This window comes from Juglans microcarpa x Juglans regia, chromosome 3S (genome assembly GCF_004785595.1).
Source record: "Juglans microcarpa x Juglans regia isolate MS1-56 chromosome 3S, Jm3101_v1.0, whole genome shotgun sequence".
Classification (NCBI taxonomy): domain Eukaryota; kingdom Viridiplantae; phylum Streptophyta; class Magnoliopsida; order Fagales; family Juglandaceae; genus Juglans; species Juglans microcarpa x Juglans regia.
This window is the reverse complement of record NC_054599.1, coordinates 23,462,303-23,523,250: the sequence shown is the minus strand read 5'-3', so window position 1 is coordinate 23,523,250 and position 60,948 is coordinate 23,462,303. Positions and strand designations below refer to the sequence as shown.

General features: G+C 35.3%; 7 protein-coding genes and 2 pseudogenes across 9 annotated transcripts; 7 read left to right on the top strand and 2 right to left on the bottom strand.

Moving 5' to 3' along the window:
- The first annotated feature begins 4,099 nt into the window (after positions 1-4,099).
- LOC121257225 (probable amidase At4g34880) lies at positions 4,100-8,231 on the top strand. Of its 2 annotated transcripts, none has more exons than XM_041158162.1 (5): positions 4,100-4,705; positions 4,791-5,005; positions 6,760-7,002; positions 7,301-7,499; positions 7,670-8,231. In XM_041158162.1, exons 1-5 carry the CDS (start codon positions 4,160-4,162, stop codon positions 8,018-8,020), a joined length of 1,554 nt encoding a protein of 517 aa, XP_041014096.1. In that variant the 5' UTR covers positions 4,100-4,159; the 3' UTR covers positions 8,021-8,231. The 2 variants fall into 2 exon arrangements, with proteins under 2 accessions (XP_041014096.1, XP_041014097.1); XM_041158163.1 differs by having other exon boundaries at positions 4,102-4,705; positions 6,772-7,002.
- Positions 8,232-8,667: 436 nt separating this feature from the next.
- On the top strand, positions 8,668-9,327 carry LOC121257226 (annotated as a pseudogene).
- Positions 9,328-24,793: 15,466 nt separating this feature from the next.
- LOC121258812 (mitogen-activated protein kinase kinase kinase 20-like) lies at positions 24,794-25,858 on the top strand. The gene has a single exon (XM_041160344.1). The coding sequence runs from the start codon at positions 24,794-24,796 to the stop codon at positions 25,856-25,858; it is 1,065 nt and encodes a 354-aa protein (XP_041016278.1).
- A 1,018-nt stretch (positions 25,859-26,876) lies between these two features.
- Positions 26,877-27,720, top strand: LOC121256950 (dirigent protein 23-like). Its single transcript, XM_041157760.1, has one exon. It carries the CDS (start codon positions 27,021-27,023, stop codon positions 27,597-27,599), a length of 579 nt encoding a protein of 192 aa, XP_041013694.1. The 5' UTR covers positions 26,877-27,020; the 3' UTR covers positions 27,600-27,720.
- Positions 27,721-29,315: 1,595 nt separating this feature from the next.
- Positions 29,316-33,694, bottom strand: LOC121256949 (translocase of chloroplast 120, chloroplastic-like). 2 transcript variants are annotated; one of them, XM_041157759.1, is made up of 2 exons: positions 33,461-33,694; positions 29,316-33,113 (listed from the first exon to the last, which is right to left on the bottom strand). In XM_041157759.1, the coding sequence occupies exon 2, from the start codon at positions 33,093-33,095 to the stop codon at positions 29,571-29,573; it is 3,525 nt and encodes a 1,174-aa protein (XP_041013693.1). In that variant the 5' UTR covers positions 33,096-33,113; positions 33,461-33,694; the 3' UTR covers positions 29,316-29,570. The 2 variants fall into 2 exon arrangements, with proteins under 2 accessions (XP_041013693.1, XP_041013692.1); XM_041157758.1 differs by having other exon boundaries at positions 29,316-33,142; positions 33,461-33,693.
- Positions 33,695-35,056: 1,362 nt separating this feature from the next.
- On the bottom strand, positions 35,057-38,998 carry LOC121258194 (U6 small nuclear RNA (adenine-(43)-N(6))-methyltransferase). Its single transcript, XM_041159587.1, is given in 9 exon segments — positions 35,057-35,259; positions 35,879-35,948; positions 36,032-36,181; positions 36,272-36,379; positions 36,996-37,203; positions 37,296-37,752; positions 37,858-38,037; positions 38,040-38,062; positions 38,639-38,998. Coding segments are annotated over 9 exon segments (1,488 nt in total). The 5' UTR covers positions 38,869-38,998; the 3' UTR covers positions 35,057-35,197.
- Positions 38,999-41,539: 2,541 nt separating this feature from the next.
- On the top strand, positions 41,540-42,258 carry LOC121258119 (chaperone protein dnaJ 11, chloroplastic-like). The gene has a single exon (XM_041159493.1). It carries the CDS (start codon positions 41,760-41,762, stop codon positions 42,099-42,101), a length of 342 nt encoding a protein of 113 aa, XP_041015427.1. The 5' UTR covers positions 41,540-41,759; the 3' UTR covers positions 42,102-42,258.
- Positions 42,259-44,462: 2,204 nt separating this feature from the next.
- Positions 44,463-46,413, top strand: LOC121257154 (annotated as a pseudogene).
- Positions 46,414-59,127: 12,714 nt separating this feature from the next.
- On the top strand, positions 59,128-60,143 carry LOC121258083 (glycine-rich protein 2-like). Its single transcript, XM_041159434.1, is given in 2 exon segments — positions 59,128-59,626; positions 59,629-60,143. Coding segments are annotated over 2 exon segments (615 nt in total). The 5' UTR covers positions 59,128-59,212; the 3' UTR covers positions 59,830-60,143.
- The last annotated feature ends 805 nt before the right edge of the window (positions 60,144-60,948 follow it).

Here is a 60,948-nt window from a genome sequence, read left to right as displayed (position 1 = left end):
TGTTGCCGCGGCTTTTGCTTGTATCCATGAGGTAAACCATGGAGTTTGTAACATTTCTTAACAACATGACCAGTTATTCCTAGGGGTGTAAATTTAAACCAGAAAACCAATCCAGACCGAACCGGTTCTTGAATTATACAAATTGGCCGGAACCGGACCGGACAGGATTAGTTGGAGAAAAAAAATATAAAAAGTAATATTTTATATATAAGCTATATATATAATATATAATTATATGTGAAATTTTTATATATAATATATATAATTATATATCATATATAAAATAATTTCATATTATAATTTATAAATTATAACATAAAATGTTAATCTTAAATATGAACATTTATAATTTGTTTGATTATATGTTATTAATATAATTATATATAAGATAATGTTATTATAATTTATAAAATAAAAATTTAATCTTGAAGATGAAAATTTAATTGATCATATGCTTTAAACATAAAAAATATATATTAAATTATATTATATATAGTCTAATATATTATATAGCTATACTAATAGTATAATATTAATACTATTATATAGTCTAATATATTATATAGCTATACTAATATATAAGTTTATAACTAATACTAATTTTTTTACTAAAATAGATTTTTTTGCTAAAACATATTTTTTTAGTAGTGCATATTTTGTAATAGGAACAGATTTTTAGAACAGATTTTTTGAAGCAGTTTTTTTTTTTTTTATTAACAGATTTTTACTTTTTAATGATAAACTTACATTTTAAAAAACCGGTCTGGACCGGACCGGAAACTGGTAAAATGAAAGATATCGGTTTAGGAGAATAATCGGTGCATAATCGGTTTTGAAAAATACAAAATCAGTACATACCGGTTCGGTCTCTAAATTTTATCTAAAACAGGACCGGTTACACTCCTAGTTATTCCACAATACTTACAAACTGGTCGATCTTTCTTAGAGAAAGATTTTACATATCTTGAAGCATCAAAGTTAGCAACAAAAGCTTGAACATCAGCAATAGGAGGAGTAACAGAAATTTCTCTCTCTTGCTCTTCCTGAATAACAAGAAGAAAAAACCTTGTTAATCGGCGGCAAGGGCTCCATTAACAAAATTTGAGCTCTAGCTGAAGCAAAAGATTCATTAAGTCCCATAAGAAATTGTAAAATATGTTCTTGTTGAACATTAGAATTCAATAAATTCACAGCATCACAAGAACACACAGGACTTGATTTGTAATTAACCAAAAGCAGTGATAACATACAGTACACTAGTAGCGATTTCAGGAGAAACCAAGTTAAGTAACTAAGAAATGACCATATTATTACATCGTAACCATGAAGAGAAAAACGAATCGGTAGATATTGGTTTAAGAATTGTACCATCCACGAACTCTAACTTATTTTTCTCAGAAAGGGCCGCAGTCATCGAACGAGACTATATGTGATAGTTTCTCCAATTAAGAGTTGCGTGACCAGAACAACGTCGAGGTTATCGCTGGAATGAAAGAAGAAGAGACTCGCCGCCGCCATGAGGGAGAAAAAGAAATAAGAAACCCTAAAAAACATTTGATACCATATCAAGATAGAAAGACTAGAAGTTTCTTCTATTTCAATAATCTTAAAACTGCCCAAATGTTTCAATAAGTGAAAATAAAAATAATGCAAGTATTTAAACTAAGAGGTAAATGAACCAGCCTAAGGTAAATACTAGTGAAATGTAATGTAAATACAAATGAAATGTAAAATGTAAAAATGAAATACAAATACACATTGGAAAAAACCATTTTACACTTTCCTATCTTAACAAAAGACTTGAAAATTTGTCGTTTTAGCCAATGGAGGCAACCTAGCTAGTATTTCACGCAATTGAAGGTTTTGTCAAGCAATATTAATTAAAAGGATATTGATGCTAGGATGCCCGGTAAATATGTCTCTTAAGTTCATTTTAATTTTTATAATGTTAAATAAAAGCCCACACAAATTCATTAATGATAATTCTTTTAAACATTTAAAATAAATAAAAAAGTTAAAATACATTAAAAAATCTTAAAACATATTTGGAGGACAGAAACATTTTGGAGGGCACCGAAGCATAGTTGGAATAATAGTCCTTTTTGGATACAAAAGCCACCCCCCCCCCCCCCCCCCCCAATTCATCTAATTCATCTCGTCTAATCGTTATAATTTTTTTAAGTTATTACAGAAAATATAATAAACAATTAAATTTTTTCAAATTTCAAGACAATAATAATATTAAAAATAATATTTGAATAACATTTTATTTAACTTTTAATTTTTATTAACTCATTTTATCTCAACTTATTGTCTAAACATCCCCTACTTGTCTGGAATTAGTGAGTGGCTCCCCAGTACTGCAATGCTTAGTCGTACGTGTAAGTGTGGGCATTCTTGCAATATCTTCGATTATTGAGGTTTGGTTGTTTACAACGTGCGTATAAAAACTCATGATCCTCATGCACAGTTGAGAGCAGAGCCACACACATGCAGAAGGAAGCAAGGAAAGCATGAAACTCAGGTGAGGAAACTTCGTTTCTTTAATTTGTACTTTTTTCATTTTGTGCATGGTCACCATAGCCAACTTGCTTCGACGATACTACTCTCTAATGCCGCTGCTTCCTTATCACATGAGGGAGAAGGAGACCGTCCTTCACTTTTTCTTGCACAACACGCCTGGCCGGAGGCAATAGCCCTAGCGCAATCCGGGTGGTCCAAGCCAATGGCACATCACAAAACACGTTGCTCACGCCATTTGGCACCATTTGGCTTGTTGATGATCCATTGATGGAGGGTCCGGACCCTAAATCAACGGTCATTGGGAACTCCCGATGTGTTTATGTGTCGGTGGGGCAAGCCGAGTTGATTCTTGTGGCTTACCTCGACTTTGGTTTCACCGAAGGGTGAGTTCAACGGCAGCTCCATTAGCGTGCTTTCTAGGAATCCGATGACAGAGATTGAGAGAGAATTTGCAGTGGTCGGAGGGTGAGGGAAGTTCAGGATGACTAGAGGGTATGCCAATCTAAAGTGCATTTTCTTCAATGAGAATACCGTTGACTCCATTGTAGAGTACACAGTGGTGGTCAGGCATTTCTGAATTGGCAAAGCGAAAAGAAACAAAAGTTCTTTGCCAAAGGAATGTACCCAAACCATTCTATCGAGAGGAACTATATAAGAAAAGGGATAAATTCGGAAATAATGCAAACAAAAATAGTACTTTTGTTGTCGTGGAGATCTTGCTGATCATTGTTATATTAATCAAGTTGCTTGAGCTGTTGTCAAGCTATAATCTTTAGTTCTCATGTGTTTGTATGCAAATTCCCTTTGAGGGGGACAAAATTCTTCGCTAAGTATATTTGATCTTTACCAACATACTAAGTAGCCAGACAAAATCAAGTAGGGCTGGCTGAGATAAAATGATAATATATATATATATATATATAATAATAGAAATTAAAATGAGAAGGAAAAAAGATGATCAGGAAGATCATACATTTTTGTGGCTACATCTTTCTTAGTACTATTAATTGTAATATAATATAAAGCAATAGTCTTTATTTATAGAGAAATTAAATAAAAGAAATTATCGAGATAAGATAATATCTTCAAATCAAATCTCTTAATTTAATAATTATAAAAAATTATTAGTATTTTGAATGTTCGTTAGAACTAATATGATCGGTAAAATCATTACAAATCTTAAAAATTTGCATAAATAAGAAGAAGTGTATATCATTTTATTTATAATATAAATGTCTACCAAAACTTTTAGACATTTTTTAAAAAAAATCTCGCCGTCTTTTTTTTTTTGGACAGTCCAATCATTATTTCACATTCTCACTATTTTTACAAAAAATTTCTAAGAAACAAATTAAAAGGACTCAACATCTAAAATATTTTTTCTGAGATTTCAAAACTTTTCCGAAAAATTAAGAGACTGTTGACGTGATAACATATGATCTGGTTTTTCAAATAAAAAAATTTGAATTTAAAACTCACCATACCTATAAAAAAAGAAAAAAAAAGATTGATGTAAGAATTTCAGAATGAGACAATATTCTATCCAAAACAAAGACAAAGCAGTGAAGAATAAATTATATTTCCTAATTCATTAAGATAAATGTATAGAGCATACAGAGAAAAATAGTTAGAAGAAATGGGTGTCCACCGTCGTCCACTACTTTCTCTCCTCTCCTCACCGTTGATCCTTATGTTAGTTTTCTCCGGCCTCGTCAACGCAATCCACGGCTCACAATTTACCATCATCGAAGCCACCATCGACGATATCCAACGCGCCTTCTCCCGGAAAGAACTCACGTCCAGACGACTGGTTGACCTTTACCTCGACCAGATCGCGAGGCTGAATCCCTTGCTTCGCAGCGTGCTGGAAGTGAATCCAGACGCTCGGGATCAAGCGGACGAGGCCGATCGCCAGAGGGAGGAGGCAGCCACCGGGAGCTTGGGAGAGCTGCACGGCATTCCGGTGCTGCTCAAGGACAGCATAGCCACCAAGGACAAGCTCAACAACACGGCTGGGTCTTACGCGCTGCTGGGATCCAAGGTACCTGGGGACGCCGGCGTGGTCGACCGCCTGAGAAGGGCCGGGGCCTTGATTTTAGGGAAAGCTACTCTTATGGAGTGGTATGGTATTCGGTCTTTGAAGATGCCCAATGGCTGGTGTGCTAGAGGGGGACAAGGCGTGGTCAGTATGTTATTATGTTTTTTCTTTCTCGTTCATTTTTCAAAACAAACAGAGCTTAGTAAGAGTTATGGAAAAATACATGCAGAATCCATACGTGGAATGGGGAGACCCATGCGGGTCAAGCAGTGGATCCGCAATTTCGGTGGCAGCAAACATGGTATCAATATCAGTGGGGACTGAAACAGACGGCTCCATCATCTGCCCAGCGGATCACAACTCGGCTGTAGGGATCAAACCCACCGTCGGTCTCACAAGCAGGGCCGGCGTCATCCCAATCTCGCCCCGTCAGGACTCAATCGGGTAACTGTTGCTTTCCTAACCCATTTAAATAGAGACTACTTTCTCCTGCAGTCCGCTTCGTCCGCCTTGACTAATAATGCAACAATGATAAAGATATAGGCACTACTTTCACATAATTATTTAATAAAATATAAATTTTTGAAATTTATTTAAATTTTATTTGATTTTGATTTGTTTGAATTAAAGAAATAACATTTTATTAGAAAATTCTACAAAATATGTGCAATACTGCTTTCCCTTAATTACATATTTGATGTCATATTAACAAATAATAAATGATAAATAGCATTGCTCAAGTTTATATGTTCAATTAAAAATAGAAGTAGCATTATTTATGATAGATAATTGACCTTAACGTTATTCAAGAGCATAAAATTCATTAATGATCGCATTAGTATTAACTTTTTTAGTAATTTCTTGCTCATGAATTGCGAGATAATTTATAAGAAATTTATTATTTATTTTATTTTAAAATCTTATGTTAATACATAAGTAAATGTTTAATTTTGACTTTGCAATTCTCGTCAATACTTATCATAAGTGATAAGTAATTATGTATAAATTATATAGATCTGGATGATAACTTACCAATAAAATAAGTTTGAATACTTGGCATAAAAGAAAACTTCAAAAAAAAAAAAAAAAAAAAAAATTGAAGACAAAACAATTGTCAATTACCGTATAAAAGGACGTGATGTTTTGTGCAAAACGTTTTTACACGTGATGTCTTTACTTTTAGAAAGAATCTATTCATTATCATATTTCTCATCATTCTTTATTCATCTCATAGTATGATATTAGATGATAGATTTATAAGTAAAATATAATAAATAATTTCTAACTATCTAAGACCACATCATGAAATAATAGAGGATAATAAGAATTGAGATAATGATTAGTATTATTCTTACTTTTAACACTACGATCGATAACCTCTTGTACATTGTCAAATTTGTCTATCTTCCTTTTTTTTTTAAGGAAAACACGATTCTTTTCTTTGAGAAAAGGTACATAAATTTGAGAAATGATAAATGCAGTTGTGTGTGTAAGTGACGTACAATCACTTTAAAGAAAATGAATAAATATGAGCCACAAATGAAATAAATTAATTTTTTAATAGTAGATCTTATTCTTTTTCAAAGCGACTGTATGGCGTTTGTGCATTCCACGACTGTACATACATTACTCTTTTTTTAAGGACTGATTTGGTTAAAAAAAATCAAATTCTCTCATCTCATATAATCATTACAATTTTTTTAGATTCCTACATAAAATATAATAAACAATTCAATTTTTTGAAATTTCAAAACAAAAATTATATTATAACAATATTTTATTTAACTTTTAACAAAACATCTTATCTCATTTGATCTGAACTGTGTAACCAAACGAGGCTAAGTCATTTAATAGTGAATTATTTTAATTTTAATTTTTATATTAATTTATTTCTTAAAAAGATAATAATATTTTCAACGTGGGTTTTTCATTAAGTATGTTGGATAATGGATGGATTTTATTCAAAATCGTTCAAAACACAATGGGCTACTGTGAAAAAAAAAAACCAATAGAGGTGAATCGTAATAAGAGCGAAATACAGAACTTTATTGAACCAATTTCTTTTTCACAAAAAAAAAGAAAAGAAAAGAAAAAAGTCAAAATTTGGACCCCCGAAAACCCTGTCCCTGCTGACAGCCATGGACACTTTATCAGGGCCGATGTTTAACTCATGAATTTTGATTATGACGAAATGACAGGCCCATCTGCAGGACGGTAACGGATGCAGTTTATTTGCTGGAGGCAATTGTGGGATTCGATCCAAAAGACCATGAAGCAACAAAGGCAGCTGCTAAGTTCATACCTGCAGGTGGCTACAGTCAATTCCTTAAGGAAGATGGACTCCACGGAAAGAGATTGGGAGTTGTCAGGTATCCCTTTTTGGACTCTTATAATGGATCCACTGCCATTACCGCTTTCGAGCATCATCTCAACGTGCTAAGGTAAGCAAGCCACCCTCACAATTTAGCTCATTTGGCATGTTGCATCAATATTCCTGGAACGCATTGGATAGAATGAGTAGAGATTCTCCCTGATTATTTGCTCGAATTATGTATTCAGTTTTAAAGAGAGATAGATACATCATGTGTGTCATACTAGAAAAAATATATTCATCATTTATTTTCTCATCATCCTCTCATTATCTCATAATGTGACATTAAATGATGGAATGAAGTTAACCTATTATCTTATCCTTATACTTCCTTGACTCTTTTTCTTTTCATGTGTTATCAAATTAAGGCAAAGAGGTGCAACTATAGTGGACAATCTAGAAATTGCAAATATTGATATCATTATGAATCCCTATATAAGTGGCGAATTAGTTCTCCTTTTAACTGAGTTCAAGCTCTCCATAAACACCTACCTGGAAGAACTCCTCAACTCCACCGTGAGGTCATTGTCAGATATCATTGCCTTCAACTCGAATCACCCTATCCTGGTAAGTGTATATAGTTTTTAGACGACGTGAAACTATCAAACTTGTAAACAAAACTTTAGATCAAAGTAAGGAAATTATTGCCCATCTTTTCTAGACTATTAATAATAATAACGTTGACCCTGCAAAAGCCAGTGCATTTTATTATACCGAACTAACTTTGGCTGATGCAGGAAAGGATGAAAGAATTTGGACAGGACGAGTTCATTAAATCAGAGATGACTAATGGGATTGGAGAGGAAGAGATAAAGGCATACGAGAAATTGGAAAAACTGTCGAAATATGGGTTTGAGAAAATGATGAAGGAAAATGACTTGGATGCAATGGTGACGCTTGGCTCAGATGCCGCCGTAGTGCTAGCAATTGGAGGATACCCAGGTATTACTGTTCCTGGAGGGTATGAGAGCGATGGAATGCCATTTGGGATCTGTTTCGGTGGGCTAAAGGGTACAGAACCGAAGCTAATTGAGATTGCTTATGGATTTGAACAAACCACCAGGGTACGGAGGCCACCCGATCTCTGATTCTCTCCTCGTCAATGGAGTTTAGTGCTGATCAAGAACCTCTAAGTACGCTTTCTCAGCACTACGAGTAAGATACGGTATTAACATTCATCCATCGTAGTGAATAAAATTACATGATATGAGTTTCATATCTATGAAACATGATCGATATTTAAGGTTGTAATCCTTTAAAATGTTAACATATGAATTAATAAAACTTAATTTTACTGGATTATTAATTCCTCGTAATTAGAATTTAGAACCGTTGGGGATGGAGACATTGCAGAGAGAGAGAGATAGAAATTAGGAGGGTCATTCTCATAACATTTTAGCTAGTTGAAAAGTACAGATATTATTAAAATTATTGATATACTTACTAATTTTTAATAATGCGACATCTTGCTATGAACAAAAAGGCATTATATCAATACTTTGATGGATATTTAAATTACTCTGATCTCAGTTCCATTATCTTATGGTAACAGTCTCAGTACTTTTCAAAATTATATTATGGGTAAGTTTGCCAGCCCACACACCAAAAATCAGAGGAAAGGATAAAGACATCTTGGTTATTGATTTAGTAGTAAAAGAAGTTGGCGCACACAAAAAAAAGGAGGACGCCCTGCAAATGTGGCGAAAGTACCCTCCTCCCTCTTTGTTTCACAGAGATGGCGCCAAAACTAGGCACAGTTCTATTGCTCTTCTTCTTAGTTGCAGCCATCCCATGGGCTCAAAGCTCGGAAGCGGAGAACTAGGCCACGAGCAAGAAGTTCCCTAAGAAGACAGTGACCAAACTCGAGTTTTACTTCCATGACACAGTCAGTGGGAAGAACCCCAGTGCTATTAGGGTGGCTCAAGCCGCTGGCACTCAGAAATCTCGACTTTCTTCGGCCTTGTCATGATGGCAGACGATCCCTTAACGAACACAGCCGATTCGAATTCAGAGCTCGTGGGCAGGGCTCAAGGTCTGTACGGGTCAGCAGGACAACATGAACTTGGTCTCATCATTTCCATGAACTATGGATTCACGCATGACATCTACAATGGTAGCAGTGTTAGCCTACTTGGCAAGAACCCGGCAATGCATCCGGTGCGTGAGATGGCGATCGTAGGCGGAACAGGACTTTTCCGGTTTGTACGTGGGTATGCCATTGCCCACACACATTGGTTTGACGCCATCACCGGTGATGCAATTGTTGGATACAACGTCACAGTGGTTCATTAAAGTGTATTATTATTTTTTAATCTATTCATTTGAATTAAAAGGGAATTCCAATTTGTATCCCCGTTTTGGACCATGATTCTAATTCCCTTAATCTATAAAAATATATCATTGCGTACATATATAGCTTATATATATATATATATATATATATGATGCATCAATACTGTACTCCTGCCCTATTAATTAAATATTACTGCTTCGTAATTCGATTTTAGAGTGGATTCATCTATTGATGTGTGGGAATTGTGTCCAATTTCAGTGTCTTTAGAGTATTAATGCTCATGATTGACCAGATTTTTGTTAATTCTATGGTAGATCAAAATGCTACCATGGGATTCACGAGTCACTTATCATGTCTGAACTAAATGTAATGATTCTAGTAAATAAGATCATATATTAATGCATGTGGGCCATATGCGCCACTCCTTTTGAGAGCTTTTCTCACCACACGCGTCGGACCAATAGATTCACCACTATCAGATCCTTCATATTTGACTGTTGTGACTGCAAGGAGACAGGCGTGTGGGCCCTATGCACCATCATAGATTTCAAAGTTTACTGAAGTTGGTCTAAACTGTAATCCATCTATTTTGCATCTATCTTACTGTTGTCTTTATTATCCTTATTATTTTGTCCAAATTTTGCTAGGATACTCTTATATGTAAATAGTTTAGTAAAATATTTAAACCGTTGGCGCTTGACAATCACCACCTCCTCTTTGGTCCCTTGGCGGTCCCTCTTTGCCACAACCTATGAGTCTCACTTTTTTTACTTTAGCCCTCGGCGTGAGAATCACATGTACTTCTTTAGGAGAGAGTGGTGTTTTGTGATGACGTATAACGCGATAGAGTTCGGATCTTTTATCTGATTTTTTATTATAAGAGTTATCCTATTTGGCCACTTGATCGTGAAGACGAGACAGTGGACTTTTCCAATAGTCACTTCAAGACAAAATGCAATCACTACAATCCTCATGGCCTATGATCATGGAACTACAATCTCACTCTCGAATTGTATAAAAACTGTCACTTTGTGCGACTCTCTCTTAGCAGGGAATGATAGGAAACATTTATTTATTTTCACTATCCATTTATTTTTCTTTTCTATATTGTTACACTAGTTAAGAGAGGTTCTTTGTCGAGATCCCCCTACCTCCTACTCATGTATTTCTATATTCTTTAATTATAATATATCCAACTTGCATAGAAAAAAAAATGTAATGATGATACAGGTCAAAATGCATAATGATCAGTGGTTTAAAAAATAAAACTAATCAATCAATTTGCGACATGCCAAATCTGAAGAAACTAAAAGTATATATATAATTAAGAAGATTAAACTAAAATTTGGAAAAGAAATACTTAACGAAATATATATATATATATATATATATAGAGAGAGAGAGAGAGAGAGAGAGAGTCATAAACAAAAATTAGAAAATACCAAAAATTAAAATCATATTGTCAAAAAATAAAACTAAACAAATAAAATAAAATAAAAACAAGAGAACTAAAATGAATAGAATTATAAAATAAATTAAAGAGCACTTGAGTTGTAAAAATAAATTTGAGACCGAGAGGTAGAGGCCCATCCTCAAAGTGCCCGGGCCCAAAGAGGCAGGATCCGAGAGCTCTAGGCTTGAGGAGGCCAAGCCCAAAGGCTCCGGACCAAGACAAGATCCCTCCGAGAGCTAAGAGTCTGAGCCGGACGACTCCGTGCTGAGTGCGGAACGACGAACCCAATTGGGAAAATCTTTTGGGGTCGGGTTCGGAGGAACCGATGAGAATGTCTAGGGGGACGGTAGCCCACCAAGACCTACTAAGGGATGTTGGACAAGGCACCTAGCGGCGCGAGGACTACTGAATACACCCGGGAGTAGACCTTCTGGATTCAAAGGATGACACACTCAAAGGTGTGAGTCGGGAGGCCCAGCACGCGACGACGCATCCTGTATGCTAAGGACAGCCTTATCCACGACCTGACACGCCACAATCCCTGTCAGTCGCCAGAGACGCGAGCTGACACACGCTATGGCAATAGGAAGTAAGTGGAAGCAAGTCTGACACCTGAAGTGCCACTATCCCCCCCCCCCTCCCCCCAGCAGAGGACAAGCCTGACACAACTGACACACCACGGATCCCCTTCAACCGTCAGAGTTGCGAGCAGACGCATCATGGCAAAGAGAAATAAGTGATGGCAGGTCAGACACCTGACATACCACGACCCCCTCGGCAGCAGGACTTGTATCAGGTATAAATAACGGGCTCTTTACCCATGGGAGCGCGGGCTTAATTTTCTGGTTGTTCTTACTATTCCTCTAAATTTCTGAATAGAGAATCATTCGCTGACTTAGACATCGTAGTGACTTCGGACATCACCGGAGCCCTTCTACCAATTTTGCAAGTTACGTGAGCTTGGATACCACATAAGTATTCGGATTGCGAAACACGACATCAACAGAAACTTTATAAAATTGAATTTAAAAACAAAAAAAAAATTATAAAAAAAAAATTAAACATAGAAAACCTTAGATAAAGGGAAACTTTAAAAAAATAAAATGAAAGAAGCAAATTGGGCATGACCCCCGTGGTCCTACCTTTCGTACCAATGGTGGCCCTCGATCGACAAGGCTACTTTTGGAGTCGCTACATCGAGCCATCATTAATCGGTGATCTGAGTATATTAATGGAGGTTCCCTCGCGCAAACTGACCATGTTGTGGTGGCCGATTTCGCCATGGCCGGGGTACTTGGTCATGCGGTGTTTTTTTTTTTTTTTTAATATATATAACTCAAGTTAAATCAATTAGTTAATTAACTCCTTTTTTCTAATCTAAGGTTTTTTTTTTTAATTTTGTTTTTTTTTCTCGTTTTAAGTGATTTTTCCAATTTAGTTGAGTTTCTTATTATTTTTTTATTTTTCTATATTTTTCCAATTTAGGTATTTATTCGTGTAATTGAATTTTCTAATTAACGTCGAGATCACATGTATCGACGATTATGTATCTATGACAAGTGTCCTTATATCATTGGTTTACGTTGACCTGGCAGGTTAATGCATGGTGCCATGCATGCATATTAGTATTTTCAATCATATATACACGTGACTAAGAAAAATTAGATGGAATATCGGAGGAACGATTTTGGATTTCTTTATATATGAAAAGACTGATTTTTCGGGAAAAAAAAAATAGAGAGAGACTCCAGGCCGGTCGGGTGTTTGTCTTCGTTTTACACCATCAAATCACAAGCTACCACGTAAGAGATACAACAAATTACAATATACACTTGCATACAGGTGAATATTTGTTTTACTTCTGTTTGATCTTTTCCCCTCACACCGAACCCATTCTTTAATCTTCCCCCCCTCTCTCTCTCCCCTCCTCCCCCATCACTCGTTGATCTCTCTTTCTCTCCCTGCTCTCTCTTTCACTAAAATACTCTCTCTCACTAAAAAATAGAATACGATTAAGGACCGTCTTGATGAATAAGATATTGCCAAGAAAGTTGAGAGGAAAAAGTGAGAAAGATGCCACCAACAACTAGAGGCAGAGATTTCTGCTCTTTAAGACCACTTTTTCTATTTCTTTTTGAATTCTCTCTCTCTCTCTCTCTCGCCCTCTGAAAGGAGTAGCTATACTTTTTATGTGACTATGAAGGAATAATGATCTTTAGATTATTGTGGTTTGCTTCTTCTTCTTCTTCTTTTTTTACCCAATTTCTTTCTTCTTTCTGGTTCTAGTTTTGTGTTTACAATTCCGAGTTTAATATTTTTTGTAATATGTGTTCTCTTTCTTAATTTTACTTTTTAATGGAGAATGCCATCTAAGTTTTCTAGATCATACCCAGATCTAAATTCTAATCAAATTTATGTTTGAATGCTGAGAAAATATATTTTTGTTTGGATGCTAAGAAAATGTATAGTTGTTTGGATGGTAAGAAAATGTGGGATATATTTATGTTTGGCTGCTAAGAAAAGATCATGAGTTTGATTTTTGTTTTCTTATTTCCACCGGCCCTTAGATTCGACAATTGCCACTCTAATTTATCAATTGTCGAGAGATGTTGATGAGAAACTGGATTCGAGGGAAGGCTTTGGGGGAAGAGAAAAGAGTGAATGGAGAAGGAAAAATGAAAAGGGGAGAGGGGAGAATGGATGTACACCTACCGTAACTTCAATAAATCTACCGCGTGTTGCAATTTTATTGCTTGGTGTAAAAGAGAAATGAACACCCGACCTGTTATAAAATTTTTCTCAGATAATAGAGATCTATTAGAATTTAGAAATATGCTAAACCCTGCAGATCAAATAATGGATGAATTGATGATCAGAACTACCCCTCGTTTAATTTATCATGAGCCGGACACTTTGTTAATTAGTTGAACTGAATTAATTATTGTTTTTATCCATTATTAATTATAAAGATAATGATGCATTAACATTAATTAATCCTCAGACAGACTCCTAATTTAACGCTCGTGGGTTATAAATATTAAATTCTCGGTTGTATGTATTATATATCTTCAAACCTTAGCCTTACAAGAAAATAAAAAGAAAATTTCCAACTATAATATATATATATATAGTACGCATATATCGTGTGTTTTTAGTTCAATTTTCTTTGTATATCTGTTTTTTTTTTTTTTTTTCGAAAGTGGAAATTATCTATTCTCTGTTTCTGAAAGTGGTGCGTGTGTTCACGCGCGATTCCTTCTTCTGGGCACTGGTGGCGTGTGTTAAGAGTGGACTTCACTCTCCGACCTTCAAGTACCGCATGGTGGCGTGTGCAGCGTACATTCGGCCTCTGGTTTTCACTGCTTTTCTTGTCTTACTAGGACGAAGACAGTGATATGTTCAGATTTGCAAACTGAGCAACGCACTAAAAACGAGATTTTTGTAAAAACTCATTCCAACAATCACTCTAATCACTACAACAGAATGTGTTTTTTGTGACAGAGAAAACTGTCACAAAAAAATGAGAAACCGTCACTAAAGATATTTGGTGACCGTCACCACGACCGTCACCTAAAGTGCATCACAGAAAACAATTGGTGACGGTTTACTGTTCAATCGTCACAAAAAAAAAATTAGTGACGGTTGGAGGTGTTCCGTTTGGTAGAACGTTCGAACGTTACATTTTTGTGACGGTTGAAAACTGTCATAGAAAGTCACGTTCGGACGTCAAATTAAACTTTCAAACGGTAACCCAACAGATTGGTGTTCGAATGAGAGAAGTTGACATTCGTTGAATATAGTTCGAACGTATCATATTTACGTTCGAACATTTATGCGTCTGAACGTTAATTAGAATAAACGTTCAAAATTCCGTTCGGACGTAAACGGACTAATGTTCAAACGTAAGCGTTAACGTTCGGACGTTATTTCGAATGTAAACGAAGGAGTGTTCGAATGCAAGTGGTACATTCGGAGGTTTGTTGGAACGTTAATCGTTGACTCATTCAAACGTTTTGTTCGTTTGAGGGTCAGAACGTTCGACGTAGAGGCCTACATTCGAATGTTACGATACACAATATGTGAACAAACGTTCGAACGTTTTTACTTTACATTCGAACATACAGATTAGATATACTAATTTGATAAAATTTAAAAATATATTACTTGTTTCATCATATTACATACCATCAATTAAAAACTAACAATATCTTATAAAATTTTAAAATTAGATATTAAAATTAGCCACTACTACAAAAGACAAATTTATTTCTTCTTTTATCCTCGCCCACCGCGATTCTGTTACAAAGACATAACACGCTCCATTTGCACCATCATCTCCCGTTGCACTTGCTCTTGCACTTCACTGCATATTCTTTCCTCCTGGTCTCTCTGTTGGTCCTGCAAACGCTTCTCTAAATGAGACTGTCATTCTAAGAGAGACTCTAACTCTTGCTGTCTTGACCTCATATATTCATTCTCACGTCGTGCATCTTCTAAATCTGCCGTAAGATTATTAATTTGTGAAGTCGATGAGGTTGAGAAGGATGAACATCTATGCTTGATAGATCGTCTCAAACCTCTTGCCATACTAGACTGCGGCCCGAGCACTTGCTTGAATATGTCTATGTCACTAGGAGATGATTCTCCAAAAGTCGACTACATCTCCATCATTTTTTCCTGTAATTTGAAAAGTAATGATCGTAAATAATTAGTAACGTATTAAAAGAAATAGAAATAAAAACTAAATTATTCAAATGTTACATAAATAATTTATTTAACAAAATTAACACTGCTTACATAATTATCTGCAGCGACAGGATCCATCCACTCACTATGCTCATTAGTGTGAGCAGCAGCATAGACATGAATGAGGAAAAAGATTTTAGGATCATCACGTTTCTAACAAAGCAACATTAGCAATTTTCAAAATATAATGTTAATACTTAAATAAAAGAATATCAGGAAAATAAATGAAATCTAAAATTTTTTAATTACCATTTTTTCAACAAGATGATGGAATGATTATGAATCGGCATGATGGTGGACAGTCAGAACGAATCTATTCTGTGCATTTGTAGAACTCAAGTGCTACAAAATATATTAAGAATGTTAATTGTAATATGTATACATATAATATATAGAACGAATATGAATGTAAATAATTAAATATATAAATGTAAAATACTTGATAATCTGGAGATGCAAAAAGATCATAAATTTTTACACTCTCGACATGGACACTTAATGTAACAACGACTATCAGCAGAGGCCCATGCAAAATCAATGAAGGTTCTTACTCTACGCGCATAGGGTATGCAATCCTTTCCAAGTCTATCGCCCAGACGCATCCAAGTTTTGTCCATTTCTAAAAGCATCTATCTATTAATAACACGTACATAGAAAATTCACATGCATGTTATACTCCAATACGAAGTTACTTTTTTGATAAGGTAGTTGGTCATATCCCATTCGAGATTATATTATCCATATTGCACAAATCTCGTCACTCTACTGCTTTCCACGTTAGTAGAAATTTCGGCAGTATCTCCTCATAGTTTTCCAAGTATACATGTTCAAATAGAGAGATTGTGACCCTACGAACAGTATACCCGAAGAACAGTAGAGGAAGACACCGAAACTTCATATTAAACGTGGAAAGTAGGAGTAACAAAAATGTGCAATACAGATAAAATAATTTCAAACTGTCCACACTGGACAATTCAGGAATTAGTGGACACATAAATATACACTAATTCCCAAACGGGTCTAAGGTTATTTATGCAATGTCACATGCATCTATAAAAAAACACTACAAACAATATCTTCATGCTCTGTATCTAGATTGTCAAACAAATGGTTTGCATATTATATTGTTAAACTAGAGAGAGATGGAAGAATATATTCACAAGTTTCGTATCATGAGTAGATGCGAGGGAGAATGATCTTGAAGAAATGTCTATATTTTAGTCTAATTGCTTAACTGTCATAGACTCTCCAGTCCTGACAACTCTCAATTAATAATTGTCAAGACCGGAAGAAAGTAGTCAAGGCCGGAGAGACTATAACAGTCAAACAAAATGATAGACATTTCTTTAAGATCATTCTACTTCGTTGTTATTATATAATTGTTATATATAATTTTAAAGCTTATTATATAATTATAATTATTATCATTCCACAATTATAATCTTAATTGTTATACTTAATTGAGTGAGTTATTTATTTATATAGATAATAAGTATATAATATTTATATAAGCATTTATTTGATCCTTATTTACTTACTCTTTAGTTTATAATAAATAAGTATATTTATTCCAACTCTACTTATTTGGTAGGTACAAGACTTTTTTATTGAAGAGTATTTTAAAGGTTATAATATAATTTGAATTATTATCATTCTTAAAGTATAATTTTAATTGTTATACTTAATTTCAAATGTTATAATATAATATTAATTATTATAATTCTTAAAGAGTTATTTTAATTGTTATACTTAATTCCAAATGCTATTATAACATTTTAATTATTATCATTCTTAAAGTATCATTTTAATTGTTATACTTAATTTCAAATGTTATAATATAATATTAATTATTATAATTCTTAAAGAGTTATTTTAATTGGTATAATTAATTTCAAAGGTTATAATATAATATTAATTATTATAATTCTTAAAGAGTTATTTTAATTGTTATACTTAATTCCAAATGTTATTATAACATTTTAATTATTATCATTCTTAAAGTATCATTTTAATTGTTATACTTAATTTCAAATGTTATTATATAATTTTAATTGAGTGAGTTATTTATATTTAATAAGTAATTATTAATTGTAGTTATTGTATGTATATATATATTTTATATATAGTTAAGGCATATATATTTTTTTTCTTTTTATTAAAAGCAAGTTTTATACTATAGTTATAACTAGAATAATAATCATATTCTAACTAAATTAGTATGAATATACTATATATACTTATTAAATGTTAGATATTAAATCTCATATTAAATGTATATTAAATGTTTTTAATCTTTGCTTAAATTAAAATTCTAAATTTATAATTTTCTTGTCAAAGAACAAATTTAAAAAACACAAAAAAAATTATTATATAAAAAATTCACATAAATACGAAAAACTAAACACAATATATTTCTAACCATATAAACATATATTCACACAAAATTCACAAATAACAATCATAATTATTTCAAGAGTAAGCATAAAATGATAACAATATGTATAAACATATTCCTAAACTTGAGTAAGCAATAACCACGTATTAACAAAACCTAAAGACAACATATTTCTAAATATATTAACATATTTAAATAAAATTCACAAATAATAATCACAATATTTCAAATTCATATCACAACATATTCACAATAACTCACAAACTATCCACAAACTATACAAACAATAATCACAATATTTCAAGAGTAATCATAAAATATATAAACATATTGCTAAAGTTTAGAAATATACCTAGCACTCACAATATCCTCTTACAAATCCAAAGCTTCCAATTTGCCAAAATAACAAATCCTTCAAAAAAATACAACACTAATTTATTATTTTGTATTATATAACAAAAACACAATACAAATATCATAAAGTTAAAAAAAAAAAAAAAAAGACAAAATCTCAATATTTTTTTCTTACCAAAACTCAACGGGACTCTTACTCTAACTCTTGCTTTCTCTAACTCACGTCCCTCTCTCACTCAACTCTCTCTCACTCAACCCTCTCTCTCTCAACCCCTTATCTCTCTTCTGCAGAAGACTTTCTCTCAACTCTCTCTCTGTGTCGCGCACGAGAAAAGCAGAAATGAGCCGTTTCCTCCTGTGCGGGAATTCATTAAGTCTAAAATTATTAGACCAAACGTTCGAACATTATATTATCCCGTCCAATTTTAATATGACTTTTGAACTTAAGAAAATAGGATAATTTTTTATGCGATTAACGTTCGGACATTTTATATAAACGTTCGAATGTACCTTTCGTATGATAGGGCATGAAATCTAGCGGGAAAATTTCTGTACTTTTATTTTTATGTTCGAACGTTAAGGAATTTGTCGTTCGAACGTTCATAGATTTTCACCGACTAACGTTCGAACATACAACTTGCACGCCGAACGTTCATATCATCAAAGACTTACCATAATCGAGTGGGAAATTTTTCGCACTAATTTCCTAACTTTTGAACGTTCAGAAATTTACTTTCGAACGTTATAATTTTTTAGTGATTTTCAGTCACTAACATTCGAACGTATAGTATAAACGTTCGAACGTTTAGATCATCACCTTAATTGAGCGGGAAATTTTCTGCACTTTTACTTTAATGTTCGAATGTTATAATTGAAACATCCGAACGTACCCTTCCTAACAGATACAAAAAATACAGCGGGAATACATTATTAAAGTTTGAACGTTAAAAAATCATGGTCGGGCGTAAATTTTTATTCAATAGTTAGTATTCCTTAATATAATAGTTATATATACCTTTTATTTTCTAGATACTCACAATATTTCTCTTCATTATAATTTTTTAAAAGAAAAAATTGAAGAAAATACCAACTTCTTCTCATTATTTTCTTATTTCATACAATCTGGTTGTTCAAGATATTCTTTATTACTTCATAAATTCTGTCTTATATACTATATTATAGTGTAGTATATATACTATATTATATATATATACATATGTATAGTATGATAGCATAATATTTTAGATGAAAACATAATAATATAGTATATATACTATACCATATATATAAATCAATAATATATAATTCTTTGTTACTTATTAAATTCTGCATTATATATTATATTATAGTATATAGTATATTCTCTACTTAATGGACACCGTTAAGACAACATACCGTTCATAAATATTCTCATTCTATAATAGTATATTATAGACAACATACCGTTTATAAATATTCCTGACTTTCAATGACTATCAGCTGTTGCAGTACGACTAGGGCTACCACTTAATGGACACCTGTCTCGATGTCTGAAGATACGTACGACCCACTTCATAGCCACAAACGCAACAAATGAAGGTACGCAACTACAACGTGATCACCAAGCTAGCTAGCTAGTCGGTCTTCTATATATTTATTACTTGTAATATGCACAATCATGGAGGATATTTGAACGTTACTTTGAAAACAAAATGGATCGATCCTCCCCAAAAAAATGCACCTTGTTATTTACTGATCCAATAGCCAGCCCCGTCTTTGATCTCCTTCTATATGAAAAAAATATTATACTTTATATATAGTTAAGTTATATATATATATATATTTTAAGACATAATTTACGCTATACTTATAATTTGAATAATAATCATATTCTAACTAAATTAATATGAATATATTATATATACTTACCATGTTAAATATTAAACTTCATATTATCTGTATATTAAATATTTTTAATCTTTACTTAAATTATGATTATAAACTTATAATTTTCTTGTTAAACATATTCAATAAAAATTTAAAAATAATAATCACAATATTTTAAATTCATTTCACAACATATTCATAATATTCTCACAATAATATTTATACACATATTAATTCATCAATGAACACCATAAACTCACAAACTATTCACAAAATTCACAAACAATAATCACAATTATTTCAAGAGTAAGCATAAAATCACAATAACATATATAAACATATTGCTAAACTTTAGAAATATAACTAGCACTAACAAATTCAAAAAAACCAATTAATCTAATTGTCATTCATCAGGGAGAGTAATTTGATTCCAATCAAATTATTTAGAAAATTGTACACTATAATTTTGGGTACTAGATTGTAATAATAAACTATATTGTTTTAGACAAGTAATAAGAGCATGTGGTTCTAATGTTGATTTCATTAGTTTATAATAGATCATATATATATATATAATATATTATATATTATATTATATAATATTAGATATATAATGTACTTTATATATATAATATAGTATATATAATATACTATATAATACATTATATATATAATACACAGTATATATATACTATAATATACTATATATATTATAGTATAATATTATATATTATAATGCTATACATAACATTATAATATATAACATACATTAATAATATAATATATTATAGTTAATATTTTGGAAAATAAATCGAAAAACGTTCAAACGTACTAAGAACTACGTTCGAACGTTTTGTGTATATAAGGTAGAAACAGAACGGCGAAACGTCATTTTCACCGTTATCATCGTCATTCTGTTGCATGCCGCTTCTCCTCCGTCGCCGCCGCCATCAAACTCCGCCACAACCGTCACTAAAAGGTAGGCATTCATCTTTTAATCAAATAACATGTATTTTATTTGAGATTTGGATTGAGTTTAGTTTAAAAATGGATAAGTGGTGGCCGGATTTTCAACTTCATTTTCCGACCACCACGGCTTGCCATTTGCTAAATAGTCATCGTAGAAATGTTTCTTAAAGTGTATACGTCATTTCTACGGTGGCATTTTTGCATTTAGAACGTTGTAGATTAATTTTTGAGATTTCAATAATGGTTGAGTTGACTCGGACATTCTGTCTCATAACGTTCGAACGTTTCACCAAGACGTTCGAACATATGACGTTTCAATTACATAGCCGTTAAGACTTATACATTCGAACGTTAATTTTTTACATTCGAACGTTATTTTTCATAAATTTTACGTCCAAACGTTTAATGAATATGTCCGAACGTACTACTTTTTTAACTTTATTTAAGCTTCAACGTTCGAACGTAAATCCTTTACGTTCGAACGTAAAACAATACCATGAACGTGTAAGATATACGTTCGAATGTATTTCGTTTAAATTTATTTGCTGTTTATGTTCGAACGTTTTACCAAGACATTCGAACATACGACGTTACAATTATATAGCCGTTAAGGCTTATATGTTTGAACGTGTATTGTTTTACATTCGGACACTATTTTCTTAAAAGTTACTTCTAAACATTTAATTATAATGTCCGAATGTACTACTTTTCTACTTTATTTATGCTTCAACATTCGAACTTTCATATTTACGTTCGCACGTAAAACACATACCTTTGAACGTATAACATAAATGTCCGAACGTACGTCAGTTAATATTTATTTACTGCTTATTATTTGAACGTGTATGTTATACGTTCGGACGTATGTGTTTTGCTTGCAAACATAAAAAAACACGTCCGAACGTTTTATCTTAACGTTCAAACGTATATTTTACTATGTACGAACGTTAATGCAGAACAGCTTAAAATTAACACAAAAAATGCATCAATGTAAATAATTTTTTTTCTTTCTTTATTTTCAGGATATGGCTTATCCTCTGTATAGTAGGAAACGAGGGAGGGAATGAGCCACTCAGGACACTGCTCGTATCGGGGCTTGTATTGTTATGGTAGAGCGAAAGGTCCTTATTAATGAGTTCGACGAACTCATTTGGGAGCAGACGAACCTGAGAAATGTTTTCCTCAGTAGAGGTTAGAAAAATATCCACACATTAAGGGGGAATGTATACCCCTCAATGGTTCAGGAGTTCTATATGGGGATGTGTGCCATGCATCAGGACACATCCTCTCACACCGTGACTGTACGCGGTGTTTCCATTGAGATTTCACCAGATGTCATTGTCGAATACCTCGGAATTTGTCGAGGAGTTGAGACATCTGCACATGCTATATCCCGTGAGGATGTAGCCACTTCTGCATCATCTACTGGCTGCCCATTTGAGCCAACATCAGTCAGAGATGCAGACCGAACAGAGGCCGAGGATACTGACCTCGAGGCTCGAGATGATGATCGAGATGAGGCTTTCTACATCCTCACCGAGAGGGACCGCATGCAGATCGAGAGGAAGAACGCATTCAACCAGAACCATCTGCTGCCTTTATTCCACATGTTGCACCTTATTGTTGCAACAAACGTGGATCCTGTGGCACATAAAACCACATTTAGTCGGCTTTGGGCACAATTTTTGATACTAGTGGCACGTGGAGATCCCATAGATTTGCCACTTCACATCTTTGAGAGGATCCGTTATGAGGCGAACATCGTCTCCACGGATAATCTCCCATACAGTGTCCTGATCAGCCGGCTATTACTTGCACAAGGAGTGTCAACTCAGCCAGAGGAGCGGGTGAAAGATCATATGAGCCCCCTCGACATGACCACGCATCGACGTAGCATTGGACAGGCTAAGGGACGTCAGCCACCTCTTGTAGAGGAGTAGAGGATCTAATTCCTCCGACGCAGCCTGAGCCAGGTCATGTGGGGAGTATTAGTCAGCAGCAGCCGAGTACATCTGCGGGAGATGCACGGCCTGCTTGGGTTGATGCGGTGATCTCACAGCTGAGTGCGCATATCGATCATAAGATCGATCGATCGCTCACGGCTATAGAGGCGTCTATATCTGAGATCGCCCATTGTGTAGGTATCCTCAACGACAAGGTTGATACCTTGACTGAGGAGGTACGAAGTTCGAATTTCGTGAACAACGCTATCATCTGAGTGTTGTTTAAGAAATTCGATCATATTTTGTATTTTACTTTTATTATTTATAAAGAAAAATGTTATTTAATATTTCTATAGTTTTTCACCATTCAATTCTCAATCTTCTTTAATGTTATATTTTTCAACTTTAATATTAAATCATTGCACTTCAAATATATATAAACATAAAAATATATTATATATTACAAATTGTGTATATATAAATATATACAAGTCAATTTTTTAGACTTGTTCACAAATTATGCACTATAAAAACTACATAATTTTTAAATTAGAGTCATTTAATTTAAATTTACAATCAACATTCGAACGTTGGCTCAAAACATTTAACGTTCGAACGTTAATTACTAACGTTTGAACATTGGCGCCAAAACATTTTACGTTCGCACATAAGTTGCCAGAATGTTCAAACGTAAATTTGACGTTCGAACGTAAATTTCCAATACGTTCGAATGTTAAAAAAATCTCATCTGTCTTTAGTGACGGTTTCCAGAAACCGTCACAGAAAAGACCTTTTAGTGACGGTTTGGGGATTGTCACAATTTTCCAACCGTCACTAAAGACCAATTGTGTTGTAGTGAATACCACTTGTTGGGAAAATCAACACAACAAAATGAATAAAAGCGGAAATAAAAGAGCACACCTGCTCACATAGTAACGCCAAGAATTTAACGTAGTTAAGCAACTGCCTACATCCATTAAAAAGAATTTCATTAATAAATAATAGTATACAAGAAAATATTACAGAGAATGATCATACTCTACTCAACTCAACTCAACTTTTTTCTTTTCTCTCAGCTCAACTCTTTTTTTTTTCTTTTCTCTCAGAGCTATCTTTGTCTCTCTCTTTTCTTTTCTTCCTTCAAGTGTGTCTAACTTGTTTGCATTCAAAACCTACCTCAACTCATTTCAACTTATCTCATCTCATTATTACAATTTTCTCAAATTCTCACACAAAATATAATAATTCAACTTTTTTAAATCTCTAAATATTTTTTCTAAATTTCCACATAAAATATAATAAATAATTCAACTTTTATTCTATTATTTACAAATTATTTCAACTCATCTCAAAATTCTAATCTCAAACTCAAAATTCTAATCTCAAAATTCAAACCACATAAGGCTTCGCTCTCAATTTATAAGCGATATCCCGCCGATATGAATGCATTCAATTTGTAAGTGCTGAGCAGCCATTGTGACTGCTTCCTTGTGCATGGATTTCAACGTGGGATAATCCTAACCTTCCGTTTCCCATGTTTATCGGAGGAGATAAGGTTTTTCAACATAAGAAGAAAGACAAGGAATTTGACTCCACTGGGTTTAACAAAATCGTTCCCCAGGTAAGCTTTTCATTAAAAAAAAAAAATGCCACGTAGGTAACCCAATCCCAGTCGGAAACAGCATTACTAACATTCTCTTCTGAAATTGTTTCTCATAATCATCATCTTTTTCAAAATCGTTTCTTCTCGTCTCGTTGCTGTTCGTCGATAAAGAATCCTCACGAGCACCTCTAGATCGATCTCTGGCCTGGTATAGTACCAGTACTGCTGCAAGGTTTACCATGAAGTGGCAGAAAGATCGAGTTCTGGGGAGCGGATCGTTTGGCACTGTGTATTTAGGTGTACCCACGAACCCTTATATTGAACCTGCATATATTGCGATCAAGACGTCTAGTCTTGGGAGTTCTTCGACGCTTCAGAAAGAGAGAAGAATTCTCAGTCGGTTCGTTGGATGTCCTGAGATTGTTCGTTGTCTCGGGGCTGAGTTGAGCAGAGAATGTGGGCTATATTACTACAACCTTCTACTCGAGTATGCATCGGGAGGTACTCTACAAGATCTAATCAACGGAAGTGGAGGAAAGCTGGAGGAGCACGATGTTCGAAGGTATACTAGGATGATTCTCAAAGGGCTTCTTTCTCTCCACGAACAAGGGTACGTTCATTGTGATCTTAAGCCGGCCAATATTCTTGTTTTTAGCACTAGCATGGGTGTAAGCGAGGTAAAGATCACCGATTTTGGGCTTGCGAAGATTCCCGGGGAGGAGAATGAGTTTATGAGAAAAAGGTTCTCCTTTCGAGGTACTCCCTATTACATGTCTCCAGAATCGGTTTTGTTGGGCATAATCACTCCCTCATTAGATATATGGTCTCTGGGATGCGTAGTGGTGGAGATGGTCACTGGAAACGTGGCATGGGATAGCAGTCTGAGCACGGACGAGTTAATGGTTGAAATCGCTTGTGGGGACCCAACAAACATACCTGAAACAATGTCAGAGCTTGGGAAAGATTTCTTGCGGGGGTGTTTTGAGAGGAACCCATTGAAGAGGTTGACAGCTGAGAAGCTACTGCTTCATCCTTTTCTGGTCGAGGGTAGTCAAGGTTCTCCATCTGCAGGATCTGCCCTTGGTTGTTCTTCCTTCAATGAAACCCTATGCTTCAAAAAACTTTCTTCCTCCTCCACCCGGGTTTTCATGAACACGAACAAGCCGCCGTCTCCAGAAAAACGACCTCCTCCCACTTCGTGGCTCCAAGCTACGAACACAAACTGCATGTTCACTATCCCTGCATTTGATCGTCCCATGAAACAATCAAGTATAATCCGGCCATATCGCTTGTTTCCTAGCTGACACAAATTAATTAACAAGCCCTGCACGTACGGAATGATGAGACAAACAAGTGAGAGTTTTATTGATCGACTAGACATTTTTCTTGTATTGAATTTGTTTTGATTTCTCTATTTGTTTCATGATTGGATTCATTAATGAGCATTATAAATTGTAACTACAATTTCTTCCTCCACAAGTGAGATTATCAATAAAATCAAGGTATCATTTCTTCTTAAAAAAAAAATTATAAATGCAAGTTTAGTTTTTCTTTTCTATTGTTTGCAAGCCTTACGCATGCAGGCCTCTTTGAACTTTTGAGTTTTTATTTTTCCCACCAGTCAGTTTTGATAATTATGAGTTCTGTTGTGAAAGGCGCCGAAACCTAATTTGGATCTTGACGAGAAAATTAAGCATGTTTCTTAGAGATTTGGAGAACAACGTCGACCATGTGTCATGTATGTTTAATTTATATGTTCTTCATTCCAATGAAACTCGTATATATATTTTAATATTCTGAAGTGGTAAAAAATTGATTCGTATTAGAAAAAATTAAATAGAAACCATTTATAGTCATCTGATCAAATTAGACGATTTAATTTTAAGAGAGACACATTGCCAAATATTTATGTGATGAGTTTCATATTATGAAAAGGAAAATACTTTAACTACAAAAGGATTATATAAAAATAAATTTATAAACTGATGTGATTTAATGTGTTATGTCAGATTATAAAGTTCTTCTATTATAAAATAGATCTAACGGATTCTATAAAATCGCATCAATTTACAGATTTATTTTATATAATTTTTTTGTATTTGTAGTAGTTTTCAAAATACTTGTATAACACAATTTACTTAATTAAAAAAATAAATTTTAAAATTTGAATATTAGAATTCAATTGAAAAAGATAACTTAGTTTGACCGTAAAATTAACAATGAGAATCGGTGGCACCACCAAATTATCATGCTTCCTACCATCTGCACAGTAGTACTGTCGATCGATCTGTATTTTTATAGGCTGCCTATCCATGGTAAAGTAGTTAAACTCAAAAGCAATAATAGCTGTAATTATGAGCTGTGTGTATATAATAATATATAGAGACAAACAAACACATAAAGCGCAACCTCAAGCTATTGTTGGGTTGAGGGTGTTCAAATCTCCATCGATCAAGCTGGTTAGAGATGGCAGGGACGGCAAAACTAGCAGATCTAGTTCTATTGATTTTCTCCCTAGGCATGGCCATGCCACTGGTGCACAGCAACCTTGAAGACCCAAAAGAAGTTGATAAATGGCTCCAAAAATTCCAATATGCCAAAGAAAAGGTATCCCGGCTCCATTTTTACTTTCACGACACCCCATCAGGTAAAAACCCTAGTGCAGTACGAGTAGCACAGGCACCAATCACTGAGAAATCACCCACCTTGTTTGGGCTGGTTAACATTTTTGATGATCCACTAACAGAAGGACCTGAACCCACTTCCAGGCTGGTGGGTCGAGCTCAGGGGCTTTATGGGTCTGCTGGCCAGCAAGAGGTAGGTCTACTTGTGGCCATGAATCTTGTTTTCACCGCTGGGAGGTTGAATGGTAGCGGCATTACCATTTTGGGCAGAAATGCAGCGTTGCAACCCCACCGCGAAATGCCAATCATAGGTGGGACTGGTGTTTTTCGGTTGGCTCGTGGATTTGCGATAGCAAAGACACACTATATGAATTTTACCTCGGCTATCGTCGAGTATAATGTTGTGGCTATACATTATTGAGTAACAATAGTACTAGTACTGGAGGCTCTTCAGATCAGGAGCATAATGTGCATTTCCTTTTAAACCAAACTGCAATATTATGGTACTGCAAGTATATATTTGATTCTGTGAACTTTGCTCATCTTTTCTTTTTTCTTGTTGATTCCATCGAATCTTTCCTTTTTTTCAATGCTTAGGGTTTGCCATGAAGTTGCATTTCTTGGATAAGTGTTTGCTTTTGGTTTGGATTTGATTCATTTCCAAATCTCGGAGTTTGGTAGCTGCATGTACGTGCATATATATGTATGCCAGACTTTCACGAATTCTATCTTTGAATTGCAGTATTAGACTTATTTTTATCAGCTAATTTTGAGAGCCCAAATTAACTCATCATTGATGAATCCAACCCATGTACCATATATCATATATCTAGGGTGAAAAATAATTTCGTTCTTTTGTATTTCTGGATACCGGTTTCGATCGCCTTTTAGCCCTCCAGCGTTAACTCACATATACCATGCATTTAGGTAGGAGAAAGGCTCTGCATAAAGCCCGAGCTTGATTATACATGTAATAATGTAAGAGGGCTACTTAAAAAGTCTGAAGACAAACGCTAACATGATTTGATAATTTGACCTTTTTTTTTTTTTTTTATTTTGGTATAGTTATAAAGTATATATAATGATTTTTGCATGCCACCCTTAATTTCCCGTGTAAAAGCAGATTGTATCATCACCCAATTCCAAGAGCGAGGTGATCATTGAAAGTTAAAAGCAGAAAAGGAATGAATAGCTGTTTGAAAAAATGAATTCAACAAGCCCAGCTAGTCGAATACCATCATTACCCCATATCCATCTTTTTAATAGGCTTCTCCGTGAGCTTGCAGTGATTTCTAAAATCATAAAATTTGCGTAAAATGTAACTCTTATGATGCAAACAGCTAAATTAGGTTCCTTGAACAACGCTACAGCACATCAAGGCGAATTCAACTTAGAAAATTACTCAATAAGGACGAGACATCTGCTACAATATTATGAAAGTTGGGGACGGAAATCCCCTGGCTCGTGAAAAAGGTAATGCATGACTAAAACAGCGGTTATAATAGAGAAAATATCGATGCTGATTTTTTGTTTTGTTTTGAGCGAGAGAAGGGGATGGCAAAGCTAGTTCTAGTTCTGTTGCCTTTGTTCTTACCAGCCATGGCCGTGCCATTATTGCAACAACACATTTGAACGGGCCAAAGAACAGCTTGTCATTTCATTTCAATTCAAAGGCCTTATCATTTCAATTTTCAACTCTGTATGGTAGCTTTAATAATGCGTTCTAGCAAAATCAATTGAAGGATGCGACATTTACTTTGGCACTTTGTGACTGAAAAAAGTTGATGCTGAAATCCTTCGGCCAATGAATAACAGATGGTGTAAAGAGTATAGGCCGAAGCTACTGGCCAGTTTAAGCTTAAACTATAGCAGCTTTATACATTTTGATGGCCTAACCATGCCACCGTGATTAGTCAGGTTTTCAAAATGCACAGAGGAATCCCACTCCAATTTTTCAAACCAACGCAAATCTCTTCAACGTGTTAACAGAATCAATAACACTGAAAGAAAGTGCATCCTTCACTTCAAGAAGGTGCAAATGATATATCCATGGGAATAAAAAGGAGGGGGTATGAGAAAAATCAGGTTATTAAACACTTGTTCATATAAATGAATTCTCACACCAACTGAGAGAGAATTTAAACAAAAACATAATTAAACATGGCTCAACACTTGGTCCAGTAGCTTAAAGAGAACAAAATTCACCAAATGCGGATATCTAACAGAGAAAACTAAAATTACTATAATCAGGGAAAGTATTTTTTTGGGTTTAGAAAAAGATGAAATAAGCAGCTAAGTATCACTCACTTCTGATGAGGACAGTTAACAGATGGCCAATAATTAAGAGTAATCTCCTACAATGATGAAGCTGGTGCAGTAAAACCTAATTTCATCATTCACTAGACAATTGTTGAAGGTGACCATGTAGCTTTCTGAGAAGAGGAATGAGGCCGACCAAAGCTAGTTGAATCTGTTCCGAACTATTTAAGCGAATGCTGGCTTGTCCTGCCCCCCTGTTATTCAGATTGACACGAGCAATCAAGTTTGAAGACCGTCCTATGGGGATCTGGGACTGTAAATTACAACCAATAGCAAGATCACCATGCCAATCCATGACGGAAAGCCCAAGAGTTGATAGAGAACGACCAAGAGGATAATCCTTATCTCTCAACTGAGCCTCCAAACTACCACCATAAGCAACATCGCCACGAGCTCTCATTGCTCCGCCAGTCATAACCAACTGGAATCGTTTATTAGCAATCAATTTGTCTTCAACTTTCAATCCAGCTGACAAGGCATCACCCAATAGAGTAACTGAGAGGCCAGCAGTTGCCTTGTTCTTCCTAAAATTACAAAACCTTGTCTCGCTGCGTAGAGTATAAGCTAAATCCTTTCCAACAGTTTGCATATCAAAACCTAACGAAGTTGCTTTCCCTTCCCCATGCTTTATTGAACTGACTGCTTCCAGTTGGACATTAGCATCCTTCTTATCCTTTGTAACCTGACCAGAAAAAGATAAGGGTATTTTTTCTTTAACCACAAACAATCTTTCTACATTTATGCCTTCATAACCAACATCATGATCCCAACCATGGGTGTCTAGAACAGGCCTTACAAGCCACTGGTGGGATGAATCGAGATGGCGATACCGATGAGTGGGATTATCAGAATCAAACGAAGCAGGTAAGGCATAATCTGGCAAGGGAATTGGCACAGCTGCTGCACTGCCACTTTCTTCTTCATCCTTACTCAAATCATTTGGCAGACCCTTTGTTGAAGAAGCCATCTTCTTCATTATTTTCCGTCTCTTTTTCTCTTCCTTCAACTGTTTCTTCATAAAAAGCTTTTCCCTATACTCCAACTCATCAAAATATTCCTTCTTCTGAGATTTAGAGAGCCTTGCCTCTTGGGCCTTAGTCAAGCGTTTAAATGGTGGCAACTCATCAAATTCTGATTCCTCGTCAGAATCTGAAGACTCATCCAGATCATCATCAAAATCATCCCCATCACCAAACTGCTCTTCAGGTAGCTTCAACTGTGGCCTTGATTGAAGAAGGGATGAGAGAAGGAAAGGTAAAGGAGGTGCTCTTGTTCGATTTGGAAAAGGCTTTCCAGTGGGACTATCTTGCAACTTCAAAAGTGTGTTTGCTTCTGCCAGAATCTTTGATGCAAAAGAGAGGAGCAATAAATGAGGTTTCCAAACCTGACCATTTGGCAGCACTCTCTGCCCAGCCCGATTTGTTCTGCATGCGGAATGGTTTTCCACTAAAGAAACAGGATTCATAAGCCGCATATCTCCTGCTGCCTGACGAATGGCTTGCTGGACAACGTGAGAACGTTGTGTCACAAACATGTCATAACTAGAAGCGGTACCATTTGGGCCATCGGGTGGAGCAGACGCTGCATGAGTCAAAACCACAATTGCATTGAACCATATTGATGGTCCAAATATTTCAGTGATGGTGTGCAAGAGTGGCATATCGCTCAAATCCCTGCTCTGCATGTCCAACCGATCAAGATACAGTACTATATCTGGAGGAGTTTTCTTAATAAATTGCTTAACAGAGTGGAGCATCTTCTCATTCTGAGTCTGGTCTGACAAGGAAGGGAGCAGCCCTGGGGTGTCAATTATCCGTACCTTTATCCCCTGCACCGTTCCCACAACATCCTGCACCTTCTTTGTACCCAGGTGGAAGGCATCAGTGCCGAACTTAACTTCATCAAATATTGAATTGACGGTTGCACTTTTGCCAACTCCAGTCTTACCAAGAACCATAATTGTACATGAGAAGTCAAGTGGTTCCTGACCTGCTGCCTCAAGCTGCTCTGCCATTGCACTTGCACGGTCAAAGCTGAAGGCACCAACACGGCCCCCATTTCTCCCTCGCAACTGCTCAGCTAATCCCAATCTGTACAAAACCTGAGCCACAACAACATTATGGGGTGTCTGTCCAAGCCTATGAGCAAGCCGTAAAAATTTCACCCTTATCATCTGGAGTTTTTCACGAGTCTCATCATACTCCTCAGTCTCCCCATTAGTGGAATCCTCAACTTGTTGGCTTTGCATAGAAGATACAGAACCATTGACACGAGGCTGCTGAACCACCCGGGGTGCAGGTTCCAATAGCGGGGCTGAACGTCCAAGGCCAGCAGGGCGTGCAGGAAGTGCAGGAGGAGCAGGATTTGTAGACTTTTCAGACGAAGAAGTAGGCTCTGGTGCTGGCTGTATCTCCTGGTCTCCATTAACTTGAGCTCTTCGCTCCTCTTGTGCGGCATTATCTTCCTTTGTTGGAGTCTCCTCAGCGTGGTTGTTCGAAACTTCATGATCATCTTCATCAGCACGCATAAGTTGAAAAACCCCAGTGTCTTCTGCTCTCAAATGATTTTCATTACCCAGAGAATTTCCAGCACTTTCAGTCTTAGACATTTCGGCGGACAGTGAGCCTCCAATCACAGACGTCACTGAACTTTCCTCCATGAGTGTGTGCTGATCATCTGAAACATCTTTCAGTACACAAGTTTCTACATGATACTCAGATTCAACTCCAGCTTGACACTGTTTTACATTCCCACTGCAATAACTGATACCACTGGAATCGTCCTCGTGGTTTAGAGCAATAACAGCAGTAGCATCCTTCAGTTCCCTGCTCTCAATGTCCTGACATTCAATACGTAAGTTATCATCCTTCAGTTGCTCACCATTACCGTCTTCATTCAGAATCTCCTTACTCAATTCTGTTTCTTGAAGAGACTTAATGAAAAATCCCCCCACCTTATCCCCTCCATTTTCTGATTTCTCATCTACAGGAATTTGTTCTGAAGTCAAATTATTAAAATCCCTATTTCCAGACTTTTCGATCCCTAGATCAGATCTTATATCCACTTCACCACCAGAACCAACTTCAGACAAACCATCTGCACCATTTTCTCCACTATCAAAAACCTCCCTTGACCCACTGTATCTGTCAGTCTCCATCTCTTTTTCAGTCCCTACCTCAAAAACCACAGCCCCATCAACAATCTTCCCACCAACCAAATCCACCTTATCTTCAATAATCGTCAGTGCCTCCACACTTGGAACACAACTCGCCTCATCAAACCTCTCAGCCTCAATTTTAGCATTTGGATTCTCATCAACCACCTGCAAACCCGTTTCGCCAATCACCTCAACATGCCCACTTCCACCACCAGAACCACAATACCTGGAATCAGATTCCTCTAACTGCTCTGGAAAAATCTTTGGTTCGCTCATTGCCTCCCAAAAGACCTCTTCACCATCCAAATCCTTCAATTCAGAAGAGCCCACCACAACCCTCTCCACTATTCCCTCTTGAGAAACCCCAACTTCCACACTTGTCTCCTCTCCCACTTGGGAACCATCACCAATATCAACCCCATTTCCCATCACAAAATCCATAATTGTTGCTCAAAAACCCTAGATTCACCAAAAACCCAGAAAAAAACCCATTTAACCAAACAGATTGATAAGCAAGCAGAATTCAGATATACCCAAAAAAATACCAATCAAAATCCCATAAAGGCATTAAAATTGAAACCGCATGTCAAATATACAATTAAAAAGATAAACATTTTTAATCCAAACTCATATCCACAAACAACGGATCTTTCTGCTTTGTCATAGTTTATCTCATATTAGCATAAAAATATCAGATCCTCAAAGAACTTTTTGCATGGTCATTATTAGAGTTTTGCACCAATTGAAAAGAGGGCCAAGTTCAGAAACAACAAAAAAATAGAAAAATGAAACCAGAGAATAATTACCTGCTCTTTTACGATGCGAGAGAGAGAGAGAGAGAGAGCGCTCTAAACAGAGACTGCGGGAGTGAGAAAACAGAAAGCGTCCTCTGAACTATTTGGCCTTCAGGGCAATGAGAAGGAGGGTCTTCTTTCACATGATATCTCTACTGACACCTTGAGGAACTTCAGATAAGAAAGTTTGATCAGTGGCTCTTGCGGGGACTTTTATCGGACGGTGAGGACTGGCGCTTTGGTATCATCGTGAAAAGACGCAAACTCGTGGTGACGTGGACACCTACCGCAAAGTGTGCATGTTTTTCGAACACAACACATCCGCATGTGGTTCTTCTCAACAAAATCTGGACCGTACGTCTCATACTATACGGATGTAGTAGTAAAATAATACAAACACAAAACATGAGTTCAAAAGTTTTATTTTCATTTTGTTCGACTCTTATTTAATCAAACGTGTGTATATATATATATATATATATAATATTTCCTATGCTTTCCCTTATTCTACTATGCATTTAAAAAATATACGTTTGATTTTGATAAAATTTCTTAAAACAATATCATCATCTTTTCTTTTAGGAATTATATGGAACAATATCATGTTTTCATAATTGTACGGGATAAAAGAGATGTGGATGACAAATCCTGTAAATATAATGGAAAATGAAGACATACAACACCTTTTTAAATCTTTTGTATAATTATGAGGGATATTTTTATAAAATAACTTGTAAAAATAACATCATTTTATATAAATTTCTTCATTTTAAAACATGATTATATAAAAAGTTATAAAAAAAAATTGTGCATATATCATTATTCATTTCCAAATAATAGTTTATTTATTACTGTTGTATTTCAACTTTTCCAAATAGCGCTTTTTAGCCGATATCAATAAATATTTGTTGAATATTTCATATATATTGCTTTCAACTCATTTTAAATTAATGTTATATATTAAATCTATTTAATAATAAAAAATAACTTTATAATATGAAATACTACATCAAATCATGTCAGTTTATCAATTTATTTTTTACAAATTCCTTAATGAGTATCTCCTTCAAGCTTAATTATTATCTCACTTGCAACACATCCTTTTTTTTTTTTTTTTTTTTTTTTTTGGGTTACGTTCACTCCATCTCCAATGTCTATTATGATATGAGAAATGATTTGGGGTCCGCAATTCTTTTGTAAAAAATGAATAAATATGAAAACGGCATGAAAAAAATATATTCTTTTAATAATAATAGTTTTTTTTTTTTTTAAAAGAAGTATACGAAACTTACATACTCTAAAATAGCATTACTCAAGCTAGGCTTGCATTGTGACCACAAGCAACACAATCCCGTTCCAATTCCGTTGTAATAATCAACATCAACCACACTTTCGTTCTTAGTCTCGAAGTTTCATCTCACAAGTATTTGTGGGCTTGATTCATCAGAACGAGACATTTTGGAGGTCAGGTTAATTTCTTAGATGAATGTCCCTTTGCATAATCGACAACACATGACACATCAGAGCGGCCAGTCCAATCAAATCCAAAGGATGTTATATACTCCGATAATGTAATCCAAATCAAAGATATAGCTCCAAACACAGTGATGACAGAGAAGACAAACAAGCCAATTGAGACAATGCACAACAGTTTATAACAAAAGAGAAAGAAGATACAAGATGCATAGCTGCTCAAATAGAATGTTATGGTAGTAACCTGTTCACACTGGCAAAATCTACGGTATCCTTTCATCTACAAAATTTATATTTCAAATCTTCCTCTAGTCTTTGAATTATCAATGAGAATGCTCCTGCAAGAACATAGCCCACGATTTATAAATTGTTCCATGAAATAGCTTGAATGGCACCACAACATCGGATAACAATATATAGTGCCTCACGTTGTACACAATTTTACGGAGTCTTTATTAAATCACATTTTTGTAAGTCGCCTCAGTCTCCAATTAATAAAGGTTCCCATATACTTGTAAGAAGTAATAGGCATTATTAAAGGTAAACACAAATTTATGATGATGCAAGAAAAGAGTGATTGCTGCTGAGAGATTTTGTAAACTTTAGTGCCAGAAAGACCAGCAATCACTTCACATAGAGCGCGGAGATAAAAGGTGTCACAAGCTTTTTGGGGGGAGGACAAAAAAGAATGTAGGCTGTAAACGTGAGAAATAGGTTAGAGAAGATTAACAAAAGAAACGGTCCCAAATAGAACAGAATAGACAGAACAAAAGATCTACATGCACACAGCCTTATTGATAAGACGAGGGTTTTTATGAATAGCTGATTTGGAAACTATATTTCCAGCATCTTTTTAACAATTAGACTGTAGAGAATTATCAGAATGCTTCAATAAAAACCTCTTTTTCGAAGGCAAAAATTAGATTTGAGACATATTGAAGTCAGCGGGAAAAGAACCTGAGACTGGGTTATCTCTATGCTGTAGTGATCCTTTCACCAGTAATGTACCCGGGATTTGCTGATAAACCTGTTATTATAAAGTTTGTATACTTTCAAATGTGTTCCAACGGTCGAACTCATTAATCAAGCCAAATAAAGAAGTAAGCATACCGAAATGCGAAAACCTACGCCATTTGAATGAGGGTGCAGACTGCTTGAACTATTAGATGTCTCTAGCACATGTTCACAACTTGTACCTTCATCAATAGCTTGTAACTCATTGTTAAGTATTGCTTTACAGTGGTCATTCGATGCGGTAATCTAACAAAATGAGATTGTGCTGCATGTGAGAACAATGATAACACAGAAATTATTCCAGATGCTAAGATAGATCGACATTCATGAACTTACATCAACTGTAAATGAGGAGGCATTCAATTCAGAGGATGCACCACAAGTACGGAAGAAAGACTCAATTGATTGCAATACATGGATTGCACTGAATTGGCGTTGAAGCCCCTAAGGAGTTGAGAACAAAGTTGCATCAGATGTAATGCTAGTAGGAAGAAAAACATAAAATATGAAATAACCACATAGATATATATATATATTTTTTTTATCATATGCCAACCTAAGCACAAATGCACATAGTAAATATACCAAGTTTTCCAATGCATACCTCGGCTTAAAATGTTTTGAACCATTTGTGGGACTGATCACTAATATAGATATGGTAATATAATCTTCCTTTCATAGTTACCTCTGAAGTGACTTAGATTATCCCTATTTTCATTCCAATTTTGGAAGAACATATGTTGTTTTTGTGTACGAGCCCAATGAACAATACAGAAAAACCTCAGATTGGACAACACTCAGGCATAAACATGAAAGGAAACACCATTTTCATCTTCAGGAATGGTCTAAGGGTGATAAAATCGTATGGGGCTAAATGAATCTCTAAGGGCATTCCTCAAGTTTTATTCAATGATACCATAATATCTTCACCTCCCAGGTTATACCTAGTCTTTTTAACTTTCTAATTCTTTGTACCCAGAATGGGAGAGAGAAGGGTTGACTTTGATTTGGGGACCAGATCATCACCCACTCTGCAAATTGAAAAACCAGGCACCCATACCTCAAGCATGAAAGAAATTATATTCTTCTCAGCCACATGCGGTGATACTATCTTCCTCACTGGAGGGACAAAGGACCAAGCAAGCCCCCATCGACATGTTTGGCCTTGGACAAATTCAGTAGTCTTTACTATGGTGACCCCAACCTCCCGAAGCTTCGATATAAGAGATTTGAGGTTTGACTTTCTCCCAACCATTGAAGTGTACCACCTAAAAATATATATATATATATAAATTTCTAAGAAAGAATTTGTTGATACATGGCTGATTAATAATAAGGATATAATAGACATGGTTAATACCGAAAAGACTGGTTCAAAACAGCACTATCTTCAATAATACGGGTTATAAAAGCCTTCTCTCCACCAGGACAAATCATCTCCTCTGGAGTGCCACCACAAGAAGTTTTTGGATTCAGTCCCGCTTCCTCCATGGTTTCAAAAAATGGAGGATTACACATGCAGAAGTCAAACTTCTCCCCGTCCCTTACCACACCAAGAAGTACAGGTGGCCCATGATACCTCTTGTTTGCATCAGCAAGCGGATCAAATGAAGTTAAGAGCAAAGGAACCGCTTCCTCCCTAACCTTTCTTGCACTCGACTCTGTTTTGCTTTCGCAAGAGAGCAACTCACCATCATGTAACTCTTCCACTGAATTATCGTCACAACTTTCAACCTTTCTAATTTCAATAAGTTGTGAAATATGTGCATTATTTTTAGCATTTTTCCTAGCCCACTCTAGTGCAATGTTGGTGAAGTCTTGCATCAAAAGATCAGGGGAAAAAAAACAAAGTACAAATTAGATTATACAAACTTTCAAAACCAGATTTAATAGACACAAACTACAAAAAACAGAAAAACTACCTGACCCCACAAAACTCCACCCAAGAAGAGATGCACCAAGAAGGGGGTAAATGCAGTTAGCTCCAGTTCCTATATCAAAACCCCTCACATTTTCATTACTGTCATTATTCCTGACAATGATGTCAGATGCGAGAAGATCTTCGATCCAATGGATATAATTGGATCTGTTGGGCACTGTAGGCAGAGCTGCCCGTCAGGAATCCACCTAGCAAAGTAAATCACCTGAAATTAATTAGGCCGGTACAACAAGGAAATTTCACCATTTGATGCAATTGCATAACAACAAACATTGCCTCAACGTAAGTTAGAGCAGCCTGCAGAAACAAACCGCATAAAATGTTTACCTCAAAACTGAATTGTGTATCATTTGGGACAGAACTACTTGGGCTAATAAGTTAAAAAAAATCCTATTTTTGATCACCAAGGTAACATGTCATCACAAACACGGATTGGTCACTTATACAACAGGACACTTAATATCATCAGTGACCACACAGCCAGGTAAAAGATTAAGGGTGCATATGATTATCCCAAGAAAATTTGGCAAGCTCCACTGCAACAGACATGGCATTGGAGAAAGAAAAAACATAACTTGTGCGCTTTTAAGGTTTGCAGGGTTCAAGTTCGAATTTCATAATAACCAGTTTTTCAAAGTTAACAAAGAACAATAAACGCGACTGAAGCAAAGTCACCCTCCAACCCAGTTTTATCAGAGAAACAATAGAACTTCCCAACAAAACTACATACAAAATTTGAACATCCAAGCGCATTAATGTAATACCACTGGAGGCCATGGTCGTGGAGGAGGAGAACACGGGTGAGCTCTCGGGTGGCGTTAAAGTCGGTCCAGTCGATTCTGGGGCGACCATCGCGGGTGTAGAAGACGAAGGGCTGGAAGGAAGGGTAGAGGGAGGCCAAGAGCGCGAAATCGGGTGGGTTTTCCGAGTACTTGTTTCTGGGATGGAGCATGGGTCGCTCCGGCTGCCTCCTCCTCTTCTTCTTGCTCGGCATTTTTCCGAATTTATGGACTTGCGGTATATCGGATTAGGAATTTGGGACCCTTGCCGCAGACGGGCTACATGCCCAGACGTAGGGCTTTGTGAGCGTTTTAAACTTTTAACGTCGAAATTGGAAGACGTTTATAAATTTGACAGAAAATACTGATCCCATATTATAGTAGCTGTAAAGACAACTCTTGTACTTATTAAATCGACAAGATGACCACAAAAGATTTTGTGGCGTTGGGTCTTCTCAAACAAAAATAAATAAAAGAATTTTGTAGCATCGACGATCGTATGAGTTATGGTTATTTAAGTTTTTGACGCAGTCGCCATAATAGGCTCTCATGGCAGTGATATATTGATATGTGAAATTATTTACATCAGCCTGTAGTCGTAGCACACCTCATGTGCTGAGTTAAAAAAAAAAAAAAATCATGTGAGGTATGCGGAGAGTTGTATAGCCGCACTCTATCGATATTGCAGGTACAAGGGTGCCAAATCCTAAGGGCAGGAATGAGATATATTAATAATATTTAAATTTTTTTTATAATTTTATTGCATCCAATATAGGAAAACAAATTGATAATATTATTTTCTTCGCTCGTAATCTAGGTTGCATTTGGATGGTGAGATATTTTCAAATATTATATAAATAGTAATAAAAATTAATGATAAAATATTAAATAGTAGTAAAAAGTATGAGGGGGTGTTATCCCCTAGGCTAGGCATGGAGAAGGGACTAGGCACCCTGGGCCGGACTAGGAGAAGGGTCCAAGCTCGAGCCCAAAGATGAGGTCTAGGTTGTGCCGAGCATATCCAAGAGGCCCAAAGAGAATGGATAATTAGGCAGGAAACAATGACAGACATATGACAAGAGGGACAATCTTACACCCCACTGGCCGACAGACAGAGACATTCTTTGACCCTAAACTTCAGCACCCAAACGTGTCAGGAATGTGAGAATATCTGGTTAAGATCACATCGCATTAATGAGACGGGAAGAGTTATGAAGGAGAAACACGCTACATTCAATGTAACCCAAGGCTCGGTACGCACGACGTAAGGCCTTATATCAAGGGCAATCACCATGGTTATATGGTTGATGTCATGCCGCATTAATGAGATGGAGAGAGCTATGAGGGGGTGGCACGCCACATTCAATTTGTCCCAAGGCTCAGTATACGCAACGTGGAGTCTTATGCCAGAAGCAATCACCATCAGACTTGAGTGGCCTGCGGCACAACAGGTGGACGACATGGACATCTTATCCCATACGGAGCGGCACATCCACTACCATGAAGGTCAGACAATCAGGTATAAATAGACTCTTCCCACGACTAGTAAAGAGGTTGAGATCTACATGCATTCTCACTACAACTTTTCTTAAGATATTCTCCCTTCAATTTCGTCACTGAAATTAACTTGAGTATCGAAGGTATCACGGACCCTGAACCCACCATTCTTTATCTCAACAGGAACCAATCTGAGCCCCAACAGCGTGGAGTTGCCCGAGTTGCGAAACACGATCTCAACAAAAAATTTATAAAAAATAATAATAAAATAAAAAATAATAATAAAATATTCTCAATACTCAAACTAAACCTTCATCACAGCGAGAATATGAAAACAGATTATCAATGATGAATTCATGTGAAGAAATATTGAGAACTATAATGGAGAAAATTTCACCAAACCAACGGCTGATTTGCTGTAATAATTATAGTTGAAACTTTAAAAGATGCACTCATTGCTATGAAATAAATGCGATCGCCAAAATTCAGACAACATTATTTTTAAATCTGCCTCATTCGTCATAATGATTTAAAGATATAGATTTATTGCAATTTTCTTATTCAAATAGCTTCTATAATTTTGAGCCAAATAGATATAATCAGTAGACTCACAAATTCACAGTATCAAATATGGTACGTGAGCAGTACAGATCCCAATTTTAAGCACAATAGCAGTTTAAAAGAAAAATAATATTTATAATTTTAAAATGTGTAAATTTTGTTTATTATTTAAAAAAATAAATAAATATATAATTCACGTAAAAAAATTATTTTTTTAATAATAAATTTTACTTTTTTTAAAAAAAATATACGAGATATTGAAGTTTACTTTATAGCACATTTCAACTGAATTTATATACCTTCTCTTAGGGCATGTTTGAATATTAAAGTGATATTAAATGATTTATGAATAATAATAAAAAAATAATAATAAAATATTAAATAATAATAAAGTGATCACTGCTCAAATATAGTGTTAAGAGAAATTTTATTTGTAGTTTATAAATAGAGATTGTATGTATAAATTTTTTATTAAATTAAAAAAATATTATTATAATTTTAAAAAAAATTAAAAATAAAATTAATGAAGAGTGGACGTAACATTGCCAAAAAAAAAAGAAGGGGGGGGGGGGGGGGGGGGGGGGGGGGGAAGAGTGGACGTAACATTGCTGATAGTGTTAATCAATCTTATCTGAAAAAGAAACAACAAATTGAAGTTAAAAATGAATTGGGACCATGAGTTACGGAAAAAGTTGCGAGCCTATCCGTAAAATCAGAGTGCTGACTCGGCATCGGAGACAGCATCCGATGGATAATGTCGCCTTCTATGTGTACAAAAAGAAAAATCAACCTTTTCACTTTCTCTTCACCCTGTTTGTGTTCTCCTCTCTCTCGTGCGCTCTCTCTCTCTCTCTCTCTCTATATATATATATATAAACGCCCACCAGCATTGTTCACTTCAAAGTTCGATTTCCACTTCAGCAAACAACAGCCTTGCACAAAACCACCTTGTCTTATATTTCGTCTACACAAAACCGTAGCCATTTTTGTAGCGCAGCAGAAACAGAGACAGGTCGGAGGAGGTGAAGGAGACCTCAGACAGATAAAAATGGCTTCCACTGCATCACTGTACGAGGTTCTTGGGATCCCCATGAGCGCGAGTTGCCACGAGATCAAAGCTGCCTATAGAAGGCTGGCAAGAATGTGCCACCCTGATGTGGTGGCCATTGGCCGGAAGGAAACATCGGCCAACGAGTTCATGAAGATCCATGCAGCGTATTCGACGCTTTCCGACCCCGACAAGCGTGCTTGTTACGATAGAGAAATTTATAGGCATCGTCGAGGGCATTATGGTTCTTCGGCGCTGACATCGGCAACGGCCATGAGGACGGCGATGTCGGGGTTTGCGGCATGTACTAAGAGGAACTGGGAGACCGATCAGTGTTGGTAACTGCATTCGATTTAGAAGGCTATATATATGTACGGCCGTGTCATCCTCTCTGTTCTTTACTTTGTGTGATAAACTTTAGGTTTTGATTGAAAGCGGTGTAGCAAAAAGTGAGAAATGAGCAAGATGCCTTTTTTTTTCTTTTTTATTATTTGCACAAGTCGCCTTCGTATAAAAGTGGGCTAATTAAAAAAAAATGATTATATATATATATATATGTATTTTTTTTAAAGTAATGCTACCACCACAAAAAAATAATAATAATAATAATAATAATCTGACAAAATTAAATACATAATGTGATTTTATATAATGCGTTAGATTTATTTTATAATAAAAATAATTTTATATTCTAATATACAATATTAAGTCATATTGATTTATAGATTTATTTTTTTAAAAATATATATTTACTTTACGATAAAAATAACTTTTTACTATAGATTTCACTTTTTTCTAAATACTTACGTGAAAATGAAATCAACTCCATTCTTCACTTCTACTTTATAATAAAACCAACTTTATTAAACTACATCCTTTATGGTCTTCACGTTGTGTAATAAATTTTTGGCTTTTATGTGAACAAATTACCTTAGAGTATTGGCATTATTTTCATCAAAAGGTTCGCTAAATGTAAAATATAATGAATTTTATCAAAATACAAATGCATTGAATTAACCAAAAGTATAAGTGAGAAGTTTTGAATTACAGTAAACTGATGAGTTTCTTCAAATTTAAAGGGCTATTGTTCACCAAACAAAACTATTCTTTATTCACGTTTAATCTTCAATGAATTTTTTTATTCACATTTAATCTCCAACAGACCTTTAATCTATACAAATATTTTTTAATTTCGTGCATGCAATATCCCATAATAGTATAGAAAGGTGTGATTTTATCCAGTATCCAAAAAATATAATAATATTATATTATTATTTTGATGAATTCAATAGTTAATCTAATGTAAAATTATAGCTAAGACGATTTTAGATTTATGAAAAATATGTACTTTTAATCAAATTTTAGAAATAATTTTGATGAAGTTAATATTAATGCTCTTAGTATAAAGTGGGTTGATTAAAAAATTGATTTTTAATTTATCTTTTTTAAAATTCCACTATTACTAAAAAATTTTATAAAAATAAATTCATAAAATTTTATATGAAACGTTAAACTTTACCGTTTAACATAGCACGTAAATCCATAGATTTACTTTTTATAAAATCCCAAAACTTCTACTTTTTGTTGCCTCCATTTTCGTTTTTGAATTTTCCTTGCCGGTGAATCGTATCGATCGATCGCTTGAAAATGAGTAAACAAGGACGTGACGTTATGACACGACCCTCCTAACCACTACCAACAATATTCATAAAATAAATTATTTGTACTTCATTTTGATTTTATTGGCATGTTTGAAATAGATCAATGACTTCTCAAAATGTGGCGTATAATACAAATTTAAAATAAAGAGTAATATTATATCTCCCAAGCTATTTCAACGTTCCTTTTAGGTGTGTCCAAATCTTATGTATTTTGTTTTTTTTTTAGAAAAGGATTTACACAACTAATTAAAAAATATTCCATCCTGAAACATAATTATGAAATATATTGTAAAATGTATAGTATAATATCATTATTATTTTAACCCACAGCTTAAGCGTCACCATTAATTACCCTTAGATTGTATTGCACGAAAATAATTAATGGCATATTGAATGAGCTAGGACTTTCCTTTTCCTCTGCTGCTAAAATTGCCAACATGATTTTAGACCAACCAATTTGCCATACTGATATATGAGTAATGCTAGGTACAAGTTCTAAATAGATAAACTTTATACAAATTCTTTGTAAAAAAGTGGATCACACTAATAAAGAATAGTTTTTTTACACTTTTTTAAGGTATGATCTACCTTTTTATAAGGGTTTGCATAGAACTTATCTATTTGACACTTGTACAAATCATTTCTCTTAAAATAATTAAGAGAAGAATGGTAGTTTTTTAGTGTCTACATAAAAGGTGGGAGAAAAAAATGATTAACCATCTACCAATATATATCTCCTCCACTCCATGTCATGTTGGCAGCACCGTCGTCCCAAACAACCACCTTCATGAATCCCTTGACCGCCTTATACCACCTACGCGAACGTAAAGACAAATTCAAACCTAATCCCCTATAGCTTTCACGAAAAAACCAAAACATAGACATCTAAACATATTTAGGTGTTGATGTCATAACATGATAACTACTCTATATGGTTTCTTTGGATAAAGGAAACGTTCAGTCACCATTGGGTTTATTTTTTTAACAGGGTAATTGATTAGAAGGGGATCCAATGTGTTTCGACGATGGGTCTGCTTAGGCCATGGCAGACATCGTGAAGTAGATCCTGGCATGACCAATACAACTGGCAGACAAGGTGACCAAAGCAGTCGACAATGCACATTCTTTCAAACATGATTGCTCAAAACTCAAGGTCAAGATTGAGAGGTTAGCAGCCCTTTTACGCCAGGCGGCGGGAACTAGTAACTAGTAATGACCTCTATGAGCGTCCCAACGCGTCGCATCATTGATGACACAGAATAAGTCCTCAATAAAGCCCTTTGCGCTGGTTATAAAGTGTCATGCCAATGGCATCATGAAGAGAGTTTTCACCATCATCCTTGTTGCAGTGTTTAGGAAAACATCCATGCAACTCGAGAATTCAATAGGTGATGTGTCATGGCTTCTTTGTGTGTCCGCCTCTGTGGATGATCGCGATGATGAGTATCTGGGTCTTACTCCAATAACATCCAACGAGCCAATTCTCTGCCTCATATGAGAGCAAATTGCTTTTCTACACAATGGATCTTCGTTAGAGGACTGCTCGGATGTGGCTGCCTCGTTGGTGTCATCGGCTCGGGATAATGATTGATACGGTAAGCTTATTATAGAAGAAGGTGGTGTCAGAGGCCTCTTGAATTTGCTAAAGAATGACAAATGGAAAGTCAAGAAAATGCCACTAGGGCCATTGGCTTACTTGGTCGTGACCCTGAAAGCTTCAAACATATTAGAAATGGAGGGGTTTGCTCTGTGTTTGTGAAAATCATCAAAGAAAGGCACATGAAGGTCCAAAATATGGTGGCTTGGGCAATCTCAAAAATAGATGCTCATCACCCCAAATGCCAAGACCATTCTGCGCAAAACAATGCAATTTGGTTGTGGGTTAGTCATCTTGCCTTTGAGACCATTCAAAAACATAGCAAGTATGCCATTGTAAGCAAACAAAAAATGGCAAGTAATAACCCGAAATAATAAAAAGGAAAACAAAGACTACGATTGCTCAAATTGCTCACCCAACAGAAGATCAAGCTTCGAGCCAGATGCACGATGTGGTTACAAACACCATGGCTAGGAGAAGCAAGACTCTTGCCCATTCACAACCACGAACATCATAAAACCACAAAACACAACACTTGCATGGCCTTGCAAAGACCAATCACGACAATACACGAAACACAACACCTACAACAATATGTTACGTTACCAGGTGCTAGCATTAATGGGAGGGAGTTTGAAGATCCAGCTACCAAGGCCCAGATGAAGGCAATGGAGGCAAGAGCCCTAAGGTAGATGTGCAAGTGAAACGTATTTATTTGTCAAAAGAGCATCACCGAATCAAGAGTTCTTTTATGCTTTGTTGTGCTCTTAGAAAAAGGACCTGATGATGCCTAGTCCAATTTAGTAGGGGCATTGATGGAGATCACGATAGTCGCCGAGCAAAATGTTGAGTTAAGACGCTCTGCTTTCAAGCCTACTTCCCTGACTACCAAAACTATAGTTGAACAATTTCTTAAAATTATAGAGGCGTCCAACTCGGATCTCCTCCTACCATGCATCAAATCAACTGGAAACTTGGTAAGAACTTTTAGAGTAATAGAGAACAAGAATTAATGGGCCATTGGTGAAGCTGCTTAATTGATGAAAGAGAGCCCAAGGTTTGCATAGAAGCTACTATTTCACTAAGCAAGTTTTCATGCACCAACTATTTCCTCCATGATTATCACTACAAAGCCATCATAGATGCAGGAGGAGCTAAACACTTAATTTATTTTGGTGAACAAATGGTCCAAATCCTTGCACGTATTCTTCTATGTTTTATTGCATTACATGTACCCGACAGTGAGACACTTGCACAAGAAGATGTGCTTATTGTGCTTGAGTGGACATCAAAGCAGGCACAACTAGTTGAAGAACCTTTAATTGATTCACTATTACCTGAAGCCAAAAGTAGGTTGGAGCTCTATCAGTCTAGAGGTCCAAGAGGATTCCATTAGGTTCATAAAATTTAATTGAACAATTTTGCTCAAGAAACATTGATCTAGTTAATTAATGTGGTTTTATTTTGGCTTTTCATTTTCGTAGATCAATATGTGTGTGTATATATATATGTACTAAAGTAGGGGGCGCCCTTAATGGGCGTGCCCTCGTCACTTTCCTTATTGGGATGCCTGGCATAACAGGAGTTATGCTGTAACTTTGGCTGGTCTTAAAGGCCAGCCAACGGTTACCATGCGAGGACTGCTTTTTAAATCAGTTCTCCATTCATGGCAAACATAGTCTCGGCATTTTGAGAGTTTCTATGTTCTGTGAGTGAAAATAGTTAGGTTGTACGCATATTGAGTGTGTCTATAGATTTAACTACGCAGCACACTCACACACTGACTGAAGGAGAAATCAGAGGTTTGAACACTGGATTCACTTGTAGAACAACTACACAAATGATCCTTGAGGTATTTCTTCCGCTATGCACATTTACATAAATTCTAACATTGGTATTAGAGCAATTGTTTGTTGTTCCTAGTGATATATATGTCTTTATTTTTTCTTGTTCATGTGATATTGTTATTTTTTTCATACGTTATATGAATCTGATCATGTGTATATATGTGATGAGTCCCTATTTTTTTTTTTTTAAAAAAAAAAAAACATGTTTTTGAGACTATTAAAAATGCCATGATCTCTTACCGTAAGTCTTTATCTCCGTTTACATGAACATTGTCATTACCAGATGTATTTGACAGTATGCTTTTTTATGCATTCATCTGTTGAAATGTATATAGATTGTATTGTAATTTTTTTTTTTGAGAATAAAATATATGTTATATTCACCAAGTGCCGCTGATTCGTGATGCGGCACATGGTCTTGGTGCTCACCAAGTGCCGCATGCACCATGGTAGTGCACACCGCACGGTTATTGCACAACCACATGGGTACTGCTCACACTGTGTAGTGCTGAGCACAACGTGTGGTGGTGCTACTCCCACCACACGCTGCTGCGCGCACCACAATCATTGCACACATCGTAGTGGTGCAATGTGCACCATGGGCGCTACCCACCACAGTTGTCGCTCAAAGTGATGTTCAGAGCACACTAGTGAGTGCTCTTCCATTCTGGAGTAACTCTGTGAACCGATGGCTCACTATAGTGGCAGCAAAGGGTTGCTTTTTTTTTGGTATTGTTCACATGAACAGTGGCCAAAACCTGAGATTGAAGACGGTGTTTTTCTTTTTATTTAAACTGATTCGATTTTTTTTTCTTCCCAAAAACGTGTTTTATTAATTTTTTTTTTCAAATAAGTGTAAATGAAAAAAGAAGGGTTAGGTCTTGGCTTATTTTTCAACCTTGCTTGAGAATTTATTTTTTATTTTTTTAAACAAGACACCATCTTGAAGTTTTTTTTTATTATAAGCCTTTTTTGTGAGATATATTGTGTTAAAATGGAAAAATAAGTGTTTTTCATGTGTTTTGAACTCAAGACCTAGAGGGATCCAAGGGCTAGGCATACCACTAGGTTGCTGCTTCCTTTTAGTGATAGGTGGGGTTTTTATTTTATTTATATACTAAATGTGCCGAAGCAAAAAAAAAAAAATGGCATAATTATTTTTTCATATATATGATTGATTTATGAAATTATTACTGGATTAGTGGAAGTATGGTTGAAATTAAATTATTATTTTTAGCTTCCCATACAATTTAAAATTGTGCGAAAACTAAGTTGAAAGTTAATAATTAGACATTGTGGCGCAATAGATGAAAATGAAGCTTAGCGAATTTTTGATATTGCGACATGTCTAAATTATTTTTCTTTTTAACTTAGATTAAGGCAGCATTTTTTTTAAGTGTGCGTGTAATATCTAATTTGTGCATTTTTTGTAGTGAAATGGCATTGAAAGGTATTGTTGCCGATTTAAACAATGCAGAAAAGTTGGATGAGGAGAATTATGACATTTGGTATCGTAAGATCCACTATGTCTTGAATGAGCAAGAGGTTTGTGACCTTAACTTACTCCCTAACTGAGCCTGAAAATGGGAACTCAGAACAACACCGAAATGATCATGAGGCCTTTTAGAATTGGCTCAAGAAGGATCCATGTGTGCACTTTACTATGTTAAACAGCATGCACAATGACCTTATCGGTGAGTTCGAGGAGTACAACACTGCTCAGAGTATGTGGCAAGCACTGAAAATGAAGTTCGGGGGAACTTCTGCCCGAGATTGTGTGGATTGACTATGAGGTTTGACTTTTACAAGATGCGCTTAGAACACACGTTAAAGTAGTATCTTAGAACGATATCACCAATGATCCGTGAACACAGAATGACAAGAAACAATCTGATTGATGAGCAATGAGTCCAAGCGGTGATATGATCACTACCCAACTATTGAGAAACAATGAGCCAGAATTTGATGCACAATGAGAACATCAAAACCTTTGATGATGTGTCACGTCATTTGGAACTTGAGGCAGAATTTATCCTGTGTGGTTGAATCTGGCTTGCATAAAACAGTTAGGCCTAAGCACAAGAATAACAAGCTTGGGGTAACTAATGGACGTGTGCAAAAAGAGTCAGGAACTTTCAAGCGTATCAAGAAAGGCAAGCGCTTAAAGAACAAGTCCAAACATCATTGTTTTAACTGTAGAAAGAAAAACCACTTCGCTCAAGACAGAACTGAGTCGAAGAAGGTACAATCTAACTGTTCTCTTTCTGTTTGTGCAACTAGTCATGTGATGGTTGCTCACTCCTACCCTATGTGAACTGTTGATTCAGGAGTGATTGAGCACATAGCAACAGACAGAGTCGGATTTGTGGAGTATCGTCGAATTCCTGTTGAGAGTCATGATATCTAATTTGTGCATTTTTTGTAGTGAAATGGCATTGAAAGGTATTGTTGCCGATTTAAACAATGCAGAAAAGTTGGATGAGGAGAATTATGACATTTGGTATCGTAAGATCCACTATGTCTTGAATGAGCAAGAGGTTTGGGAGACCTTAACTTACTCCCTAACTGAGCCTGAAAATGGGAACTCAGAACAACACCGAAATGATCATGAGGCCTTTTAGAATTGGCTCAAGAAGGATCCATGTGTGCACTTTACTATGTTAAACAGCATGCACAATGACCTTATCGGTGAGTTCGAGGAGTACAACACTGCTCAGAGTATGTGGCAAGCACTGAAAATGAAGTTCGGGGGAACTTCTGCCCGAGATTGTGTGGATTGACTATGAGGTTTGACTTTTACAAGATGCGCTTAGAACACACGTTAAAGTAGTATCTTAGAACGATATCACCAATGATCCGTGAACACAGAATGACAAGAAACAATCTGATTGATGAGCAATGAGTCCAAGCGGTGATATGATCACTACCCAACTATTGAGAAACAATGAGCCAGAATTTGATGCACAATGAGAACATCAAAACCTTTGATGATGTGTCACGTCATTTGGAACTTGAGGCAGAATTTATCCTGTGTGGTTGAATCTGGCTTGCATAAAACAGTTAGGCCTAAGCACAAGAATAACAAGCTTGGGGTAACTAATGGACGTGTGCAAAAAGAGTCAGGAACTTTCAAGCGTATCAAGAAAGGCAAGCGCTTAAAGAACAAGTCCAAACATCATTGTTTTAACTGTAGAAAGAAAAACCACTTCGCTCAAGACAGAACTGAGTCGAAGAAGGTACAATCTAACTGTTCTCTTTCTGTTTGTGCAACTAGTCATGTGATGGTTGCTCACTCCTACCCTATGTGAACTGTTGATTCAGGAGTGATTGAGCACATAGCAACAGACAGAGTCGGATTTGTGGAGTATCGTCGAATTCCTGTTGAGAGTCATGATATCTAATTTGTGCATTTTTTGTAGTGAAATGGCATTGAAAGGTATTGTTGCCGATTTAAACAATGCAGAAAAGTTGGATGAGGAGAATTATGACATTTGGTATCGTAAGATCCACTATGTCTTGAATGAGCAAGAGGTTTGGGAGACCTTAACTTACTCCCTAACTGAGCCTGAAAATGGGAACTCAGAACAACACCGAAATGATCATGAGGCCTTTTAGAATTGGCTCAAGAAGGATCCATGTGTGCACTTTACTATGTTAAACAGCATGCACAATGACCTTATCGGTGAGTTCGAGGAGTACAACACTGCTCAGAGTATGTGGCAAGCACTGAAAATGAAGTTCGGGGGAACTTCTGCCCGAGATTGTGTGGATTGACTATGAGGTTTGACTTTTACAAGATGCGCTTAGAACACACGTTAAAGTAGTATCTTAGAACGATATCACCAATGATCCGTGAACACAGAATGACAAGAAACAATCTGATTGATGAGCAATGAGTCCAAGCGGTGATATGATCACTACCCAACTATTGAGAAACAATGAGCCAGAATTTGATGCACAATGAGAACATCAAAACCTTTGATGATGTGTCACGTCATTTGGAACTTGAGGCAGAATTTATCCTGTGTGGTTGAATCTGGCTTGCATAAAACAGTTAGGCCTAAGCACAAGAATAACAAGCTTGGGGTAACTAATGGACGTGTGCAAAAAGAGTCAGGAACTTTCAAGCGTATCAAGAAAGGCAAGCGCTTAAAGAACAAGTCCAAACATCATTGTTTTAACTGTAGAAAGAAAAACCACTTCGCTCAAGACAGAACTGAGTCGAAGAAGGTACAATCTAACTGTTCTCTTTCTGTTTGTGCAACTAGTCATGTGATGGTTGCTCACTCCTACCCTATGTGAACTGTTGATTCAGGAGTGATTGAGCACATAGCAACAGACAGAGTCGGATTTGTGGAGTATCGTCGAATTCCTGTTGAGAGTCATGATATCAAAGTGGGGAATGAAGTTAGTGTGAAGGTGCTGAGAGTTGGTACCTACAAGTTAGTCTTGTGAGGCGGTCGCATTCTATTACTCTATCATGTGTTATACGCTTTTGGAATATGACGAAATTTACTTTCCGTAGTTACTTTAATAAGCATAGTTTTTACATTTGATTTGAAAATAATGGTGTTTCTATATTCTTGGGCAATATTTTTTATAGTTATGCTTTTCTTTAATACGGTCTTATGATAACGGGTTTGAATTATTCAAATTTGAGTTAATTTACTGTTTTTTTTTACTAAATCTAATAATTTATATTCAAATAAATGGTATGCTAGACTTGGTCATATTGGACAAGAGATGATGATACGGTTAGCAAGTGCCTAATAGGCAATCTTGCTAAAGTCACATTGTCTACATGTGAACATTGTTTAATGGAAAAATAAAAAAGAAAGTCGTTCGGAAAAGCACCAGGAGCATCTTTTCTGTTGCAATTAATCTACTCAGATATTTGTGATCTAATGAATGTGAGGGCAAGACACGGGGTTATATATTTCATCACATTAATAGGCGACTTGTCATGATATGGTCATGTTTATTTGATCTCTCATAAGTCTAAAGCATTGGATTGCTTTAGACAATACATGAGTTTGGTAGATAATCAATTAGACAAGAATATAAAGTCTTTAAGAACTAATAGTGGTCGTGAATATTTGTCTGAGCAATTTAAAAGGCTCTATGATGAAAAATGAACTAAAAGGCAATTGATGATGCCATATACGCCACAACAAAATGACGTGGCAGAAATGAGAAATCAAACATTGCTTGAAATGGTTAAATCAACGATGGTACAAGCAAACCTACCAATATCATATTAAGGGAATGTACTTTTAACTGCAGCCTACATCCTTAACCGAGTGCCCTCCAAATCAATGTCGTCTACTCAGTATGAATTTTGGACCGACGAGAAACCTAACTTGAATAACTTGTGGCCATGGGGTTCAACCGGCTTTGTTCATGATTCTTTACATAAATATGGAAAGTTGGGTCCTAAAGGGAATAAGAATATCTTTATAAAATACCCTGATCACTCTAAGGGATATGTATTAATCGGTGAATAATCTGATGGAACGGTATCTGAAATTGAGTCATGAGATGTGAATTTTATCGAGGATGAATTTTCAATTAGGGGCGAGGTTTATAGGAGTTTGGAACTCCAAGAACTTGTGGATGAAGAGGAAGCCACTCCAAGCATTCTAGTTGAGAATGATGAAATTTCTCAAGCTCTTAAGGACAGTGGGAGTGATTTAGCTCCAACTAATAATGTACCACTTGTTCATCCACGTAGGAGCTCACGTGGAAATGCTCATCGTCGTCAATTTGGAATTGAAGGGGAGATTTTCATAGTGGGGCTACAAAATGATGATGAGTCTAGAATCATTCAAGAGGCTCTCTCATCTTTTACTAAAGATGAGTGGATGAAAGCACTAAACAAGGAGATGGAGTCTATAAGGACTAATCAGGTCTGAGATATGGTAGACCTACCATCAGGACGAAAGGTCATTAGGAACAAAGGGATTCTAAAGGTTAAACGTAAAGCAGATAGGTCAATAAAAAGGTATAAAGATCGTCTCGTGACGAAATGATATACGCAACAAGAGGGTGTAGACTATGAGGAAACATTTTCTTCAGTAGTAAGGTTTACCTCAATTCACCTGATTCTAGCCATTCTAGCACATTTGGATTTGAAACTTTATCAGATGGATGTTAAGAAGGCTTTTCTCAATGGAAAACTAGATGAAGAGATTTATATGGATCAACCCACGAACTTTGTGGTCAAAGGTCAAGAGCGCAAAGTGTGCAAGCTAAATGATCCATATATGGCCTAAAGCAATCATCTAGACAATGGTATCTCCGATCCCATCAAGCCATTCTCTCGAATGAGTTTATGATGATCGCAGAAGACCACCATGTTTATATAAAACGGTCCAAAACGAGTTTTGTGTTGTTATCATTATACGTTGATGATATTTTGATGGCTGGAAATGATAACGAGATATTTGTCCCAACTAATGAGTGGTTGTCCCTCAATTTTGAGATAAATGACATGGGTGAGGCAAAATATATTTTGGGAGTTAAGATCTATAGAGATCGTTCAAAAAAACTTCTGTATTTGTCTCAACAGACTTACAAAAAAAAGTTCTTGAACGCTTACAAATGAGTAAATGTAAACTCATTGACAACCCCATTACTAAGGGGAGACCTTATGCAAAAAAATATGTCCTAAGACTCCAAGAGAAACAGAGAAGTGTTCCTTATGCTAGCGCTATTGTTAGCTTAATGTATGCAATTATCTGTACTCGACTAGATATATACTATGCAGTTGGCTTGGTCAGTAAATTTCAATCTAATCTTGAACTGACTCATTGGAAAGCAGTAAAAAGAATTTTCAGATATCTCAAGGGAGCTACAGACTATACGTTATGCTATCAGGGTTTAGATTTCTAGCTAAATGGTTATAGTAATACTGATTGGGGTAGTGACATTGATGAGTGCAAATCGACAATTGTATATGTTTTCTTGCTTAACAATGGCGCCATTACATGAAGTAGCCAGAAATAACCTTGTATAATTTTATCAACTATAGAGGCAGAGTACGCATGTTCAACAGCAGTTCAAGAGGCTGTTTGGTTGAGGAGGTTTCTTCAACACCTAGATATCGGCGCGGATTATTTTGATCTAGTGACCATTTTTTGCGATAGCATGATTGCTCTTACATATGCTAAGGATCCAAAGTATCATGAAATAATCAAATACATTGATATCCGATATTATTACATAAGAGATATGGTGGCACAAAAGGAAGTATTCCTGAAACATCTATCTACGAGTCGCATGGTTGTTGATGACAAAGCCAATAACGAAAGACGCTTTTATGGCTCATATTAGGAGTTTAGGATTGCGTAGATTGTGATTATAATTCAGTTGACAAAGTAATGTAAACTTTATTTGGAGATATTAATGCAATGTGATATTTTCTTTCAATTTGCTTTTATAATATTACATGAATTGTACACACACAAGGTATGTTAACAGACTTAGATCGACTCATTCACACGAGTGATCACCTTGTCATTGCAAAGAGGTAGCAAGTAAAGATGAGATATTGTGTCACTTAAATACTTGTCTAGAGAGGGATAAATATGACACAAAAAGATATGTTGTCTTAAAAAGAACTAATATGAGATTTATTATATTTAAGAGAACCTTGCATGGATACCCTACAATTTATGTAACCTATAGTAAGCCAGATGCGAGATTCTCTTTGGCGCCTTGGCAGCGAACAAATAGAGAAACTTGAGTTAGACGCATAAATTATGTTTAGACTAAGATCTGTATGATATTTGATATAGACATACGCTCTTTGAGAAAAAGAGATCCGTCGTAGCATGTATTTCATTCTACATGTGCTCTTGCGACCAAATATGGAAGTGTATGAATGGTTCCCTGTTTCTTCACTGCGTGAGTCTTATATTTTATTTCTAAATGCACTTCTTGACTTTTAACAATGTCATAAGATGAAGGTTCTGATGTTTGCTACTCTAGCATGTTGTTTATGATCATGTTTGATACAGTCTAAAGAGGTATTATTGGAAAAGCAGTTAGACTTAAATTGAGTGACATGAGGGTGAATGGAAGACTATTTGACAATGCATTTTTCTAGTTGTGTTTGCTGACGTCAAACTTTGGCTCTACAAATTAGTAGTGACAAATTTTGTGAACACATTGCAATAACTTAGAAGAAATTAAAGCATAGTTTTGTTCTGAGTTTTTTAAAAAGAAAACTCAAGAGGGATCAAATATGCTTTATTAGATGCGATCGAACGAGTCTAGGGCATACGAGACACTATAGGGATGTTGCTATGCTGGTATTCTCTATGAGAGATTTAGTATAGTGCTCCCACACAAATTTTTTTTTTCAGGTGTACTCGATGGTCGCACAACTTATTTGTTTGTATGGACGAGGTAGAGAATACGATGATAGATAAATGTTCAGGGTATGCCTATTATGCACGAGTGTGAGATGTAATAAAGCAGGGGGTGCCCTTAGTGGGCGTGCCCTTGCCACTTCCCTTATTGGGATACTAGGCATAACGTCTGGCATTACTCCAGGCGTTATGCTTGGAGTTATGCTATAACGTTGGCTAGTTTTAAAGGCAAGCCAACAGTTACCATGCGAGGATTGATTGTCCTCCATCTCTAGCAGACATAATCTTGGCATATTGGGAGTTTCTCTGTTTTGTGAGTGAAAATACTTAGGCTGTAGGTATATTGAATATGTTTCTAGATTTATCTACATACTACACTCACACACTAGGTGAAGGAGAAATCAGAGATTTGAACACTGAATTCACTTGTGGAACAACTATACTGATTATCCCTGTGGTATTTCTTCTGCTGTGTATATTTACATAAATTCTAACAATATATATAATATATAATTAGCATTGTTGTCCTCATCTTCACTGTAGTCGCAATTGTTTAGAATAGTTCCTCAATTTCTTTCTTAATTCTTATAATACAATGGTCTAGCTTGTTCTTTTTTCTATAAATTTATTATGACAAGTGCTTTATGAATGTTCAAACAGGAAATTTGTGTTTTATTCCACCTTCAGGCATCAAATATATATAAATATATATAGTCATGAGTTTAAACATTAAAACCGATGATATATGTACAAATATTATCATATTCACGTTTAATTATTAAATATATATAGTCATGAGTTTAAACGCTTATACCCTCCGAGCGTAGGCAAAATACGCTTTGACCAACCTTCTTCATTGCATTAATTATATATTCCTAAGAATTATGTATTCATTTTAAATGGAATTCAAAGTAAAAAGATAAGAAATAATAATCGGATATAGTTTTGTATAAAAGTATAATATAATTATAAATTTTTAAAAATATTTTTAAGTGGGTCATTTTCTTTCTCTTGATCATCATGCAACTGATCATTAAACATTTTAACTAATATAATCCCAGCAAATTAATTTAAAAATCATAACTAGTATGCAACTTAATAATTTTCAAATATGCTGATCCAATAGGTTGGGATTGATATTATCATTTAATCATTAAAATTACTCAAATGCTATATTCGTTCATGAAATTGTATCTTAAAATTATAATAATTTTTATTTGTTAAAATTAGTAATAAACACAACTTAAAAGATAAAAATAGCATAGTTATGGGAGTGAAAAACTTATGCTAAGGAACATCCCATTTGACATCCATCAATAAAAATGTTTTTTTTTTCTTCTTGGATTTTATTAAATGAAAACGACTTCTTAATTCCTATTTATAAAAAATACAAAGTTAAAAAAGAAAATAAAAAAATGTTTTTATTGATAGCTGACATAGCTGTTAAATGGGTGCCAAGTGTCATTTCCTTAAATTTTTTTAAAAACCATGTCTTGCTAATAAATATTTATAAGTCAATGATTAAATATGTTAAGTTAAAAATCTAAAAGTATAAGAGAAATTAGAACGAAATTAGTGATAAATACAAGTTAATAAGACAAGAAAGGCATAGTAATGGTGGAGAGGAAACCTATGACATTGTAATTGTTGGGAATAGGCCAATTAAAGACTAAGGTCCAGTTTGTATTCGTAAGTCATCTCAACTCATTTCAACTCATCTCACTACTATTCATTATTATTCATCAACTTTAACTCACAAATCTCACTATTATTTACAATCCATCTCAACTCATCTTCGAATCCAAACGATACCTAAATAAAATAATAGCCAATTAGATTCATCCTTTTGATAAAATAGAGTCCAGCAATGACTGCTGGCTGTGTTCATTAGTATAATTTTTTTTAATATTTTTAAAAAATAAAAAATATATTAATACACTAATAATCATTAGTCAATTTTTTAATCTGTAAATAAAAGAAAAGAATTAAAAAATTAAATATAAGATCAATCAAAAAGAGAAAATAAATAAAGCAACATATTACTTATTAACATTATTCAAAATGGAATAAGATTTAATAAAGAGTAATGTTAGTCATTATTTCAATTTTTATCATTTTTTATCATCTTATGATGTAGTATTAGATGATTAAATATTATTTATTATATTTTATTTCTAAACTTATCATATAATGTCACGTTATAAAATAATAATAAGATGAATAAATTTTGTTTTAATAAATCAATAACATTATTTATTTATTTAATATTTTATAGAAGAAAGGGAGCGACCCGGACCACACCCTGTCACCGCATTTGATATCTACGTCCCTTTCTTCTTATCAGGTGGGACGGTCAGTTTTCTGTGAAAAAGTAATTCAACAGTCAACACATGGGGATGTGGCCCACCTGACCAAATCGTACTGTGCAAAATCAGGTCTATACAAACTCATCCAGACCGTAGGATCTTATCGGAGAATTAACAGTCGTCACTTGGGATTCATTTCCCCGAACAGGGAAAAACTAACCATTATTATAATTTTTTAAAATTATCAAGTAATTATTATAAATTTTTAAAATTTTAATATAAAATATAATAAATAATTTAAATTTTTAAAATCTTAAAATAATAATAATATTAAAAAATAATATTATAACAATATTTTATCAATTTAACTCACTTCAACATCTAAATACAGCCTTAATTTCGTGAAAATCGCAATAGAAAGTTGGAAGGTAAATATAGATGAATAGCGAGCTTGTAAAATTCATTTTATTAAATTTTTTAGTAGTAAATGTACGTATGATTTTACGCATAGTAATACATTATTTGAATATCTGTCTATTTTATTTAATTTTTTTAATTCAAATTTTGATTTTAAAATATTACCCGTTTCAATAACTGACGATCAACGCTAATGATTATGTAGGTAAAATTATAATTATGAATATACTCTTACAGCTTGTTTGGGGTTGCGTTAACAATTTTAAAAAATACTTAAAATAACCTTCAAAGCTCTTTGATGAAAAAACCAAGTTGTATGCGTGATAAACTAAAAACTATATTTGAAAAAAAACATAATTAAACGTGTTTTTTTTTAATAATACAAAGGTAATTTAAATTTTAAAAAGACTATTAATAGACGAAAATATGCATACAATTTTCTGATAATTATAACTTTTAGATAATTACAAATTTCAAACTTTCAAATATATGATTATAATTTTTTTAAAAATCAAATAATTGTCATTTCTTTCTCAGAAACTACTTTTTAAATTTGTTTCTAAATAAATATAATACGTTTGAAAATATTTTAAACATATGGTTATGAAACAGTAAATAAATTTTTAATAATAAAACTTATTACTTAAGCTTTAAGTTTTAAAGTTATAACCTATATTTCTAATTACAATTCCAGACATACACTTAATCCCCTATATAGAGCTTCGTCTATATAATTTAAATAGTAAAATTTGATCTATAAAATTCAAAATTTATATTTTTTTATATAAATTCACTCTATTCGATTAAGTATAGATGCTATTTAAAAAAAAAATAGATACGAGTCAGACTACTCTGCCGCTTAAAGTAGTCGTTCATTTTGATTGATATTACTTTTTCAATTTTTTTTATTTTTTTATTCACATTTTTTAATATATTTAAATATTTTTAAAAAATAAAATAATACATTAATATATTTAAAATCACTACTTTAATTATTAATTTAAAAAAAATTTATCCAGCCGTCGATTGGAGTGGTCAAATTAGGAGAGAGAGTAATTTTTTCCTTTTATTAATTTAATAGTGAGAGAAAATTAATTAATTAATGAAGATGACCTGGCATTGACAGCCAAGTTCTCTTTTCAGCGGCTGTGCATATAAGTAGTCCCACATCCAAAGCGCCGAAAATCACACGCTCTTCCAAGTTATTTAGGGTTTGTTTCGGTGTGTGATCCTTAGGGTTTGTTTCGGCGGTGATGGGTGAGAGGCTCAGCGGGACGGTCAAGTGGTTCAATGACCAGAAGGGGTTCGGCTTCATAACCCCCGACGATGGTGGCGAGGAGGTCTTCGTACACCAGTCCTCGATCCGATCCGACGGATTTCGGAGTCTGGGTGAAGGCGAGGCCGTTGAGTACCAGATCGAGTCCGGAAATGATGGCCGGACCAAGGCCGTTGATGTCACGGGCCCAGCTGAAGGTCCCGTCCAGGGTAGCCGAGGAGGCGGAGGCGGAGGCGGAGGCGGCGGGAGAAGTGGACGTAGTAGTGGAGGCTACGGTGGTGGAGGTTATGGTGGTGGCGGTGGGTACGGTGGCGGTGGCGGTGGTTATGGTGGCGGTGGTGGGTACGGTGGTGCCAGATCGGGAGGCAGAGGAAGCGGCGGCGGTGGATATGGGGCGGTGGGTACGGTGGTGGCGGCGGCGGTGGAGGGAGTTGTTATAAGTGTGGTGAAAGCGGCCATTTTGCAAGGGACTGTTATCAGGGAGGAAGCGGCGCTGGAGGCGGTGGTGCTGGCGGTGGCGGTGGCGGTGGCAATTGCTACAACTGCGGTGGGACTGGGCATTTCGCTAGGGAGTGTCCCAACAGCGCTCGTTGATCGGTTGTGCTTTGGTTACTAGTGTGTTTTTTCACACATTTAATGTACTTTCTTGTTTTTTTTATAGGTGGTGTTCTTTCGAGGATGTTTCTTGATGACCCACTTTTGGTTTGGCGTTCATGTTTATGGGTCACTCCGTAGTAATCTGTTTGGCTTAACTAGTACCTGATTAGTTTCTTAGATGGATTGCTGGTTGGTTTTCTTTTTGGTCTCTCTTCTATATTGATGTTTTTGGTTATCACTGATAGTGTGTCTTGGCTGGGACAGAGTAGAGGTTGTGCAAGTGGTGAAATAGATGCTCATTTTGATGTTTACTCTCTCTGATTTTGTTTCTATACACACATTATATGAAATACTTGCTGGTTTTAAAAAGAATCCATTGTCTTGTGCTTCACATTTCTAGATGCTAGTTGGTATTCATGTTTGGCGTTCGAAAGTAGAGATCTTTTAAAACCGTTTGTCATTTTTGAGGGATATTCAATTAGAACTTGATGGTTTTCCTTCTCATACCATGAGGGGCATTGTGGGGTGGAAGTAGAAATCATGATTGTTTCAGAGGTAAATGAATCGTGTTTGGACTCTCATATATGGCTAGTATTGTATGCTTTTCACCCTCTCGGTCCCTTATTCTTCGAACCAGAAAAATCATTAATGTTCGCAGGACTCCCACGCCAGGTGGAGTAATGACTTGGACCTGACATTTCGACCAAGGCACCAGGCTCGCATTTTAATGCTTATGAATTTAAGTCGACCAACAATTTTATGAAAAGGAATCTATTAATATAGTTGGAATAGCTAAATATTTAGTGGTTTTAGATAGAAAATACGAATGCTATTAGAAATCCTTTTTTCTGTTCAAGTTATTGTTTGATTGTCTATATTTTCTCATGTGATATTTCTTTCCGTAAATAAAAATGGTTGTTCAATTGTGGAAAAACTATGTTGTTTTTTATTAAAATTTTCTCCTTCTTATGTTGCATTATTTTCATCTAATTTATCTTTGTATTATCCAAATATTATTTTGAAAAACAAGGATTCTACAACACTTTTTATTCACTCAAAATACCATAGAAAGGAGAGGCCCTAGTAACTTTGGTGGGATGTATAATGGATTGTGTT

What these genes read in the sequence shown, in the direction of transcription:
- LOC121258119 (XM_041159493.1), top strand. Translation starts at nt 41,760, where the DNA reads ATGGCTTCCACTGCATCACTGTACGAGGTTCTTGGGATCCCCATGAGC.
- LOC121257225 (XM_041158162.1), top strand. Translation starts at nt 4,160, where the DNA reads ATGGGTGTCCACCGTCGTCCACTACTTTCTCTCCTCTCCTCACCGTTG. An exon ending in CATCATCTCAACGTGCTAAG is followed by an intron (nt 7,003 to 7,300) that starts GTAAGCAAGCCA and finishes TATCAAATTAAG; the next exon opens with GCAAAGAGGTGCAACTATAG. An exon ending in ACTCGAATCACCCTATCCTG is followed by an intron (nt 7,500 to 7,669) that starts GTAAGTGTATAT and finishes TGGCTGATGCAG; the next exon opens with GAAAGGATGAAAGAATTTGG.
- LOC121258812 (XM_041160344.1), top strand. Translation starts at nt 24,794, where the DNA reads ATGAAGTGGCAGAAAGATCGAGTTCTGGGGAGCGGATCGTTTGGCACT.
- LOC121256949 (XM_041157759.1), bottom strand. Translation starts at nt 33,095, where the DNA reads ATGGATTTTGTGATGGGAAATGGGGTTGATATTGGTGATGGTTCCCAA.
- LOC121256950 (XM_041157760.1), top strand. Translation starts at nt 27,021, where the DNA reads ATGGCAGGGACGGCAAAACTAGCAGATCTAGTTCTATTGATTTTCTCC.